This window comes from Bufo bufo, chromosome 4 (assembly GCF_905171765.1).
Source record: "Bufo bufo chromosome 4, aBufBuf1.1, whole genome shotgun sequence".
In the NCBI taxonomy this organism is placed as follows: Eukaryota; Metazoa; Chordata; class Amphibia; order Anura; family Bufonidae; genus Bufo; species Bufo bufo.
The window spans coordinates 513,783,015-513,855,103 of NC_053392.1; positions in this window are offsets into that span (position 1 = coordinate 513,783,015).

Below are 72,089 nucleotides of genomic sequence, written 5' to 3' on the forward strand. Positions count from 1 at the left end.
CTACATCTTTCCTCCCTTCTGTAATAAAATCCATCCTCAACTTTACATTTCATAGTCCTGGAACCTACTAGATAACGTTCCTAGAGTTCCTCTAGTAGTATCGATGCATGTAGCTGTTCCGTTCCTTCTACTGGTATCCTATTCTCTGTAAGTCAAGGGATCCATTCTATTATTTTTCATGTGGTGGTCTTAGTAAATCCCTTCCTCTTTGCTTCATACTCATCATCCTTATGGGTGGGAATTGTGAATCCACAAGGGCGAAGCATCTTTGTAGGGCCCTCTGCAGTTGCTGGTCGTACCTCATATATTGATAAAATCTACTGTCAATAACGTAAATAGTTCTCGGGTAATTATAGTCTGTGGTGGTATGATATTGATTTGTTCTTGTCCTTTATGGACTATACACTTGGCACAGCTTTGACAGACTTGTCCTATAATTTGAGTCAGTTTTTGACTATAGAAATTTTCTCTAACCCTCTGCTTTTGTCTTCTCTGAACAAAAATGTCCATATGTATTAATATACACACTTATTCCAGCCGGTAACAGTAATTGCTATACCTACTGTTGGTCCCTAGCTATCCATGTTTTTCTATGTAAGATGGTCAGCTCTTCTTCTTATGCCTGACCGTGTCGGTGTTATTTTGTAACCATGTGTGTAGTTTTTGCATATCAAGGTCCTCTTTCTGTTTCCATTCTCCTTTTGCACATAGTTCCAAATAGTCACGGGATATGATGGGATTGCAATCATACGATGGAACTGGGGTTACACGGAGGGGAGGGATTTTAATGCTCTCTTACTCCTAGTCTGGGTCTCATTTAGGAGTTTCATAGGGTTGTCGTGATAGAACATCAGTGTTATTGTTGTTCCTTCCTGGTTTATGATGTATGACATAATCAAAAATCAATAATCTTGCAGCCCAGCATTGTTCAAGAGCACATACTTTGCTTGTGTCTATATGGGCAAATGGATATTTTTCTATATAGATGTTGATTTAGGCTCCTGTTAGATACTCTGCATATCTTTGATTGACTGTCCTCCTGATAGCCAATAGCTCCAATTTGAAAGAACTATAATTTGTGGGATTATGTTAAGTTGGTCTCAGGTTTTCAATAACTTTTTCTTGTTCTTTTTGTACTTGAGATAAAACAGCCCCTAATCCCTGTAGACTGGCATTTTTGTATAACTGGAATGATAGATTAGGGACTCTAACCTACATAGGCCAGAAGTGGTGCGTTAACAAGACATCTTTTCAGCTCCTCAAAGGCATTCTGTTGTTCATCTACCTAATTATGTCACTCTATTCATGGGCTAATTTTTTCTTTCCATGTAGTAGTCCTTCACAACATCAATCCTTGCAATAATCTTGATATATGTGTAATAATAACCTACTAAGGCTTAAAATGACCTTACCTAAGTCACTGTGTTGGGTCAGGTGTAACTCCTTCAGCACTACCCATATGGCCTAAGTACTGGATTTTTTTCCTTGCCAATCAGCATTTGGCAGGTTTCAGCTTTAGTCCATAGCTCTTTAGTCTTTTAGGACTGTATCCAGATGTTTTACATGTTCTTCAAAGTTGCTAGAAAATATAATATCATCTAGATAAATCATGACAGATTGAAAGTTAAGATCTCCTAGGCAGCGCTCCATGAGTCTTTGGAATGTACTTGGTGCATTATTCAATACAAAAGGCCTTAGATTGAACTTGAAAAGACCCATTGGGGTAATGAAAGCTGTCTTTTCTCTATCTACTTCTTTGACTGGCCAATATTCACTTGCGAGATCTAGGGTGTTTCAATATTGAGCCTTCCGCATTGCTGCTAATGATCCTTTTATGTTTGGCAATAGTTATGCATCTGTGTGTATACATGCATTCCGTTCCCTATAATCCACATAAAATCGGAAAGTCCCATCTTTTCTTTGGACTAATATAATTGGTGCTACCCATGGACTGGTGGTTTCTCTGATGACAATGCCCCAGATCATTTTATTGATACGTTTTTTTACTTGGTGTAGAGCTGATGGTATGTTCTTATAACATTCTCGTACTGGAATGGAGTCCCTGGTATGTATACCATGTTCTGTAGTACTGGTATATCCATAGTCTTCATCGTGTAGGACAAATATTAACTAATAATACAGCTTTCAGTTTTATCTCTAATTCCGGGCCTCTCTTCCCCCCCATGTGCCAGTAACAAGTGCCTCTCCATGCCCCCCCATGTGCCAGTAACAAGTGCCTCTCCATGCCCCCAATGTGCCAGTAACAAGCGGGTTGCAGCATCAGAATAGTAGCTGAGGCAGGTAGCCAGACAAAATCAGTCTCTTTTGTCAAGGTTTGGATGAGGCAGCATGGATGATCTACTCTGATCCATCAGGCACTGGTGGGTGGAAATCCTTGCTGATCCACGCCTGATTCATCTTGACAAAGGTCAGTCTTTCCACATTTTGGGTGGACAGGCGAGTTCTCCTTGGGGTAACTATACTAAACTATACTAAACACCTGCTCTGATGCCACACTACTGGCCGAGCAGGACAGCTTTTCCATGGCAAACTCGGCAAGTTGCGGCCACAAATCCAGTTTGGCTGCCCAGTAGTCCAGCGGATCTTCAATGTGGGGTGGCAGGGTGCTGTCCAAGTATGCCACCACCTGCTGGTTCAGGTCCTGCTCCAGGTCTAGCTGCTGCTGCTGTTGAATAGTTTCTTCACTATGCGGGTTAAGAAAGCTGCTCATCAGCGACTCTAGACTCAAGCTGCTGCTAATGAGGCTAGTACTGCTCCTACCCCCCCACAGCAGCCATGGCAGTTGAACGAGAGCACAGAGGACCCCCCCTGGTCAGACCTGCGAGAGGATGGACGATCACGCAGATAGGCAGACATAGGATGTCTCTATAGTAGTTCAGTTTCTCCTCCCTCTCAGCGGGTCAGCAGGTGTAAAAAAGGCTCCCATTTTGGACCGGTAGCGAGAGTCCAACAAGGTGAAGAGCCAGAAGTCATCCCTCTGCAAAATGGTGACAATTCGGCTGTCACTACTCAAGCAAGTGAACATGCAGCGGGCCATTTGCTCAAGTGACTCGAAGGGATTCCCTGCTTCCATCTCCACTGCATACTGCCAAGGTGTGCCTGGGTCATCTGCCTCATCTTCCTCATCTCCCTCTTGCTCCTCCGGCTGGACCTCCTCTCCTGTCACCTGTGTAGAAAAACCACCCATTTCGCTACACAATCTTGCTTGTGCTCCAATGTCCTCCTCCTCCTCCAGTTCAGCCCCCACAGGGCTCATGTGGCTGTGAGATGTAGGCGCCATGTCTTCAGTCCCCTGACCAGCCAGATTTACCAGCATCTGTCCCAGGATGTGAAGCAGTGGAATGATGTTGTTCATCCTGTAGTCCTGGCGACTGACAAATAACGTGGCATCCTCAAAGGGCCTGAGCAAACGGCAGGTGTCACGCATGTGCTGCCACTGGATGACATCGAAGTTGCACAGGGGAGTACTTCTATCCACTTGGATCATCAAGAAATCGTTTATGGACTTTCTCTGTTCGTACAATCGGTCCAACATATGGAGGGTGGAACTCCAACGAGTGGAAACATTGCATATCAGCCTATGTTGAAGGATGCCGTTCTGTCGCCGCAGCTCAAGGAGGGTGTGCTTCACGGTGTACGAGTGGCTGAAGAGCATGCAAAGTCTCCTGGCCATTTTTAGAATGTCTTGCAGATGGGTAGAAGACTTCAGGAACCGCTTGACAACCAGATTGAACACGCGCGCCATGCAGGGCACATGGCTCAGCCCTCTTTGACGCAGCGCCGACACCATGTTCTTCCCATTGTCGGTCACCATGGTTCTGATTTGGAGTTGTCACGCAGAAAGCCAGGATTCGATTTCTTGATGAAGGACATGGAGCAGTTCCTCCCCTGTGTGACTCAGTTTGCCAAGGCAAACGAGGTGTAGAACAGCGTGACACCACCATGGACTGCACATGTGGTATGCTGGAGGAGCACTGTGAATTTTCCCTGCAGTGGAGGCTGAGAACACGGTGGTGGATGAAGATGCAAAAGCGGACATTGTCGCCTGACCAATGGGGTGAGAGCACGGAGGCGAAAGTGGCATCATCTTGTCAAGATGCTGGTGTGGCTGGGCAGCAACCACATTCACCCAGTGAGCCGTAAAAGACATGTATTGTCCCTGACCGTAGTTACAGCTTCACACGTCGGCGCTGCCGTGCACTTTGGCAGACACGACAGGCTCAAAGACTGGCTCACCTTCTGTTCTACATATTTGTGCAGGGCTGGTTCTGCCTTTTTGGCAAAGAAATGACGGCTTGAGACTCTCCACCTCAGCTTGGCAGAAGCCATCATTTCTCTGAAAGGTGCAGAGTCTACCACTTGGAAAGAGAGGGACTGCAGTGCCAGCAACTTGGCCAGGAGCACGTTCAGCTTCTGTGCCATAGGATGACCATCCACACACGTATTGCTGTCTCTTGTCAATCGCTTCGGTGATTGACTGCTGACGAAATGAGTGACGAGGAGTAGGAGGATGAAGAGCAGGAGCATCAGGACTAGTAGATAATGGGAAGGACAGACAGCTCCCTTCGGCTGAAGTGGTGGAGCCTTGACTACCTGAAATCGGGTGACTGCCACTGGGTGATGCAGCGGTTGCTGCGGCAGGCTGGACCACCACATTTGAGCCACGGTTCTCCCAGGCCACTTTATGGTGACGCTGGATATGTTGACGCAGGATCGTGGTGCCAATATTGGCCCCCTGGCCACGCTACACTTTCTGTCCACAGATTTGGCAAATGGCCATGTTCCCCTCCTCCAGTGGCTTATCAAAAAACTGCCACACCGCCGAGTAGGTGATCTTACCCCCAATACTCCGTACTGACTGACTGCTATGGCCAATGCCTCCGTGAACCCCTTCACCACTACTTTACGGGCAGGTAAACTCCTGTGAAGCAGGTGGTCTACCTTGAGCACGTTTGGCTCCCGACCTCCCACTGCTGCCACCCTGCTGACTCCCGGCCACGCTAGCAACTTGCTGTCTCCGCAGCTGCCTCACGCGCAAGCTGCCACCCTCTTCTCCCGATGACGATGAAGCCTCTTCATCAACTGGCTCCCAATTGCGATCAGCTACATCATCATCGAGTACTGTCTGAATGTCACTGATGTCCTCTTCAACGGTCTCTAATACACCCCAAAAAAAGCTGTAATTTTGTCACTTCACCGCACAACAGCTAACAAGCCTTTTTTTTCCCACTAATACACCACAAAACAGGCTTTAGAATATATAACTGCACCGCTAAACTGCAATTAAGCCCTTTTTTCCCACTAATACACCACAAAAAAGGCTTTAAAACATATAACTAGACCGCTGGAAAGCCAATAAGACTTTTTTTCCCACTAATACACCACAAAAAAGGCTGTAATTTTGTCACTTCACCGAACAACAGCTAACAAGCCTTTTTTTCCACTAATTCACCACAAAAAAGGCTTTAAAACATATAACTGCACCGCTAAATGGCTAATAAGCCCTTTTTTTCCACTAATACACCCCAAAAAATGCTTTTGAACATATAACTGCACCGCACAATGGCTAATAAGTCGTAGAAATATTTTCTAGTAACACACCCTGTTAATGGCTGTATCACACAGCACTTGCACCCCAATAACAAGCAAGCTGGAATTACAGAGGTATCATCTATTGCAAACCTGAAAGCAGCAGTATAATGGCAATTTGGATCCCCAGTCAGTGCAGCAAGGTGTAATAGGATTGCTCCTATTACCCAGGCTGTACACTCCCCTATTGGACCCTGTTCTCCTTTTAAAGTGTGGAATAATTCCTCCCAATCCTTTCCCTACACTTCTAATGATTTTTCCCTGAACTTCTATTCAGCCAAATTAAAGTTTTAAAGTCTTTTCTACCCCTGTCCCTAGCGCCTGCTAATGTTTCTCCCTGCACTAAGTACAATGGAAAATGGCTGAATCCAAGATGGCTGAGACTATTTATAGGGCTGTAACACCACAGGGCTGGCTGGCTGCTGATTGGCTGCATGCATTGCATTGTGGGTGATTAGTGATGGCCTTGCAGTTCGCCCGGCGGTCGGTTTGCGGAGAACTTTGCGCGTTCGCGATCCGCCGAACATGCGAACATATGGCGATGTCCACGCGTGCCATATTTTTTTGCATTGCGCCGAACTTTGACCCATCAGGTGGGACAGAACAGCCAATTTAGACGTTTCAGCACATGGACCCCCCCCCCCCCCCAACCCTATAACAGAACCCAATCTGGCAGCCATTTTACATTATGTGTTTTGCCAGTGTTGGAAGAGGTTGCATTTTGGAGCAGGGACAGGCTGTTATGAACTTAGGGATACCAAACGCTAGCTAATAGGGACACAAAAGTCCTTTTAATGACTGGTAACATTGTGCTAACGATAGGTGTGATACACAGAGGGGTGTGATATACTTCTAATATACTTTCTAACATAGAAAGTATATTATAATGCATTTGTATGCTTCAAGAAAATACTGATTGAGGGCTGAGATCTATCAGCTTCCACAAAATAGTTATTGAGGTTTTCCATATACCTGCGTCCACAAAATTACTGCTTGAGGTTGATATACCAGCTTCCACTAACAACTGATTGAGGCCTGCCATATATCAGCTTCCACAAAATAGTGATAGAGGTTTTCCATATACCTGCGTCCACAAAATTACTGCTTGAGGGTGATATACCAGCTTCAACTAACAACTGATTGAGGCCTGCCATATATCAGCTTCCACAAAATAGTGATAGAGGTTTTCCATATACCTGCATCCACAAAATTACTGCTTGAGGGTAATATACCAGCTTCAACTAACAACTGATTGAGGCCTGCCATATATCAGCTTCCACAAAATAGTGATAGAGGTTTTCCATATACCTGCATCCACAAAATTACTGCTTGAGGGTGATATACCAGCTTCAACTAACAACTGATTGAGGCCTTCCATATATCAGCTTCCACAAAATAGTGATAGAGGTTTTCCATATACCTGCGTCCACGAAATACAGATTGCGGGTTTTGATATACCTGCTTTAACTAACAACTGATTGAGGCCTGCCATATATCAGCTTCCACAAAATAGTGATAGAGGTTTTCTATATACCTGCATCCACAAAATACAGTGTCACGGATGATGTTGCAGATAGCTGGAAGTTATGAATAAATGTCCGACTGGCTTGATCCCAAACTAAGGAGCATATAGGTGACCCCTATAAAACCGTAAGAGCTCACCCTGACTGCTAAGCACATACAAGTGTCTCAAAGGTAGACGATTGTATGCCCCCGTTCCTAGACTGTGTGACACCTGAAAACCCTATAATAGTGAGGGGACACGACCACCGGCTCCCTGCACTTCATACGGAGGGAGTCAGGGTCACCTAGAATCAAGCCACCAAGGAAACACAATACATGAAAGGACTTATCTGAACAAGCCGCAGCAGAAGCCTCCAGCAGTGAACACTTCAATCCAGGAAGTAGTATAAACCGCAAAGTGAGGCAGTATGGGAGGGAATATAAAGGAAAGAGGATTAGTCTAAATAGGTGACACCTGGGAGAAGAAAATGAGATGAGAAAGTGAAACCAAAACAAAGAACATCATGCAAGAGGTAGAAAGGACGTCTGTCAGACCTTCTCACAGAAGTGGCGGTGACAGTACCCCTCCCTCTACGGGTGGACTCCGGACACTCAGAGCCCACCTTCTCAGGATGAGACCTATGGAAAGACTTGATGAGACGCACTGGGACCCACATCCTCTCCTCAGGACTATAACCCTCCCAATGAACAAGGTACTAGAGAGAACCGCGGACAATGCGAGAATCCACAATCCTAGAGACCTGGAATTCAAGATTACCATCAACAAAAATCGGAGGAGGAGGCAAAGAGGAGGGTACAGTGGGTTAGACATAAGATTTTAATAGGGACCTGTGAAAAACATTATGGATCTTCCAAGTCTGAGGAAGATCAAGACAGAAGGCAACGGGATTGATGACGGACAAGATCTTGTAAGGCCCAATAAACTTAGGACCCAACTTCCAGGAGGGAACCTTCAGTTTGATATTCTTTGTAGACAACCACACCAGATCACCCACATTCAGGTCCGGACCAGGCACACATCTCTTATCCGCCACACGCTTATATCTCTCACTCATCCTCTTCAGATTACCCTGAATCTTTTGCCAAATAAATGACAAAGACGAGGAAAATCTCTCCTCATCAGGTAAACCAGAAGACCCCTCTCCAGAGAATGTCCCAAACTGTGGATGAAACCCATATGCACCAAAAAATTGTGACTTATCAGAGGACTCCTGGCGACGGTTATTTAGCCCCTCATGTCAGCCATAAGCCCCCATTAGCCCCTCATGTCAGCCATAAGCCCCCCATTAGCCCTTCATGTCAACCATAAGTCCCCCATTAGCCACTCATGTCAGCCATAAGCCCTCCATTAGCCCCTCATGTCAGCCATAAGCCCCCCATTATCCCCTCATGTCAGCCATAAGCCCCACATTAGCCCCTCATGTCAGCCATAAGCCCCCCATTAGCCCCTCATGTCAGCCATAAGCCCCCATTAGCCCTTTATGTCAGCCATAAGCCCCCCATTAGCCCCTCATGTCAGCCATAAGCCCTCCATTAGCCCTTCATGTCAGCCATAAGCCCCCATTAGCCCCTCATGTCAGCCATAAGCCCCCCATTAGCCCCTCATGTCAGCCATAAGCCCCCATTAGCCCATCATGTCAGCCATAAGCCCCCCATTAGCCCCTCATGTCAGCCATAAGCCCCCATTAGCCCTTCATGTCAGCCATAAGCCCCCCATTAGCCCTTCATGTCAGCCATAAGCCCCCCCATTAGCCCCTCATGTCAGCTATAAGCCCCCCATTAGCCCCTCATGTCAGCCATAAGCCCCCCATTAGCCCCTCATGTCAGCCATAAGCCCCCCATTAGCCCCTCATGTCAGCCCCATGTCCCCCAGGTCAGCCATCAGCCCCCAGTGCAAATAAAATAAAATAAAAAAAACACTTACCTCTCCTGCTCCTGGTCACCATCGCGATCCTCTTCATTCTTCATTCTGCTGTCGGCTGGCTCTGTATAGCGGCGCACAGCGTGAGGTCACAGAGAGACCTCACGCTGTGCGCAGCCATGCACAGCCGATAGCCAAGCCGAGGACCAGGAAGTGGTGAGTACAGATCCTTCACCGCTCCCTGGTCCTTCTGTACTAATGAAGCGCTTCCATAATGGAAGCGCTTCATTAGTACAGAGTTAAAGACTGCCCTGATCGCCACGGCCCGGCTAACAATCTTCCACGGCCCGGCGGTTGGGGACCGCTGATTTAAAGCAAACTCAGCAAAGGACAAAATAGAATACCGATCCTCCTGATTCTCCACCACAAAACAGCGCAGATATGTCTCCAGATTCTGATTGACGCGTTCGGTCTGACCATTCGACTGCGGATGAAAAGCAGAAGAAAATGACAACTGAATCCCCAAGCGGGAACAGAAGGCCTTCCAGAATCCGGAAACAAATTGCGTGCCCCTATCAGAAACAATGTCTGAAGGAATGCCATGCAATTTAACAATTAGCATTGGGTAACCCAGGAAAGGGAATGAAATGCGCCATTTTGCTAAAACGGTCCACTACTACCAGAATCACAGTCTTTCCCGAGGAACGAGGCAGGTCCGTAATGAAATCCATGGACAGATGCGTCCAAGGACGGGAAGGAATGGGTAACGGGAGGAGAGAACCCGATGGCCGTGAATGAGGGACCTTGGCATGAGCGCAGGTCTCGCAGGCTGCCACAAAACCCTCAACCGTCTTACGAAGAGCCGGCCACCAGAATCTCCGAGCTATGAGATCTACTGTGGCTCTGCTCCCCGGGTGCCCAGCAAGTACAGTATCGTGGTGCTCCTTAAAAACCTTGTGTCGTAAAGCGAGAGGCACAAACAACCTCCCAGGAGGAAAAAGATCAGGAGCCTATGCCTGGGCTGCCTGAACCTCTGCCTCCAAATCAGAATAAAGAGCAGAGACGACCACCCCTTCAGCCAAAATGGGACTCGGGTCTTCAAAGTTCCCCCCTTCCAGAAAACAACGTGACAGGGCATCCGCCTTCACATTTTTAACCCCAGGGCGGAACGTGACAACAAAATTAAACCTAGAAAAGAACAAAGACCATCTGGCCTGTCTCGGGTTCAGACGCTTGGCTGATTCCAAGTAGGCCAGATTCTTATGGTCGGTAAACACGGTAATAGGGTGTCTGGCTCCCTCTAACCAATGGTGCCATTCCTCAAAAGCTAATTTGATGGCCAACAACTTCCTATCTCCCACATCGTAATTTCTCTCTGCAGAGGAAAGTTTCCTTGAGAAAAAGGCACACGGTCACCATTTGGCAGGAGAGGGACCCTGAGATAAGACCGCACCCACACCCACCTCAGAAGCGTCCACCTCAACAATAAAAGGTTGAGAGACATCAGGTTGTACCAAAATGGGAGCGGAAGCAAAACTCTCTTTGATACTAGAAAAGGCCTTAAGCGCATCTACCGACCAGGAGGAAAAATCTACCCCCTTTTTAGTCATATCAGTGAGTGGCTTAACAACAGAGGAATAATTCAAAATGAACTTTCTGTAATAATTGGCAAAACCCAAAAACCGCATCAGCGCCTTCTGATTCTCAGGAAGCTCCCAATCAAGCACAGTGCAGTCCTTCTCAGGGTCCATGCGAAAACCAGAAGCGGAGAGAAGAAAACCAAGAAATTTAATCTCCGGAACCGCAAACACACATTTTTCCAGTTTAGCGTACAATTTATTATCCCGCAGAATCAGCAAGACCTGACTTGGTGGTCCCTATGAGTTTTGAAATCAGGAGAAAAAATAAAAATGTCATCTAGATACACCAGTACAAATTTCCCCGTTAAATGATAAAAAATGCTGTTCACAAAATGTTGGAAGACGGCCGGAGCATTCATCAAACCAAAGGGCATAACCAAATTCTCGAAAATGACCCTCAGGGGTATTGAAGGCCGTCTTCCATTCGTCCCCTTCCCTGACCCTGACTAGGTTGTATGCCCCTCTTAAATCCAACTTAGAAAAAACTTTAGCCCCAACAATCTGGTTAAACAGGTCCGGGATCAGAGGAAGCGGATATGGGTCACAAATTGTGATACGGTTCAGCTCCCTGAAATCCAGACTTAATGAACCATCTTTTTTCTTAACAAAAAAAAAAAAAACAGCGGCAACAGGTGACTTCAAGGGTCGGATGTGTCCCTTTCTCAGGCTCTCAGAGATATAAGTATGCATAGCGACTCTTTCAGGTTGGGAGAGATTGTATAAACGTGATTTTGGCAGTCAAACGGATATTGTGAACTATGCCCTTTAACGATCTTTGAGAAAGTGGAGCGGAATCGATAGCAAAAACAGGTATATCCTTTTCCAAAGTGCATTCCTGTAAACCATGCGTTATAGCAAATTTATTATCAATGAGATTGACAGCTGCTCCACTATCTACAAAAATCTCACAAACAATGTTCTTGCTGTCTAGCGCCACCCTGGCAGGTAGGAGAAAACGGTAACTACAAGCAAACGGCAAACCTTCAATTTCCGCATCAACCTTGCCAATAGTAGCAAATGGAAAGTTTTTAGAGGGTTTTTTCTTTTTGTTTCTTTTTTATTACCCTCAGAAAACTCCATGAATCTCCTAGAGGGGCAAACATTAGCCAAATGATTTATACCCCTACAACAGAAACAACCCCTCCTGAGAGCTGAATCCTCTACTATCAGAGGCAAGCAAACCCAGCTGCATGGCCTCCTGCTCAGAGGGGATTGAGAGAGACTGAGACCCCTGCGTACTGAATGAGACAGCCCTACTGTCCTTGGGCTGAATATGACAGGAAGGAGTAGTCTCTCCTCTCTCTCTAAGATGCTTGTCAATACGAACAGCTAGAGACATGGCAGACTCCAACGAGGCAGGTCTCTCATGAAAAGCAAATGCATCTTTCAATCCCTCCAAAAGACCATGGCAAAATTGACTTCGGAGTGCAGCATCGTTCCAACCAGTATCAGCTGCTCATCTCCGAAATTCAGAACAATATATCTCTGCGGACTGTTTACCCTGGCATAAAAGACGTAGTTTAGATTCAGCCAGAGCAATACGATCCGGGTCATCATATATCTGCCCCAGGGCTACAAAAAATTCATCCACCGATCGGATGGGCCGTGCCCCCACCGGCAGCGAAAAGCCCAAGACTGAGCGTTATCCCTGAGCAGCGAGATGATCCCCACCCTCTGCTCCTCATCACAGAGGAATGGGGAAGTAGGCGAAAATGGAGTTTGCAAGCCTCTCTAAAGCGAACAAAATTCTCACTACTCCCGGAGAACGTATTCGGAAGCGAGATCTTAGGCTCGGAACAAACTCCATGAACGCAAGCAGAACCGGTCACCTGAAACTGAGACACAGTTTTAAGGAGATCTGCTACCTCTAGTGAAAGACTCTGCATGCGGTCAATCAAGGCTGAAACCGGATCCATGCTTAAGACGGTAATGGCGGTTTATAATGTCACGGATGATGTTGCAGATAGCTGGAAGTTATCAATAAACGTCCGACTGGCTTGATCCCAAACTAAGGAGCATATAGTTGACCCCTATAAAACCCTAAGAGCTCACTCTGACTGCTAAGCACATACAAGGGTCTCAAAGGTAGACGATTGCATGGCCCCGTACCTAGACTGTGTGACACCTGAAAACCTTATAATAGTGAGGGGACACGACCACTGGCTCCCTACACTTCATACGGAGGGAGTCAGGGTCACCTAGAATCAAGCCAGCAAGGAAACACAATACATGAAAGGACTTATCTGAACAAGCCGCAGAGGAAGCCTCCAGCAGTGAACACTTCAATCCAGGAAATAGTATAAACCACAAAGTGAGGCAGTATGGGAGGGAATATAAAGGAAAGAGGATTAGTCTAAATAGGTGACACCTGGGAGAAGAAAATAAGATGAGAAAGTGAAACCAAAACAAAGAACATCATGCAAGAGGTAGAGAAGGACGTCTGTCAGACCTTCTCACAGAAGTGGCGGTGACATACAGATTGCGGGTTTTGATATACCTGCTTCAACTAACAACTGATTGAGGCCTGCCATATATCGGCTTGCACAAAATAGTGATAGAGATTTTCCATATACCTGCGTCCACAAAATTACTGCTTGAGGGTGATATACCAGCTTCAACTAACAAGTGATTGAGGCCTGCCATATATCAGCTTCCAAAAAATAGTAATAGAGATTTTCCATATACCTGCGTCCATAAAATTACTGCTTGAGGGTGATATACCAGCTTCAACTAACAACTGATTGAGGCCTTCCATATATCAGCTTCCACAAAATAGTGATAGAGGTTTTCTATATACCTGCGTCAGCAAAATACAGATTGCAGGTTTTGATATACCTGCTTCAACTAATAACTGATTGAGGCCTGCCATATATCGGCTTCCACAAAATAGTGATAGAGATTTTTCCTATACCTGCGTCCACAAAATTACTGTTTGAGGGTGATATACCAGCTTCAACTAACAACTGATTGAGGCCTGCCATATATCAGCTTCCACAAATACTGCTCTTCTCTAGGGACTTTGGCACAGGGTCAATTTTAAAATGACAGGCAGAGGAAGATGCAGGCCGTTCCGCAGGGGTGGTAGGGGTCGGTCAGGTGCACCAGGCCGGAGCCTTAGTGGGAAGTTGGAGAAGGTGCGTGCAATTATGTCAAAGGACGCACCAGAGTTGGTTTAGTGGCTCACTCAGCCTTCTACATCCTCTGTATGTGCACCCTCCTCACTCTCTGCTGTGTGCACTCCCAAAGACACCACCACCATAGCCCCTCCACTCGAGTCAGAGGAATTATTTTCCCATCCATCCCCAGACCTTACCGATGCGCAGCCATTCTTGGCCTTGGATGAGGAAGAGAAGGTAGCAACGGCCGCCACCCAGCGATCTGACCACAGTACCTAGCTCGGCCCAGCCGCAGTGTTGCTGCCTGCTCCGAGATCTCTAATGTCAGTGGTGGTGAAGGTGATGATGATGATGTGTCGATGGTCACGTGGGTGCTCACAAGAGAGGAAGAGGAGGGGAGTTTAGAGGGAGAGACGGAGCAGCAGATAGGGAGGAGAAGCAGGCAGAACTCGCAGTGCACAGGAGGCAAAAAGCAGACTGCAAATGTATCTGGAGCGAGCCATCCACCATGCAAGGTCACATCTGGCGCTCCCAGGACGCCGGAACATGGCTCTGCAGTTTGGGCTTTTTTTAATGCGTCAGCTGCTGACAATAGTGTTGCCACCTGCAGCCTATGCTGTCAACACGTAAGTCACGGTAAGCCCAACACTCACCTGGGTATGACCCTGTTAAGAAGGCACCTGGCCTTCCATCACCGAGCTCAGTGGGAGCAATGCCGTCAGAACCCACAAAGCCACACTCCCGGCGCTCCATGTCCTGCCTCTTCTTCTTCTCCTCCCATTTGTCCTCCACTCCACCTTCCACCATGCCGTCGTCGCGTTCATCTGGCACAAGACAGGCCTCCATGGCCCAAAGGTTTGAGCGTAAAAAAATTATGAGGCCAGATAATCCTCTTGCCCAAAGGCTGACCCAGTGGCGTACTGCCAATATAGGCAGCCCACGCCATTGCTATGGGGCCCGCGGCACAGAGGGGCCCGGAGCGCATGGAAGGCTCCACCCCCTACGTCTTCTCTGCACAAGACACAGAGACAGTTTATTAATTCATATATGGGGCAGTGAGGCGGCCCGCCCACTTGTGTTCTCCCTCCTCTGGCTCCAACCCCCCCCCCCCCCCCCCGTGACCCCTCCCTGTCTGACCTCCGCTCCATGATCCGGGCTACGGGCTCCCTCCCTCCCAGGCACTGCGCAAAGATCCTGCTGCTGATTGGCCAGTGTATCGCTGGCAGGCAGCAGGAGCAGAGCAGGCACACACAGAGGTGCGCACCCGGCGACTGGCAGTTATCCTTTGCGTCTGCACTCACCTGCTGCCCGCCATCTGCCTCATCAGCCAGTGAGTGAATGAGTGAAGCCCCCCGGCCCAGACTGAAGGACCTCTCCAGACCGGAACCCGGCTGCGGCTAGAACACAGTAGTGACAGACAGACAGACTTAATAAAAAGTTCATATATAGTTGGAATGGATATGGGTATTTTTGATGGGGGGCGGGCAGCAGCAAGCAGTGTTTTTTTTTTTTTGTTTTTTTTTTGGGGGGGGGGGGGGGGGGCTGTAGGCTCATAGAGGACTTAGGAGGACAGTGTACTTTCCTCCTACTCCTCCACACTGTACTCCTGAGTCCTCTATGAGCCTACAGGGCCCTCCCCAGCACATCAGTCACCTTGCAGGGGGGGGGGGAGAAATATGATTGGTGGCTGTGTGCACACTCAGCATCAAGGAGTTAAAGGGGTTATCCAACCCCTATAATGCCCGGGCACCTAACTTACCTCATTCCCCGGCACCCGCATTGCTCCTGATGCCCACACAGCTGCCACTGCCTCCCTCCCATCACGCAGATGAAAACATTCAGCGACAGGTCACGATGGGAACCAGCCTCCCTAGCATCGCGGGTGACGCTAGGGAGGCTCATTTCCAATGCGGCCTGCTATTGGCTACACCTCCCGATTGGGCAGAAGTATTATCTGTATGCGGTGCTTGGGCATTTTGGGGGGCATAATAGGGGTTAGATAGCCCATTTAACCCTTAGTATACCGGAGTTTCTTTCATTCTTGCATTTTCTTTTTTCTTCCCTATCTTCCTTGAGCCATTACTTTTTTATTTTTCCATTTACTTAGATGTATGAGGGCTTATTTTTTGCGGGAGAAGTTGTACTTTAATATGGCATGCAATGTAGTGGGAAGCTGGCAAAAAAAATTCCAAATGGGGTGGAATTTGAAAAAGAAATTATTCCCTTTGTGGCAAAAGTGACCTGTGCCCTTCATTCTCTAGGTAGTTTTTATTAATACCATTTTGGAGTGTGTGTGACTTTATCACATTATATAACTTTTTGGGGGTAAGAGAAGTGATGAAAAAATGGCGCTGGTAGCAAAGGGTTAGGATGTGGGGGATGGGCTATGTCAGTGGACACAGACAGAAGGAGCGATATGTATGCGGGCTCCTGCCCTGCACTCGTTCAGCTGTGCCCGCATACATATCGCCCCCTGTGTCCACTGTCCTGTACCCACTCTGCTAAAGCCTGACATAGCTCATCTATGCCCGGCTTTACCAAAGCAGACAGGCAGGAGCAGTGATGTGTGCTGTACATGGCTCACTGCAGCCCCAGTGAGATCCTTACTCCCATACAGCACTGTCATATCAGCGGTGTATGAGAGTACAGATGTATACATTTCTTTATTGGCAAATGGGGGTGTGGCAGGGGAGAAGACAGGAGGTGGGATGGGCCAGGGGTGGGTAGTGGGCCCAATTCAGATTCTTGCTATGGGGCCTAGTGATTTCTATGTACGCCCCTGGGCTGACCGCTGGCTTGTCGGAACTGCTAGCCTGCCGACTACTGCCATATAAACTGGTGAGGCCTTTCGAAAATTTAAGGCCATTGGCACACCGCAGTGGAAGGTCCCCGGAAGGAAATATTTCTCCCAGAAGGGCATCCCTGAACTATATGGCCACGTTCAGCGGCAAGTTAATATATCTCTGGCACACATTGTCGGTGCCAAGATACATCTGACCACATACACGTGGTCTAGCAAACACGGACAGGGAAGGTACATAACTTTTACTGCCCACTGGGTGAACCTTCTGACGGCCATCAATTATGGAACCCGTGGCACCCATGTGGATTAGGTGTTACCGCCACCGATTACATGCAGGCCTGCCTCTTCTTCTCCTACCTCTACTCCATCCTCCATCTGCTCCTCAGCTGACTCTTCCTTTTCCACTGCTACCGCCTCTTCCTCTGCACCCCCCAAGCTCCCCAGAACCTATTCGACATTGCTGCACTGTTGTGCCTGGAAGCCAAGAGCCACACCGGTCCTGCACTGCTTTCAGCTCTGCGGTCACAGGCCGATCAGTGGCTAACCCCACTCAATTTGACAGTTGGTAAAGTGGTGTGCGACAATGGTGCCAATCTGCTGAGCTCGCTGAAACAGGGCAAAATGACACACGTGCCGTGCATGGCACATGTCCTGAACTTAGTCGTGCAGCGATTCGTTGCCAAATACCCCGGGGTCCAGGATGTCTTGCAGCAGGCCAGGAAAATCTCTGGCCATTTTAGAAGATCTTACACGGCCATGGCTCACCTTGCTGACGTTCAGCGGCAACACCACTTGCCCGTCAGACGTCTGATTTGTGACTGCTCGACGCGCTCAAACTCCAACTTCCAGGCCTTGCTGCATTCTGCTGTTGCGGGCACTGGCAGAGGAATTTCCACCCACAGAGAAACAGTTGTGGGTACCAATCCTACCGCACATGCAAGAAGAGGGCGGTTTGAAGATGTGTTGGTCACTTCGGATATGAGATCATTCTTGCAGCCAACCCATCAACAGCCGTCCTCTGGATCCAGCCTCAGGGAACGCCTAGACCGACAGCGAGGAACCCCTGGACTACTGGGTGTGCAGGCTTGACCTGTCGCCAGAGCTGGCACAATTTGCCATGGAACTCTTGGCTTGCCCCTCGTCAAATGTCCTGTCCGAAAGGACGTTCAGCGCAGCAGGGGGGATCGTAACCGATAAGCGCACTCGCTTAGCTCACGACAGGGTGGACTACCTAACATTTTTAAAAATGAATGAGGCATGGATCTCAGAGGAATTCAACACCTGTGATGACCACGTGTAATTCAATTTCCTCATGCCAGCCCACACATATCCGCCACCAGATTGGTCCTTGCCTTATGTATATACAGCAGCACAAAAGGCTTTTTATGTCAGGTGAATGCCTAATTTTTGGGGCCTGTACTGGCCGACAGTTACATATTTATCCTGTGACCGCCTAATGTACCTCCAGCGACAGAATCCAAAGTTCTTTGCTGTCAGGTGAATGCCTATTGCCGAATTTTTGGGGCCTGTACTGGCCGAAAGTTCCATTTTTTATCTCTAGCCATATAATCACACCCCTGTCTCACTCTTCTGCCTCTCAATATGGTGGTGTATGAACCGTATTCACCATAAGGACCTTTTAATGTCACAGGGTCATGTGACTGTTCCCCCCACCCCGTACTGTGCCCCTTATACCCTGCATTGTGCCCTCTTACCACACCCTGTGCAGTGACCCTAGTCATTCCCTGTACTGTGCCCTCTTATACCCTTTTATCCAGTCACCGTATGGCAGTGTTATCCTGTCACTGTACAGAGGTGTTATCCAGTCAATGTATGGCGGTGGTATCCAATAACTGGATGGCCATAACTGTATCCCTTTCCCTGCCCACGCCATCCTTTTTTAGATCTGGCATGAGCAGGAAAAATATGCAGATTGCGGTGCTAAGGACCTTTGCGCCACAATCTGTGTCAGAAATACGCCTTAGGCTACTTTCACACCTGCGTTAGGTGCGGATCCGTCTGGTATCTGCACAGACGGATCCGCACCTATAAATGCAAACTATGGTATCCGTTCAGTACGGATCAGTCTGCATACACTTAGTCAAAAAAAGTCTAGGTCTAAGTCTAAGTGTAAGTCAAACAGATCCGTCCTGACTTTACATTGAAAGTCAATGGGCGACGGATCCGTTTACAATTGCACCAATATTGTGCCAATGTAAACGGATCCGTCCTCATTGACTTCCATTGTAAGTCAGGATAGATCCGTATGGCTCTGCACCGCCAGGCAGACACCAAAGCGCTGCAAGCAGCGGAATGGAGGCGGAACGGAGCCAAACTGATGCATTCTGAATGGATCCGCATCCATTCAGAATGCATTGGGTCTAAACTGATCCGTTTGGGGCCGCTTGTGAGAGCCTTGAAACGGATCTCACAGGCGGACCCTGAAACGGCAGTGTGAAAGTAGCCTAACATAGACATATTTCTATATAATAAATGACAACCTAATTGTATTATTATTCGGGGGTAGGGCTAATATCATTATATTATATAGATTCTACTGTATTATACTGTGCCCTGTATTTCCCAGTAGAAAATTATCCTTGGGAAAGGCAGTCCTCATCCCTGACCACCAGGACCAGGTAGCGCTCTGTCGGTACCTGGAGGCCTCCCCTCACAACCATGCTGCTCCGCTGTGTACTGGTGCTTATTCTGACACTAGGGCTGGGTTCACATCACATTTTTGCCATCCATTTAATGCATACCAAAAATGTATGTGTTAACAGATGCCTGAGACTGATGTCCTACAGTGGCGTCCGTTCACCATACAGTTCCATGGTAGAAAAAAAATGTACGTTAACATATGCATTTTTTTAATGGACTCTGCAGGATACAAAAACGTGGAGTGCTGCACATTTGTATACATCAAACCGATAGGAAACAAAAAATTTCTAGGCTCCAGCAGGGCACATTTTTGAGAGTTTACCTTTAAGACGCATAAAAATGGCTCCTGATTAGGGTTGAGCGAACCCGAACTGTAAAGTTCGGGTTCGAACCGAACTTTAGGATTTTTGGACCCTGGACCCGAACCCGAACATTTCAGTAAAAGTTTGGGTTCAGGTTCGGTGTTCCAAGCTTTCTCTGCGCTTTTTGAAAGGCTGCAGAGCAGCCAATCAACAAGCGGTTAACTGTCTGACCTTAGAAGCCATCACAGCCATGCCTACTAATGGCATGGCTGTGATTGGCCAGAGCAGCATGTGACCAGGGCCGTCTTTAATATTGATTGGACCCTGGGCAAAAATTTACTTGGGCCCCCTGGATCCCGCCTTCCCACACCTTAGGCAATCACGCCCTTGACCACAACACACACAAAAAAAAATCCACACACCTGGTAGAGTACAGTGAAGGACTGTAAATACTTCCAGTTCTGAAGACTCCAGCGGCTCAGGATCAGTGCTCTGGGCTGCTGGGCTCAGGCTGGAAGTGGGCACCGCTCTGCAGGAAGGAGACCAGGGCTCGGCTCACCCTAGTGTTACAGTGCACCCCAGCACCCCACAGTATGCAGTATAGCACCCTATAGTATACAGCACCACACAGTATGTAGTTTAGCACCCCACACTATACAGTACCCCACAGTATATAGTAGAGCAGTATAGCATCCCACACTATACAGTACCCCACAGTATATAGTAGAGCAGTATAGCAGCCCACAGTATACAGCACCTCACAGTATACAACACCTCACTGTATACAGCACCCCAAACTATACACGATACAGCCCCCCACACTATACAGTACAGCAGTATAGCACTCCACACTATACCGCACCCACAGTATACAGACCCCCACAGTATACAGTACAGCAATATAGCCCCCCACTCTATAGCAGTATAGGCCCCCCCACTATACAGGCCCCCCACACTATACAGCCCCCCCCACACTATACAGGCCCCCCCACAGTATACAGGCCCCCACACAGTATACAGCCCCCCCACAGTATACAGGCCCCCCCACAGTATACAGTCCCACACAGTATACAGCCCACCACACAGTATACAGCCCCCCCCACAGTATACAGGCCCCCACAGTATACAGCCCACCACACAGTATACAGCCCCCCCCCACAGTATACAGGCCCCCACACAGTATACAGCCCACCACACAGTATACAGCCCCCACAGTATACAGCCCACCACACAGTATACTGCCCCCCCACAGTATACAGGCCCCCACACAGTATACAGTCACACACAGTATACAGACCCCCCACAGTATACAGCCCCCCCCACAGTATACAGGCCCACCACACAGTATACAGCCCACCACACAGTATACAGCCCACCACACAGTATACAGCCCCCCCAGTATACAGGCCCCCACACAGTATACATGCCCCCACACAGTATACAGCCCACCACACAGTATACAGGCCCCCACACAGTATACAGCCCCCCACAAAGTATACAGCCCACCACACAGTATACAGCCCCCCCCCACAGTATACAGGCCCCACACAGTATACAGTCACACACAGTATACAGACCCCCCACAGTATACAGCCCCCCCACAGTATACAGGCCCCCACACAGTATACAGCCCACCACACAGTATACAGCCCACCACACAGTATACAGCCCCCACAGTATACAGGCCCCCACACAGTATACAGCCCACCACACAGTATACAGCCCCCCCCCACAGTATACAGGCCCCCACACAGTATACAGGCCCCCACACAGTATACAGCCCACCACACAGTATACAGGCCCCCACACAGTATACAGCCCACCACACAGTATACAAGCCCCCACACAGTATACAGCCCCCCACACAGTATACAGCCCACCACACAGTATACAGACCCCCCCACAGTATACAGCCCCCCCCTGCAGTATACAGGCCCCCACACAGTATACAGCCCACCACTATACAGTAGTTTACAGTATATTAACATAACAGCCCCTGTCACCTTTTTCTGATGTAATGTTCACACAAAAAAGCTCCACAGAACACTCCTGGTAGGACCTGTGATGACCTCATAGCCATGTGACCAGTAATTGCTAGGTTACTGGTCACATGGTGATGATGTCATTAAGGTCCTGATCACAACTTTAACACAGTACGATCATGATGCCTGGACTCAGTGCAGGCAGGCAAGGCAGCACCCCTGTGTAGCTGACAGCTTGACACCCGGGGCAGTGGCTAGCAGGGCTCAAGAGGCAGCTGCCTTGGGCCCCCCAGGAGCAACTGGGCCCGGGGCAGCTGCCCCTTTTGCCCCTTGGTAAAGACGGCCCTGCATGTGACCCAGCCTCTATATAAGCTGGAGTCACGTAGCGCTGCACGTCACTCTGCTGTTAAAAGTGTAGGGAGAGGATGCTGCTGGACTTGTGATTTCAGGTAGAGAATAGGAGAGAATCTAACTCAGCGATCTACCTAGAAATAGTTGTGTGGGTGCAGGGCACAATCGTTTTACCCTGCCCTGAGCCCATTGACCAAAAAAAAAAAAACTTTTATAATTCTGTTAGTAAGGTGGGAGGCGGCGGCAGCCATTTTATGCAAGCTCAGCTCACCAGCACTGCATCTGAGCTTTTGGGACATTGCAAATAACAATTTTTTTTGACAATCTACAAGATCTGGATTAGTCAGTGTGCAATTTAAGCTAGAAATACACCCATCATTTTCTGGGGTTTGAAAAACACACCTTTTTTTTGTCAAAAAACAGTATTTTCCTGATCTGCAAGTGTTAAATTCAAGTTTAATATATATACAGCTTTCATATTCTGTTACCAAAAAAACAGAATGGCAATCTACAACATCTGGATTAGTTCATTCATTATTTCATTGTCTTCAATTAATTCCAAATCCCTACGCATGCGTTGTAAGAGACAGGGAAGCATTAAATTGCATGCTCTGTGAGAACTGGGACAGGCGGAAAACATGCCGTGGATAATTCGAAGTCCTTAGGCATGCGCCGTCGTATCTGGTAAATGGGATTTGACTCAGAGTCTCTGCGCATGCGCAGAAGTAATGAAGACCAATATATTGAAGACAAAGTCTATACGCATGCGTGGTGAGAACTGGGACATGCGAAAAATATCTTGCGGATATTTTCCAGGCATGCGATCTGATTTAAATTTATGCGCAAGCGCTGAAATAATGAAGACAAATATAATGAAGATAAGTCTCCTCCACGCATGCGCTATGTTAACTGGGACAAATGAAAAAGATCTTGTGGATAATTCTAAGTTCTCAGGCATGCACCGTTATAGCTAAAAGATAAGCTTTAACTCTGAGTACTCGCACATGCGCGGAGGTCATGAAGACTAATACGAGGAAAAAAAAATTCTATGTATTTGAGCATACGCAGTCTTATGATATAAAGGGACGGTGCAAATATATGAGGAAAAAAACGTATTGAAGGCATCGGATTGGTTTGCCAAACTGTCACACGAGTCTGAAGCAGGGATTGGCCACAGGATGACCAATGACCCACCCCCATCAGTTATAAACGCTTACTTGCAAAGCACTCGTGTGGACAGTAGCTTCATCCCCCTGAAGAAGCCACAGCTAGTGGTGAAACATGTTGGGGGAGCTATACTTTGTTTTTTTTAAATTAGGTGCATGTGGGATATAGTGTCTTAGTGGCGAGTATCTGCAGACTCACCATATTTAGACACTCTAGCGGCAGCAAGTCGCATCAAACGTTGTATAGACAGGGAATTATCCTAAAGCGACTTGATAGGTGATCCTCCAATATGCAATATATTTAGACACATGAACTAGTGTTGATAAAACGAAAATAGAACGGAAAAAGGACCCTATAATAGTGAGGGACACGACCACCGGCTCCCTGCACTTAATACGGACGGAGTCAGGGTCACCTAGAATTAAGCCAGAAACACAAATAAAGGAAAAACACTTATCTGAGGAATCAGCAGTAGCAGCCTCCAGCAGTGAACAACTCATCCAGGAAGAAGTATAAACCGCAAAGTGAGGCAGTATGGTAGGGAATATAAAGGGAGACAATTAGTGTAAATAGGTGACAGCTGGGAGAAGGAAAGGAGATGACAAAGTGAAACCAAAACAAAGAACGTCATGCAAGAGGTAGAGAAGAACGTCTAACAGATCTTCTCACAGGACTGGCAGTGACAGTACCCCTCTCTCTACGGGTGGACTCTGGACGCTCCATAGGTCTCAGGCCTTACACAGTGTAATACACTAACAGGCAATGCATTACAATACAGATGTGTTATAATGCATTGCAAAGGGGATGAGATCCCCCAAAATTTGAATTCCCAAAGTGGGAAAGTAATAAAGTAAAAAAAAAAAAATGTTTCAAGAAAAAAAAAACGCCCCCTCCCCCTGATTTTATAATAAAAAATTGAAAAAAAAAGAAAAAACACACATATTATGTATCGCCGCGTCCGTTACGGCTCTATAAAAGACGATTGGCAGAAAAAAAAAAATATGGTGTTCAGAAAATTGTAACAAAAACATAATTTTTTTTCAAAAATGCTTTATTATTTAAAACTGAAACAAACAAATAAAGAAAGTAGACATATTTGATATCGTCACATCGGTAACAACTTGCACTATAAAAATAGCACGTAATTTAACCTGTCAGATGAATATAAAAAAAATATATATGAAAACTGTGCCAGAACAGCCATTTTTTTTGTTACCTTGCCTCACAAAAAACGGAAATATATTGACTCAAATTTATGACTTTCATGAAGTACAATGTGTCACGAGAAAACAAACTCAGAATGGCTTGGATAAGTAAGGGAACTTTCACACTAGCGTTTTTCTTTTCCGGCACTGGGTTCCGTCATAGGGGCTCAATACCGGAAAAGAACTGACCAGTTTTATCCCCATGCATTCTAAATGGAGAGAAATCCGTTCAGGATGCATCAGGATGTCTTCAGTTCAGTCACTGAACTGCGTTTTGGAAGGAGGAAATACCGCAGCATGCTGCGGTATTATCTCCGTCCAAGATTCTGGATCAGTTGCGGCATTAGTTTACATTGAAATGCATTAGTGCCGGATCTGGCATTAAAAATACCGCAATGCTGGATCCGTCCTTCCAATCTGCGAATGCGCAGAACGGTAAAAATTTGAAAAAAGTATATATAAAGTATATAACAGATCCGTTTATATATAGTATATATACTATAAAAGTATATATATAGTATATATACTATAAAAGTATATATAAAGTATATAACAGATCCGTTTCCTCGGACGGATCTTCTTGCCGGATCACTCTGCCGCAATTGTGAAAGTAGCCTAAAAGTGTTCCAAATAATGTGACACATGTCAGATTTGCAAAAAAATGGCCTGGGCAGGAGGGTGAAAACTGGCCATGGGTAGAAGGGGTTAAAACTTGGAACGGAAGCTCGCTTCGCTCATCACTAATGACCACCTGTAGTTCACATCAGGAGAAAACAACCTCAATTGATAAACATTCTTAGATTTTTATCTGACATCATGTACACGACGTCCGTGTGCATTCCGTATTTTGCGGAACGGAACAGCTGGCCCCTAATAGAACAGTCCTATCCTTGTCTGTAATACGGACAATAATAGGACATGTTCTTTTTTTTTTTGCAGAATGGAAATACGGACATACGGAAACGGAATGCACATGGAATAACTTCAGTTTGAAATGAATGGTTCCGCATATGGTCCGCAAAAAAACGGAACGGACACGGAAAGAAAATACGTTCGTGTGCATGAGCCCATACAGCAGCTGAAGATCTCTTGAGAAGTCCGTTTTGTCATAAATAAATGTACCACACAATATAGAACGGATTGTCAGTTTCTCAGCATTGCCAGTTCCAGCATTCAGTGCAGTAATGTAAACTAGTTTGTACTGTCAGCTCTTGGGTCATTCTGTGTTCCATTCGAAAGTTTTCTGAGGTATCTCTGCTCATTACTCAATTACACAGCTATTTCGGTGAGGCCCACTTTTCCTGGGTTACAAGGATTCTTATCTTGTTTAAATGTACCACTTCAGTGATGCCTTGTGGGATTGATTCAAAATGAACTGGCTCCGTATCAAACCTTAATAATTATAGCCATATGCTGAAGGAGAGAGCCAAGGAAGCGAGAACTGGCAAAATCAATAACTCTCAGAATTCAGCTAAATGAAATCTACTTACAAGTACTATGACTAAGGGCTCATGCACACAACAGTATTTTGCGTTCAGTATACTGGCCGTTTTTTGAGTTCAGTATGCGGAACATATACTGAACCATTCATTTCAATGGTTCAGCAAAAAATACTGAAGTGCCTCAGTGTGCATTTCGTTTCAGTATTTCCGTATTTCCGTACCGTGAAAAGATAGAACATGTCCTATTCTTGTCCGCAAATCACGGGGCTTGGCTCCATTCAAGTCAATAGGTCCGCAAAAAAAACGGAACACATATGGAAATGCATCCGTATGTCTTCCGTATCCATTCCGTTTTTGCTGAACCATCTATTGAAAATGTTATGCCCAGCCCAATTTTTTCTATGTAATTACTGTATACTGTATATGGCATACGGAAAAACGGAACGGAAAAACGGAAAGGAAACGGCAACACAACGGAAACAAAAAACGGAACAACGGATCCGTAAAAAACGGACCGCAAAACACTGAAAAATCCATACTGTCGTGTGCATGAGCCCTAAGGGTACTTTCACACCAGCATTGTTAGAATCCGGCAGGCAGTTACGTTGCCGGAACTGCCTGCTGGATGCGGCAAACAGTATGCAAACTGATATTCTTTTTTTCCGGATCCGTTAGACACTTGGAACCGGATCTGACATTGATACATCTCCATGGAAATTAATTCGGAATTGTTCCAGGATTTTGGCCGGAAAAAATACAGCAGCAAGCTGCTGTATTTTGTCCGGTCAAATACCGTACAAGGGACGAAACAGAAGACATCCTGATGCATACTGAATGGATTGCTTTCCATTCAGAATGCATTAGGGCAAAACTGATGTGTTTTTTCCGGGTATTAAGACCCTTCACCAGATTTCAATACCGGAAAAGAATAAAGCTAGTGTGAAAGTACCCTTATCTAGCAAATGTTCGATGCAGACAATACCTAGATTGCCTACAGTAAAAGCTCTATTGATCAAAGATGTGGACTAAATTCTGTTTCTTGGGATCAGTCTCATGGATATAATATGTGTCCACTTTTCAGCTATTGAGGGTCTGATTGGCAAACCATACGTTGAAACCTATGACATCACTTTGAAGTCTTTAAACTCCTGCGCATTATGTCACCTGTGTGACACTCGCCTATCTTTGCCATCCTGAACATAGATGAGTTTCATACATCGCTCATCTGAAAGAGCCCTAAATCCGGGTGCACGTATGCGGTACATATTGCATGACAGGACTGCAGTGTGTTTCTGTGACATAGGCCGTCAATATATGATGCAGAAATACAGTAGTACATCCGTTGTGATGCCAGATGCAACGTTTTCCTGTCTGGCTCTGTGAAGTGTGTAGACAGTGGATCAGTGGACTGAAGTGCAGAACACATATATCAGTTGAGTCTGACTTCTGACCTAAAACACCTGACCGGACACAACTGATATATGTGGAGCAGGCCTTACCAGTTTGCACCAATATTTGGAACCAAAATTATGGTGCATTCCGTTAATACATCTGGTGGATTAAGCCAGAAATGTAAAAAATTTGTAGGAAAACAAAACAGTGTCTAAAGCAATACATTTGGCGCATGGCAAGGGCAAAAGTTAAAAGGCATAATTTGAGCCAGAATTCTGGTACATTTTGCTTAGTAATTTCCTCGAATGTGTGAAGTATTTGATTATTTTCATATCTGATGCTAAATGTTTGGGACAAATTCTATAAAAGTACACTGCTCTCGTCTTGTTTTCTGATCAAACACATCTGCTGAGGCACAAAAGTTACTTTAAAGTGTTATAGAACTATCGACCTTACCATGGGTATCAACAGTTGTGGCCTATAAATTAGACTGTTAAATGTATCCATGTTTTATTTACCTTAAAAAAGCCTTTGTTTTTTGTTTTATTGTTAGTTTTTTTGTAACTTTGCAAATAGTCTTAAAGGGGTTATCCAATGACTAATGTAAAAAATTTAAATCAGACATCATATAGTACATGAAAATATCTCTCTTAAAGGCTACAACCAGCCCTGCACCTCACATGGCTCCAGAGATCTCCCCATTCATTGCTCTGCTAGATTTATATCAAGCTGGCAGCTCAAGGGGAGTGTCTTTTCTGCTGCAGCTAAGGGGGCGTGTCTCTGCTCTCCCTATGAAAGCTCAGGAGCAGTTGAAGGATGAAACTGAGCATGTGCGACCATCTCAGTGAGCAGGTCAAAGAAATAAGGAAAAATTAAACAGCAGGTAGCGCTCATACAGATACATTTTATTGAATAACTCAGTGGCTATACTAAATATTTAATTGCATGCAATTAAAAAAGTATTCCGATCCAGGTACTGGTTTGAAAACTGTAGAATATTTTTTGTGGGACAAGCCCTTTAAGGCCACTCAGTCGTATTAGTCTTCTTTAAAAGGTTATTCGTGAGGTATAAATAATACTCACTCTTTTGCTCTGAATTTAGGCTACGGATACAGAGTGGAACGATTCTGCTCTCCATAGCTAATTCTGCCAGGTTCTCTCTGAGAGACTGCAAGATGCATTGGCTTTTCATGAAAATCCTGAGTCACTGGAAGCAGCTATGTCCCTTGCTGTACGTCTTGATAGACGCCTGAGGGAGAGATCTAGGGGTCCTCACCTTCAGGACGTACTGTCCAATAAGGGTACTGCTTCCTTTGACACTTATGGTGGAGAGACACGGGTGGTTGTGCCTTGTGATGAGCCTATGCAGTTAGGAGGAGCTACTCCTGGAACTACTGGCAAAAGCTTGGGTCATGTGAAAGGAGTCTGCTTTTGTTGTGGCAAGAAGGGACATTTAGTGAATATTTGTCCATACTTGCAGCATCAAGGTGTAAACAAAAAGAAAAAAAATGTTTAATCCCCAAATTACTATTGGTAGTGTGGGTGGGGCGCAAGAAAACCTACTTTTGTCTTTTACTGGTAGTACCCGTTTTTTCCTGTCTGCCGAAGTGGCGCTAGAGTCCAAAACTGTGAAAATCGAAGCATTTATCGACAGTGGGGCAGGAGTTAACTTGATTGATGGACAGTTTGTACGCATTCACAGGTTGACTACTAATGCATTAGAGAATAGTATTTCTGTCTTTGCAATTGACTTAGCACCTCTCGCCCAAAAATGCCTGTCGCAGGTAGTGAATGACATTCATTTAAGAGTGGGTGATTTGCATCAGGAATCTATCTCCTGTTATGTGTTGGAGGGTCTGCCTGCTCCGTTGGTGTTGGGCTTACCATGGTTAAGCAAATATAACCCTAACATCGATTGGCAAACGAGACAGATTCTCGATTGGAGTGATTTTTGCATGGACAACTGTCTGAATGCATCGTTCTCTATGGTTACCAATAAAACTGTACCCTCGTTCATTTCTGAATTTTCTGATGTGTTTTCTGAGAGTGGTAATCAGGAGTTGCCTCTGCACAGGAGTATGACTGTCCCGTCAATCTTATTCCCGGAGCTAAATTGCCCAAATCTCGGTTGTATAATCTTTCGGAACCCGAAAGAAAGGCTATGCGAGAGTATATCACCGAGAGTTTGGCAAAGGGACATATTAGACCATCCAAGTCCCCAGTGGCTGCTGGATTTTTCTTTGTAAAGACAAAGGATGGTACCCTGAGACCATGTCTGGACTTCCGTGAGCTCAATCGTATTACCGTCCGTGATCCTTACCCTCTTCCTTTGATTCCGGATTTGTTTAGTCAGATTGTCGGTGCCAAGGTGTTCTCTAAATTGGATCTGAGAGGGGCATATAATCTGGTAAGGATCAAGGAGGGGGATGAGTGGAAGACCGCATTTAATACCCCTGAGGATCATTTTGAAAACCTGGTCATGCCCCTTGGGTAACCAATGCTCCTGCGGTTTTTCAACACTTTGTCAATGACATCTTTCATCATCTGGTGGAAAGGTTTGTCGTTGTATACCTTAATGACATACAAATTTATTTGCCTAATATGGAGACTCATCAGGATCATGTGAGACAGGTGTTACAGATCCTAAAAGAGAATAAGTTGTATGCTAAGATGGAAAAGTGTGTATTTGCTGTACAGGAAGTGCAATTTCTGGGTTACCTGCTCTCATTCTCAGGTTTTCGTATGGATCCCGAGAAGGTCCGTGCCGTGTTGGACTGGGATCGACCCGAAAATCTGAAAGCGCTTATGCGGTTTTTGGGGTTTACCAACTACTACCGTAAATTTATTTTGAACTATTCATCGGTGGTTAAACCTTTAACAGACATGACTAGAAAGGGTGCTGATATTTCTATCTGGTCTGATGCGGCATTTCAGGCCTTTTCTGCTGTGAAAGAATGTTTTGCTTCGGCCCCTATTCTGGTGCAACCGGACGTGTCTCAGCCATTCATTGTTGAGGTTGACGCGTCTGAGGTAGGGGTAGGAGAAATATTGTCGCAGGGTCCTTCACCCAGTAAATGACGCCCATGTGCATTTTTCTCTAAAAAAACTCTCGACTGCTGAAAAGAATTATGATGTGGGGAATAGGGAATTGCTGGCCATTAAGTTGGCATTCGAGGAATGGCGGCATTGGTTGGAAGGAACAATTCATCCTATTATGGTAATTACGGATCACAAGAATCTGGCCTACTTGAAGTCGGCTAAGCGACTGAACCCAAGGCAGGCCAGATGGTCATTGTTTTTCACCAGATTTAACTTCATCGTCACTTACCGCCCTGGGGTTAAGAACGTCAAGGCGGATGCTTTGTCATGTAGCTTTCCTGGGGGGGGGGGGGGTGAGTCTAATGACCCTAGTCCCAGTTTATCTGAAGGGGTGGTTATAGCCGCTCTTTATCCTGATCTCGAGGCCAGGGTGTTGGAGGCACAGGAGGATGCTCCGGACTCTTTTGTCCTCAGGGGAAGTTGTTTGTTCCCTCCAAATTACGTCACAAGGTGTTTGAGGAACATCACTGTACGGTGCTTGCTGGGCACCCTAGGAGTAGATCGACTCTCAATCTCATCTCTCACAGATTCTGGCGGCCGGGGTTGCGTAAGTGTATTGAGGACTATGTGTCAGCATGTGGTACCTGTGCACGTGCTAAGGTGACACATACTCGGCCTTCCGGATCTCTGCTTCCATTGCCCATCCTGTCCAGACCTTGGACCCATTTGTCCATGGATTTTATCACGGATTTACAGAATTCTTCGGGAAAGACCGTGATTCTGGTGGTTGTCGATTGTTTTAGTAAAATGGCACACTTTGTTGCATTACCTAGTCTACCCAATGCTAAAACTCTTGCACAGGTGTTTGTCGACAACATCATGAAACTACATGGCATTCCCTCTGATGTGGTGTCCGATAGAGTCTCAGTTTGTTTCCAGATTCTGGAGAGCGTTCTGTACTCGTCTGGGTGTACAATTGTCCTTCTCTTCGACTTTTCATCCTCAGTCGAACGGACAGACGGAGCGCACTAATCAGAATCTGGAGACTTACTTGAAATGTTTTGTTTCAGAGAATCAGGAAGAGTGGTCTTCATTTTTGTCGTTAGCTGAGTTTGCTATAAATAACCGTAGACTGATAAGTCGCCGTTTTTTGGGGCATATGGGTTCTATCCACAGTTTGGTACATTTTCTGGTGCTCATAATTCTGGCATTCCTGAAGAGGAACGATTTTCTTCTTCTTTGTCTTCTATTTGGCGTAAAATCCAAAATAACCTGGAAAAGATGGGCAACAGGTATAATCGTGCGGCTGACAGGAAACGTATGAGTGGTCCGGACCTTAGAGTGGGTGATTCTGTGTGGCTGTCTACAAGAAACATTAAACTTAAGGTACCTTCTTGGAAGTTAGGACCAAGATTTATTGGTCTATATAAGATCACTGCCATTGTTAACCCTGTAGCCTTCCGTCTTGAACTTCCTCAGGCATTGAAAATCCTAAATCGTTGTTAAAGAAATGTGTTGAACCTGTTGAGTCGTCCTCCTTGCCTCCCGCTCCTGTCATGGTGGACTGCAATTTAGAATTTCAGGTCAGCAGAATTGTGGACTCCCGAGTTCTCTGGAGATCCCTCCAGTATCTCGCTCATTGGAGAGGGTACGGACCAGAGGAGAGGATGTGGGTTCCAGCGACCGATGTTAATGCTAGTCGTCTGGTGAGAGCATTCCACAGTGCTCATCCTGATAAGGTCTGTCCTGGGTGCCCGGAGGTCACCCGTAGAAGGGGGGGGGGGGGTACACACCGGTGACAGGTTTTAGAAGGTCTGAAAGATTATCTGCACATTAGTGATCTGACAGCCTTTTTTGTTTTGGTTTCACTTTGTCTGTGTGTTGCTTCTATGTCCACACCTCCTGTTCAGGTGTGGATCAGGTGACCTTTACCTCCCCCTATTTATTCTGACTTTACCCATCACTCCTTGCTCTGGATAGCTTCATTTTGTTTTTGGAAGAGCTGGAGTGTGGTTCTAGTTGAAGTTCTGTTCATCCATTATCCATCATCCATCAGCCTCAGAAGTTAAGTGTTCCGCTTGTTGTATTTTGTATTCCCCCCCACCTTTGTTGTTTACTAGGCCTCAGCGAGACACTGGTTCCTTCACCAGGGAAGGAGCGGGTTGTCTCTGCCCTGTCATTACCATTAGGGCATCCGAGGGCCACCAGGGTTTTCTAGGTTTCTGTGTATGGGCATCTCTACCATCGAGAGGTGCCCATACGGATAGGAGTTAGGGCCAGGAGCAGGGTTTTATAGGTGGTGACCCTTTTTCCTTACTAGTGGTGATGCCTAGTGTCTTTTCCCTTCCTTCTTGTTGTCTTTTAGTGTTCTCCCCTACTACATTCGTGACAGTAAGTGTATTACAGTCTGTAATACACTTACTGCCAATGCATCACAATACTGAAGTATTGTGATGCATTGTAAAGGGGATCAGACCCACAAAAAGATGAAGTCCCAGAGTGGGACCAAAAAAAAGGTGAAAAAAAGTTAAGAAAATAAAGTAAAAAAAAATAATTTGGTTTCAAGTAAAAAAAAAAGCGTCTTTTTCCCAAAATAAATAATTTTATTTTATTTTTAAATAGGGAAAAAAAGAAAAGTAGACATATTAGGTATCGCCGCGTCCATATCGACCGGCTATATAAAAATATCACATGACCTAATCCCTCAGATGTACACTGTCAAAAAAATAAAATAAAAACTGTGCTAAAAAAAAATATTTTTTGTCACCTTACATCACTAAAAGTGCAACACCAAGCGATCATAAAGGCATATACCACCCAAAATAGTACCAATCTAACCGTCACCTCATCCCGCAAAAAATGAACCCCTACCTAAGACAATCGCCCAAAAAATAAAAAAAACTATGGCTCTCAGACTATTGAGACACAAAAACATATTTTTTTTGTTTCAAAAATGCTTTTATTGTGTTAAATGTAAAAAAAATAAAAAAGTACACATATTAGGTATTGCCGCGTTCATAACAACCTGTTCTATACCACATGACCTAACCCTTCAGATGAACACCGTAAAGAAAAAAGTAAAAAAAAAAACATTTTTTGTCACCTTACATCACAAAAAGTGTAATAGCAAGCGATCAAACACCCCAAAATAGTGTCAATCAAACCGTCATCTCATCTCACAAAAATAATACCCTACCTAATGCAATTGCCCAAAAACTGAAAAAACTAGGGCTATCAGACTATGGAGACACTAATACATGATTTTTTTTGTTTAAAAAATGATATCATTGTGTAAAACTTACATAAATAAAAAAAGTATACATATTACGTATTGCCTCGTCCGTAACGACCTGCTCTATTAAAATATCACATGATCTAACCCCTCAGATGAACACTGTAAAAAAAAATTTACATCACAAAAAGTGTATTAGCAAGTGATCAAAAAGTCATACGCACCCTAAAATAGTGCCAATAAAACAGTCATCTTATCCCGCAAAAAATTAGAACCTACCTAATACAATCGCCCAAAAAATGAAAAAAAACTAGGGCTCTCAGAATATGGAGACACTGAAACATGATTTTCTTAAAATTCAAAAATGCTGTTATTGTGTAAAACATAATTAAATATATACATAATAGGTATCGCTGCATCCGTAACAACCTGCTCTATAAAAATACCACATGATCTAACCCGTCAGATGAACATTGTATATAACAAAAAATAAAAATGGTGCCAAAACAGCTAAAGTGTAATATAAAGCAAACAAAAATCATATGTACCCTGAAATAGTACCAACAAAACTGCCACTTTATCCCGTAGTTTCTAAAATTGGGTAATTTTTTGGGAGTTTCTACTCTAGGGGTGCATCAGGGGGTCTTCAAATGTAACATGGCAGCTTAAAATTATCCCAGTGAATTCTGCCTTCTAAAAACCATATGGCGTTCCTTTCCTTCTGCGCCCTCCCGTGTGCCCGTACAGCAGTTTACAACCACATATGGGGTGTTTTACAGAATCAGGGCAATAAACATTGAGTTTTGTTTGGCTGTTTACCCCCTGCTTTGTCAGTGGAAAAGAATTGATTAAAATCTGCCAAAAATTTGAAATTCAGAAATTTCATCTCCAAATTCCATTCATTCTTGTGGAACACCTAAAGGGTTAACAAAGTTTGTAAAATCAGTTTTGAATACCTTGAGCGGTGTAGTTTCTAAAATGGGGTCACTTTTTTGGAGTTTCTACTCTAGGGGTGCTTCAGGGTGTCTTCAAATGTGACATGGCAGCTTAAAATTATCCCAGTGAGGGGGGGCGGAGCCTAAATGAGCGCTAAGACGGACGCCTGAGCTGCAGCTCCCGTCGGACAGACCAGCTTCTAGCTTGCTATTTAGCTTCAAGACCCACCAACGTGGTGAAAATCGTCAGAGACCAACCCAAGGATTGTCCAGAACCCAGTGGGGTAAAGAAAACCCAGGTGGAGATGGCACAGTTCCTAAAAAAGAAACCGCTAACCTCTGCAGCGCCTGAAACCAAGATGGCGCCGAGTCCTAAGCGAGCAGCGGAGATGACAACAGAGGCGTACGAATCAGATAGCGCTGCCGATTCGGAAGAGGAAGGAACACCATCGGACACAGCCACTTTCTCTAAGAGGTACCTTAAAAAGACTCTTGAGGGGGATCTCGCTCCAGTTATGAAGGAGCTGGCAGACATAAAAGCGGAAATGCAACATGTTGGCCATAGAGTTGAACTGTTAGAAGAGAATCAGCTTCTACATGTGGCTCACAGCTCAGCCTTGGCGGAAAACTTTGCGGCACATAACACTGCTTTAGACACCGCTTTCGGTCTGATAGAGGACAAAGAGAATAGGAGTCGCCGTAAAAATGTGAGAGTAAAAGGCTTACCGGAGACGGTCCCTCATGATGACCTACCAGCGGCCATGTCCAATCTGTTTAGCACTATACTGGGTGCGGAGAGAGCTCAAACTATCACAATCGAGAGGGTTCATAGATCCCTGAGGCCACCTCCCAAGGAGGGAGAACCGCCAAGAGATGTGGTTTGCGGTCTGTTGAGTTACCTGGACACCGCAGCTATCCTGAAAGGTGCCAGAGATCTCCCTAACTTGTCCCATGATGGCCACCCAGTATGCTTCTTTCAGGACATCGCGCCATCCACGCTACAGAAAAGGCAGATTCTCAAACCCTTATGTGATCACCTCAGGTCGCTGAAAATCGCTTATCGCTGGCTGTTCCCCTTTGGCCTAAAAAACGACCGTAGCGGACAAGCAGTGTGTCATCAAATCCCCAGCGGATCCCGACAAAATCTGGCAGCTGCTTAACATGGAGCCGCTGGACATTCCATCATGGCTACCTCAAGCCCTTCAACTAACCCAGCTACCCCCTCTGCCTAAAACGGCCGCCTGGTCTGAAGTAAGAAGAATCAAGCATCCAGGCCAGAGGAAACTACTGGGCTGACCTGCAGAACTGTCCTGGTGGTCGTATTTACACCCTTCTTACTAGACCCATGGCTCGCAAGTGATATACTGGGTATCCTGGACTCCTCTTTTCTTTCCAGCCGCACTACCCTCCAGTTCATATCTGTTGTTCCTTATGTTTGGGTAACTGCGCCTGCCATCACCAGCCTCCGATTAATTGGCAGTTTCTATAACGGCCTCAAAATTACCAAGTTATAGTTTTCTGTAGCACTGGGTCTGGGCAGTATAAACGGGTCTTTTGTCTACAACCTGTTACATATGGAGCTGGTCTGTGGAACCAGGTTAGGAATGACTTGCCTAAGTCCTCCTGCTCCCACACTCTCCCCCCCCCCCCTGATGCCATCGGTAGGGGGGCTCTATCTATGTTCATGTTCACATTTGTTTTTCGCATGTATATTGCGTTTTTTCATTGTTTTGTATTGTACATTTACTCACCTCATATAAGTATAGCCAGACGTCAGAGGTCGCTAGATACAATGAGATTAGAAAATCAGTTTTTATATGGCTGACATCACGTTCACCTCATTCAATGTAAAGGGAATGAATACCCCCCAGAAAATGTCGCAAATCCTTACTATGCTTAAGAAATCAGGAGCGGGGATATGCTTCCTACAGGAGACACACTTGCGGGGTGATAGAATTCCTAAATTCCCACAGAGGCAATATTCACAATTGTTTTACAGCACCTATATTTCCTCCTCCAGGGGAGTGAATATAGGTGTGGGCAAAAACATCCCATTCACTTCTACAACTGTCATACCTGATGCGGAAGGGCGATACCTATTTGTTAAAGGTACACTTGGTAACCTTAAACTCACCCTAGCCGGCCTTTACGCCCCTAATAAAGGCCAGGCTAAGTGGATTAAGAACACCCTTATTAAGCTTAGGCAACTAGCGGAAGGTGTCATCATGGTGGGGGGCGACCTTAACATTGCCTTAAACCCTCTATTGGATTCCTCCACGGGTAGCTCTGTACACTCTCAGAAATCCCTTAGTAGGATACACAAATCCCTTAATAAAATGCATCTGACGGACTCTTGGAGACTCCTCAACCCATCCTCCAGGGATTATTCATTCCAGTCTCTAGCTCACTCCTCGTTCCAGAGATTAGATTACATTCTAGTTCAGACTAGTCTAGCAGGTGCACTTAAGAAGGTAGATATAGGTGCAATAACTGTGTCGGACCATGCACCGATTTCTGCTACAGTCTCCTTCAAAGAACTACCTGAACGTGAGTGGGTCTGGAGACTGAATGAAACGTTGCTTGATAGACCATCAGATGTCTCAACTATTTCTTAAAAACTAAACAATGACTTTAAAGAGAATCCTCCAGGGGATACATCGGTGTCAAACACCTGGGAGGCCCACAAGGCCTTCATAAGGGGGGAACTCATAAGCCTAGGGGTAAGACTCAAAAGGGAACGCCAAAAGATTCTAGACTCTCTCATAGCGCAAATCTCCACTATTGAAAAGATCCAGAAACGGTCCCATTTCACCCAAGCTCAGGCAGATCTGGTGTCCCTGCGTGAACAACTGAAGGACCTCTTGAATGTCCAATATGCTAAACAATACCAATATGCCAAATATAAGTTCTACGCCTACGGGGATAGAGGCAACAAAATGATGTCTCATCTGATTAAAAAACACAGGGAATCGGGGTATATACATTCCATTACAACTAGCTCGGGCCGCAAGACAGTAGAAACGAAAGAAATTGCCAAAGAGTTTGCGACCTTTTATAGCCAACTTTATAACTTATCCGATAACACAGTAGTTGAGGGAGACCCACCTAAATTGGCTGCTATAAACAAGTTTTTGCCCAAACTCACGTTACCCAGTCTCTCAGATGAAGCAAGAACACAACTAGTGTCTCCGATATTGGAGGAGGAAATTTCAGAAACCCTGAAATCTATGCCTCTGGGGAAGGCCCCAGGTCCTGATGGCCTCCCCATAGGCTACTACAAAAAATTCTCCCCAATTATGATTCCCAGATTGACAGCCTGGTGCAATGCACTCCTCTTAGGAGATATGCTCCCCAAGCAAGCTCTCAATGCCACAATTACCATTTTGCCAAAAGATGGGAAAGACCCTAGTTTATGTGCTTCATACCGTCCTATATCCTTGATAAACAAGGATGTTAAGATCTGGGCAAAGGTGTTAGCTAGTAGACTTAGTCCTCTAGTTCCTGGCCTGGTTCACCCTGAACAGACCGGGTTTGTTAAAGGTAGGGAGGGTAATCATAACTCCGTACGGCTCATACATGCCATAAAGCACGCAGTGTCAAAAAAAATACCTTTGGTCTTACTCAGCACTGATGCTGAGAAGGCCTTTGATAGAGTGTGCTGGGCTTACCTCCAATCTGTCTTACTTCATTTTGGAATACAGAACAAATTTGCACAAGCAATCATGTCCCTTTACAAGCAACCTAGTGCCAGGATCAGGGTTAATGGCACCTTGTCTCCTCCCTTTGAGATTTCGAATGGGACCAGACAGGGGTGCCCTCTGTCTCCACCTTATTCATATTAGTCATGGAAACGTTACTCCAAGCCATAAGAGAACACGAGCATATACAAGGATTACAGGTTGGAGGAGTATGCCATCAAAATGCTGCATTCGCTGATGACTTGCTAATCCTCATCACTAATCCTGACACAGCATTCCCACATATATTGGAATTATTCAAGGAGTTTGGGACTGCCTCCAACTTCAAAGTGAACTACACTAAATCGGAAGCATTCAATATATCAGCACCTTCAGAGTTAATCAGCAAACTGAAAAAGACACTTCCTTTTCAATGGCAGCCGTCCAAATTGAAATACTTAGGCATATACTTGACCAGGGACATTTCAGATCTGTATGGGGTGAATTACACCCCTTTGATGGGGGACATCAAAAAGATGCTGTCATCTCTCTCAATACCCTATGTCTCCTGAATGGGTAGAAAGAACCTGTTGAGCACCTATGTTATGCCCAAACTTCTGTATCTCATGCAAATGGTCCCCATTTTCCTGACTCAAAACTTCTTCCGCATGGTGAGATCCATCTTTTCCTCTTTCCTATGGGGAACTAAGAAACCTCGAATATCTTACACTCATCTGACCCTCCCTCGCTCTCTTGGAGGCTTTGGGATGCCAGATGCTCTTATGTACTACAAAGCGATTCAACTGAGGAGATGGATCTCGCTATGTGTGGATGGCCATCCCCCATTAGGCTCTGACATCGAAAAGGCCTCACCAAACGACCAGCAGTGGGCTAAACTGTGGGGAATTGTGATGCCACACTCACCATTTACCGGTCTCACGAAAGGCGTATTTTCAGTCATGGGCTCCTTACAAAGATAGACCCAGATTTTGTCGGATCCCCCTGTCTACTTACCAGCTCACCTGATTCCATATTACCTCACATGCAACTCTACCGGTGTTGTCTACCTGGTCCAGTGCCCCTGCAATAGACAATACATTGGCAGAACCAAACGGTTATTAAAGACGAGACTGGCTGAACACATAGCCAATATTAAGAAAGGCTATGACAAACATTCCTTGTCCAAGCATTACAAGGAGGTCCACAATAGTGACCCAGCCAGTCTCGTCTTTACGGCACTGGAAAAGGTAGATCAACACTGGAGAGGAGGCAATTATATCAAACACATGTCCAGAAGGGAGTCCCGACGAATATACGAATTTGGGAGTCTATTACCGTCGGGACTAAATTCAGAGTTGGAACTCTTTGGTTTTCTGTGAGGCTGCCCTTTATTTGATGTAGGGCTATAGGCCAAGCTATGTCTTGACACTGTGGCCGTCCTCAAATTGGAGGTCCCTCACCAACCCTATCATTGGAGTCAATAGTGCCGCCTGCCCCGGTATCACTGCAGGTCTCTATGTGTTTGGGCATATTTTATGTGCTTGGGCATGTATTGCGATATCGACGATAGGAATAATGGATTTATATCCGCTATCGGTACTCCAGATTTAGATTGTGATAAATATCCATTATATTGTGATAAATATCCACTATATCTATACACCTTTTCGAATTATCCACATCTATTTCTATTTTATCTTCATTTATATATTTTATATATCTATATTTATTAAAATATTCTATTTAGCATAAATTATTATTATGGTTTTAAACAATAGGATGCATCCATCAATGGGGTATATGTTGAATGGAATTTTGTTGCGTTTTTTCTCTTTTGATATTTGCAAGAAAGGGAAATTTATCAAATATATCAATGATTGAAAGGTGATCAGAGACTTACCGATACCTAAAATCGGATATTATCAAGATAAACATACAATAAACAACAGACTGTGAAAACTAGAATTCTCAGACATTAAATTGTGCAGAAAGGGAAGTATCAGATCCAGGAATCCGATCCAGTCCTTGAAGATAACCTAGAGAAGTATATAAGGCGTGTCTAGACAGGTATGGCGCAACCACTGAGGAAGGGAGAGTGACAACTCCCGAAAAGCGTCTGGGTTTCACGCCATATACCTGTCGATATTTTTTCAACTGCATGGCCATGCAAACAGGACTTTGACATCTGCAAATACTAAACATTTGAAAATTGCAGCTTGGAATCATCGGACGCAATATACGTCACTACCGGAATTCACAGGAAGTGACGTAAGTGTTACTCCGCAAGTATCCGACGCGGATACCAACGCAGAGCATCGTGAGACGCCGGCCCTTCATACTAACCGGCATGTTCCACGTGCTTTACCCGCACTGCAAGAGCAAAGTGCATTATTCACATGAAGAGGTAAGCCCGGTTATTGAATATAGCAACGGGAGACGCCGCACCCGACGAGCCCCACTTATCCAGTCTACACAAAAACCACAGGACTGAAGTTATACACGAAGGGGAGGTAAGCGGCTGAAAAGCCGACAAGTGCATCTCTATCTTATCAATAACATCACTGTATGTTACGGGACTACTACCTGACACATTAACACTGGTAGACTGCCAGAACTTGTGGAGTTTATCAGTATCATCCCTATCCGTTAGGGCCTCATTGGACCGCTATGGACATATAGGCCACCAATATAGGCCTCTATATCACCTTGACATAGGATTGTTGGACATTGTACATCATTGATTATAACCATTTACCCCATTGTGGCTGTATCAATGCATTTGTATTTTATTGTATTATTTTATTGAATTGTATTGTATTATCTATTTTATATTGCTAGCCGATTATATTAATTTCTCAATAAATGTGTGCCAACTGGTAGAGTGCTCGTCCACACACCTATTTTCCAATTTTACTTTATCTTGAGAGGTAGGGTGTCCTCTCCCTGGACTTGCAGCACCATATCATAGGCTATATAGGAGAGCAGCCACCACCAACTTCAATTTTCTGATTCCATATTACGTTTTACCATCTAGGGCCAGTGCCCCCAGTTTCTGGTCCAATTTTGAGGGGAAGTCCCTTAAGGGTGTCCTTTTAGGGGTAGATCTATAGGGCAATGTCTTGAGCTATTGCTCTGGGGTGTTATCTACAGGAAAGTTACTGGATGTCCAAGAATTATCGTACTCCTTGAAGAGGATTATTCCTCAGAGCAATGTGTCTAAAGACCCCACATGGTTGGAGAGAGCTTTGAACCCACAAGCCAAACGTCCCAGGTGGATCTCATTCCAATACCACTCCTTGCTTTCGAAAACCTTATCAAGCCGACCTGCATTTATTGGGAGTTGGGAACGGGAGCTGGAAAGGTCCTTTATGGATGCAGAACTGGTCACAATAAAGCTTAAATCACATGGGTTTTCCAAATGTGTACGCATACAGGAACACTCCTTCAAAGTTTTGACCAGGTGGTATAATTACCCGACCAAATTATTCATAGCTGGCCTATCTCAAAGTGACAAATGCTGGAGGTGTGGACAGAGTTCGGGCTCCATCCTCCATATCTTCTGGGAATGCCCTCTCATCCAGAGATTCTGGAAAATGGTGGAAGGCGAGGTTAATCGTTTGTGTGCGACACAAATCAAGTTGTCCCCAGAATCAGTCCTGCTGTGGTTACCTAATGAGACGTGGAACCCAGTCAAGTCAAATTTGCCTACTCTTCTTGTGCAAGCCGCTCGCTTGCTTATTCCCCTCAACTGGCACAGCGTAGACACTCTCTCTAAGGAGCAATGGTTTGATAAGGTTAATCAAATATACAGGTTAGAGGAGTTGGTTGGTTGGGCGGCTAGGAAACACGATCGCATTTCCCTGGAAAAAATTTCTGGATGCCCAGAGAGCCAAGAGCTGAGATTATAGTCTACAATTAGTCCACTCTCTTCCTGTCCATGCCGCCTCACCCTTGTGGGGCGTGGTGAATGGTGACGGGGTGGGTCTCCTGGCCAGGTGTCCTCCTTTTAGTCTCTTTCACTCCCTACGTCATTGAATGGCTCTTTATGATTTTGGGTGCTAGTAGTAGATTTTTCCTTAGCTTTGTATTAAAGGTCCCATATTTGTGCTCATATCACTACTTTCTTGATGCAGCCTGTCTTCTGCAACAGTAATTACGGATTGATTTGTCTCTACCTCATTGTAACTCTGACTTTTCAAGATTATGATTGTCTGACAATGTACTATATGTTTAAATTGTCTAAACATTTAATAAAAAGATTTCTTTAAAAAAAATTTTATCCCAGTGAAATCTGCTTTCCAAAAACCATATGGCGTTCCTTTCCTTCTGCGCAATGCCATCTGCCCGTACAGCAGTTTACAACCACATATGGGGTGTTTCTGTAAACGACAGAATCAGGGCAATAAATATTGAGTTTTGTTTGGCTGTTAACCCTTGCATTGTTAGTGGAAAAAAATGTATTAAAAGGGAAAATCTGCCAAAAAAGTGAAATTCTGAAATTTCATCTCCATTTTCCATTAATTCTTGTGGAACACCTAAAGGGCGCGCTACTAGGCACTTACAGTTGCTGATAGCCAGACTCATATCCCCCACCTTAGGGCACCAATTTTTTCAGGGCCAAAGGTTAACCATAGCCTGTTCACCCACTGGTGCGCTTAGATGTAAGCCCTCAGGTTGGCCCTCAGGTTAGGCCAGTCCAGGACACCATTACAGACTGAACCTTAGGGAATTATATATGGGAAAATCTCTTTTTTGATTTAATGCCACCGTAGGCCCTATTGCCCACTTGTTTATCTAGTGGTATATTTGCCTTAGGACCATTATATATCTAGTGTCTATGTTTCAACTTTACAATACCCAAATTTTGCTCTACACTTTTTTGCATTACTCCCCTGATGAGTTTATGTTGAACGAAACGTGGCACGTTGGGAGCTCATTTGTGTAAGGGCTTATTAGGGATTCCGCCCGGGTACAGGGACAGGTATCCAGACGGGGTCGCCCCCTTTCAGGCTTGCTAGACCCCATCCCTGGACAGGGACACTCAGGGTGAGCAGCTCCTGACCTCTATCTACACTACAACCAATACAGTTCGGCATCTCTTTATTGGATGGTACTTCTGCCCAGCATATCCAGTGGATCTAGACAGCCGGTGACCTAATCGGGGTGCCTTGAAAATCTCCTGGAGCACCCATCCCATCTGCATCTACTGATTGGTGAGACCATTCCTTTTCTTGTTGTGTTGCAAATTAGGTATTTAGCTCCCTCTGTTCCCTTCTGGGAATAGTCTAGATTTGAACACCTAAAGGGTTAACAAAGTTTGCAAAATCAGTTTTGAATACCTTGAGAGGTGTAGTTTCTAAAATGGGGTCATTTTTGGGTGGTTTCTATCATGTAAGCTCACAAAGTGACTTCAGACCTGAACTGGTCCTCAAAAAGTGGGTTTTGGAAATTTTCAGAAAAATTTCAAGATTTGCTTCTAAACTTCTAAGCCTTCTAACGTCCCCAAAAAATAAAATGGCATTCACAAAATGATCCAAACATGAAGTAGACATATGGGGAATGTAAAGTAGTAACTATTTGTGGAGTTATTACTATCTATTATAAAAGTAGAGAAATAGAAATTTGGAAATTTGCTAATTTTTCTAAATTTTTGGTAAATTTGGTATTTTTTTATAAATAAAAATTACATTTTTGGACTCAATTTTAACACTTTCATGAAGTACAATATGTGACGAGAAAACAATCACAGAATGGCCTGGAGAATTAAAAGCGCTTTAAAGTTATTACCACATAAAGTGACACATCAGTCAGATTTTCTAAAAATGGCCTGGGCAGAAAGGTGAAAACTGGCTTGGTCCTAAAAGGGTTAATCACGCGTGCTTGTGGGTTGTAACCATACGCTTTAAATACAATCTGTCTTTCCTTCAAAATGAATTGGTTTTTCCAAGTTTTATTGTACGTTACAATCTCTCTTTCTATCATCATCATTTCACATTTACATATATTTATTAATAGCTTCAGTTTTCACAGACGTACATAAAATATTCATGTTGCATTTAAAACCAGTTACTGAGATACTGATCATAGAAATACCTTAAAATTGCAGATTTCATTTAACCCTTTATTTTCATTATCCATCTAGTCTCGTATTGTAGCAATCTCTGTTTATTTTCTGCCAGAGTAGTACCTTCATTAATGCAATCCAACACTGGCCATTTTAAATCATGCCATTTATGTTTCAATTTCATAACAGTGTTGCAACAATGTAGTTTCACTATACTTGTTTTCCTTTGTTTCACCTGCATTCACCTCCTGCATTTCCATATATCGTCTAATATTAGATTTATGTTAATTTAATCGTACCTTTATTTCTCTTTTTGTCTGTCCGATGTACCATAAACTAGATGGACAGCGAATGCCATAAACGCCATTTTTTGTTATACATGTAGAAAAACGGCGCATTGGTATTTTATATCCCTGCCTTAGGTGATATATCGAATCTCCTTTTAAAATGGAATTGCAGTTAGTACAGGATAAACATGGGAACGTTCCTTTCTTCCTTGCAGCTAAAAAAGTCTGTTTAGTTGTCTTTTTTGTTCTGATGTCACCTCTGATAAGTGTATATAGTGGATATATTTGTGGAGCCTGAGTGAGATTCTGAATCGGGTCGTGGTATACTCCAGGTGGAGCAATATTCGATGACTGAACAAACAACCCCTTTAAGGAGCAGTTCCCTGTAATTTTCTTTCTTAGAAACACAACATTTGTAAAAATTTCAATTTAAGACTATTTGCACAGTTTCTTTATTTTTCGTATAAGATGAACTAGCTTTTGAATACTGGCTTTTTGTATACTTGGCTTTTGAAGGGAATCTGTCACCTTGATCTTGGACTATTAACTGCTGTAATACATGAGTAGTACTATGGAGTCCAGATCACTATTTTCCCACTGACCCCCATTGTCAGCATTTAAGGTTGCGCTGAAAATCCTTGTCAGGAGCAGTCCGGACTATGTATTTGCTCACAGAAGGAGAATGGAGAGCAGTAGGAAAATAAAAATGGAGATATGGGCTCCTTATCTGCAGTACTACTCCTGTATTACTGCAGATAAAAAATCATGGTGATTGATTCCCTTTAAGTATAGGGCAAAAATGTTATACCTCTTTCACACGACCATAAGGGCTCCGTGCCTGTGCTGCGGGCCGCATACGGCGGTTCCGCAATACACGGATCACCAGCCGTGTGCATTCCGCATCAAGCAAATCCGGAGATGCAGTGTGGAACGTAATGGAAACACAGAACGAAAGCACTACGGAGTGCTTCTGTGGGGTTCCGTTCCGTTTTTCCCATTCCGCAAAAATATAGAACTTGTTCTATCTTTTTGCGGAACGGAGGGATCGCGGAACACATTCAAGTGAGTGGGGTCATGATCCACATGCGGCTGGCCGACGGTCGGTGCCCGTGCATTGCGGACCACAATTTGCGGTTCGCAGCATGGCCATAGGGGACACACGTTCGTGTGAAGGAGGTCTAAATCAAATATCTATGATCCTATGTTTGTCTTCTACTCACCAGTTTCTAGTGGCGTTCCTTCAATAAATGAAGCCCACGTGTCTGTTACTGGACTGGGAGGGAGGACCCAGCATTGATCTCCTTCTTCTCTGCTTCTTCCGTTCGGATGTGAAGAAACAGCATGTTCATCCTGCCGTCACTAGGGGGAGCTCTGTGCAAAGATATTATAATAGCTTCCATTGCACTGTATAAATTCCTATGCACTGAGCTCCCCCTTGTGGTAGCTGCAGGCAGACAGCTTTGTAATATTTGAAGTGAATCTGGAGAATTCATCAATGTATCTGTGTCAGTTGTCTGCTGTAAATACATTGAGAAATTTGTTGTTCAGGATGAGCACCATATATTTATAGCACCTGACCCACTTTTTTCTGACACAGAAGGTGGATAAAGTGGGTGATTGTGACTTTTTTTTATAATAATTTTTTTAAATTAACATTTCTTGTGCCTAATAAAAAAAAATTGTAAATCTGAGGCATTGTGCTTTGCATTCCCCATTGCCTGGGAGTGATTGAGGCATGCGCTCTGGGAAATGAGTGAGGTAAGGGGGGACCCATACTAAGTTTTGTGATGGAGCCCTATGAGATCTCTGTACGCCCCTGCCAGTTTCTATTACCTATCTATAAAATATAGGTTATTTATTTAAAATAATAGTACTAAATAGTCTGCACCTAGAATACACAGAGGTTTTCTACACATAATGGATGCTGGTTACTAATAAAATACAATATACAAAGCTCAGCACTGGAAAAGAAGCTCCTGCCGATGTATTCATGAATATAAATGCAGCGTCTATTGTTATACTGGTTTGTATTTCATGATAATTTCCTGTTTAAAAGACCACATACATATTTGCTACAAAGCAACTGAATAACACAATACAATTATTATATCTTGCTATGATTATATTCTAGTCTTAATAGTTGCACGACTGCAAAATGTGTTTTACCACTGAAGCCCAGTAAGAGAGGCTCAATACCACTATACGGCAGCTCATTTCCATCAAATAGCACGTTTGCCTGATAGCTTGTTGGGAATGAAAGGGTTACTGTTTTAAAGAGGGAAGTAATCTAAAGCAGAAACCAATGCAGCATGAAAAGCGTGCGCTGTAGACTTTGCAGGGAAGGTCCTGAGACACCTGACAGCAGAGAATAACTTTGGTTTTCTACTGTTTAAAAGTGAGCTTTGGGATAGGAGCGATGGGAATAAAATGTCCCCGCAGGTTGACGTCCAGTCACAGACTAAACTCCTGACCACGGTGTATCGCTAATAACACATCTCTGTGTATATTTCCAGCACATCTGGTAACCTACAGCTGAATTCAGCCTTTCACAGATCCACAGACTTCATCATGTTGTACTGCGCACCTACAAATGTTGCCTATAAGAAGGTCCGACATGACCCAGTATTTGGCCAGTAGTTTTCATGTTCCTTTAATAATTGAACAGTAGTTCCTAAAGACACGATCCATTATCTTCTCCTTTATTAGCACCAATTGCAAAGTTAGCACTACTCTACCTAATATCAAGGTAATTTACTCTGTAGAATCTAAACCTTGTCACTATACAAAATGAACCTACTTTTGAATAGCCATTTAGGGAATTCAGAATTAGGGCTCGTTCACACAACCGTTGGTGTCCCGTTCCCGTATGGCGGAACACATTTGCGGATCCGCAATACACTGGCACCATTCCGTTGTCATTCTGCATCACGGATGCAGACCTATTCATTTCAATGGGTCCGCAAATCCGATGATGCGGAACGGAAGCACGGAACGGAACACTACGGAAGCTTTCTGGGGTTCCGTTACGTGCCTCCGCACTGCAAAAAGATAGAATATGCTCTATCTTTTTGCGGAACGGATGGATCGCAGACCCATTCAAGTCAATGGGTCTGCGATCCCCATGCGCCTGCCACACGGAAGGTGTCCGTGCATTGCGGACCGCAATTTTTCGGTTCACAGCATGGGACACCAATGGTCGTGTGAACGAACCCTTAATAGTAGAGAGGCACAAGTTCAAGACCCTCTTCTATTAGTAAATGTGGAGAGAAGATACAAAGGCTAGATCTGGCTCAGAAGGACTCCACACATCTATGCGTTATGTCAACAGCTTATTTTCTATTGGAACTGTAATGTAAGGGTGTGGGGGAAGACACCCTTCATGGTGGAGAGGATGGCAAAGTCATATTGCTTGCATTGTTTTTATAATGTTCAATGTTAGGGTGCAGCCACACGGTCAGGTTTTTTTATGCACTTTTTGAAGCCAAAACTAGGAGTGGATTTAAATAAACAGGTATGGGTGGGTTCACACTAGCGTTAGGGATTCCGTTATGGCTTTCCGTTATAACAGGGTTATAACGGAACATAACGGAATCCATAAGATGGAAGGGCAGATCCGTTTTGCTGCCCATAGACTTGCATTATGACGGAATGCAAAACGGAAGCCTTTAAAAGGCATTCCGTTTGCTCTCCGTCCTAATGGAAGTCTATGGGAATCAAAACGGATCCGTCTGGTTCCCGTTATGCAAGACGGAAAACTAAGTCCTGTGGACTTTGTTTTCCGCCTTGCATAACGGGACCCAGACGGATCCGGTATGTTTTCCCATAGACTTCTATTAGGATGGAGCAAAACGGAATGCCTCTTGAAGGCTTCCGTTTTGCATTCCATCCTATGGATTCCGTTATGTTCCGTTATAACCCTGTTATAACGGAAAGCCATAAAGGAATCCCTAATGCTAGTGTGAACCCACCCTAAGAAGTATCTGTCCTTTGTACTTTATGTCCTTTTATGATCCACACCTGAGTTTGCCTTCAAAAACTGCTTCACAAAACCAAAACGGTGGGTTTGGAGAGAACAAACCCAGTTTGGGAGAAGTTTGGGCAGCCAGTGGTATGTTGGAGGAGAGGAGAGTTCACTGCCTTGCTCATCAGACTAAGCATGAACACCGGCCCATAAGACATAATATTGTAACAATGTGCAGCCAGAATCTTAATACCTTATTTCCCAAAATATGCTATAAACCCTTCTCTCCTTGAGGGGAAAAAAAAAGCATTTGAACATGAACAATAGATCAATAACAATAACATGTGGTACTTGTGAATTTAATTGACCAGTGATGCAAAGAACATGCTAAACTTGAAACTCATTGAGGGACATTTATCAAAACTGGTGCATCCATACGTCAGTCTTGATTTCTCTGCACTGGCGTGAGATGCGCCTAATGTATTAAGAAGCAGATGCATCTCTGCCCTACAATATGCCATTAACTGAGGTCTACATTAGCTACAGGCTGACTTAGACTTCAGCTATAACTTCCACCACTTTCTGGCGAAAGTTATAGTAAATGAGGCGGACGGTGCAAAGTCACGCTCCTTCTGTCAAGGCACGCCCCGTTTTTTGGCACTTGTGAAAAGTGCTGAAAAGCTTAAGAAGTCGCAAATTATGGTGCACACATGGCGTGCTCAATAATCTGCGACTTTTTTACGCAACCATAGTGGCGAACAGAGCTTAATAAATGTCCTTCATTTTAATATATACCTAGGGGGGTCATTTATCATTTAAGGTTGTTTTTATGTCAGTTTTAAGTCTGGTCTTAGCTTTTTGTGCCTGCGCCAACTTTATGAACTGGTGCACCTTAATAACATATGTGGCGTGAGTGCAATGTGGTTTACACCTTTATGTGTAAAAGTAGACATGGGGTTTGTCGGGCGTGAGAAGTGTCATTTTTGCGACATTTGAAAAAGTCACACATAGTTAAGTGTCACTGGGAGCTGGCGGCGCACTCTCCCTTCGCAGCACCGCCGGCATTCAGCGTGCATAGCTGAGCGAAGATGCGGGCGGCGTCCTTGTCTTCATGGGGACCAGGGGGCGGGGAGGATCCAGCCGCGCATGCCTGCTCTGCGTGGCCGGCGTCGTCCGTCCCCTAGACAACAAGCAGCAGGAAAGCTGAGCGCTGATCATGATGATCGGCGCTCGGCTATGTTGGGCTGTGTTATGTGAGTCACGTGACGCTGGCCACATCATGTGACTCACCAGTCTGGGCTATTTAAACAGGCAGCCTGCTGGCCACAGGTTGCCTGTGATTGGTCTTTCTACCTTCACCAGCGTTCCTATTGTTACCTAGCTATTGTGTTTGGACCTCGGCTTTGTTTTCTGACCTCGATCTTGTTACCTCCTTGGAATTGACGTGACCTCTCGGCTTCTGGCTTCGGTTTGTGTCGACCTTGCTATTGTGTTTTCCCTTGCTTACCTGCGTTACCTCCCGGCTTTGACCTTTGCTTCCCTGACTCTAAGTGCTACTTTAGCACTCTTTAGGCCCCTGCACATATCTAAGCTAGGGACCGCCGCCAAGTTGTACGCCATCAGTTAGGACGGGCTGTGCAAGTAGGCAGAGACAAAGGTGCGGGTGGAAATCAGGGATGCACTGTACCCACCCCTACGTGATAGAATCACAGGCCTTACCTAATACCATGGACCCTATGCGAGTCCTTACGGATCAGGTACATGGTCTCGCTCAAATGGTGCAGGATTTGGCAGAGAGGCTACAGCAGCAAGAATTGTATCAAACCCCACCTATAGCGGCCTCTTCCGCTCAAAATCTTGAACCTTATGTAAAACTGCCTGACTGTTTTTCAGGGGATAAGAAGAATTTGCTGCCATTAAAAGAAAGCTGCAAGCTTTATTTTCGATTAGGTCCACATTCTTTGGGCTCTGAACAACAAAGGGTAGGCATTGTTATCTCTTTGTTGCAGGGAGACCCGCAAGAATGGGCTTACTCTTTCCCCATGGATTCACCTTGTCTAGCTAATGTTAAATCGTTTTTTCAGGCCGTGTATTGTACGATGAACCTGACAGACCCCTGGAGGAATGTTGCACCAAATTCCGGAAATGGTGCGTTTCCTCTGGTTGGAAAGATCCAGCGCTTAGATGTCAGTTTCGGTTGGGGCTCTCAGACTTCAAAGATATTTTGGTCAGTTACCCCTTCCCTGACACTTTAGAAAAGACTATGACTCTAGCTGTTAGACTGGACTGACAAATTAGGGAAAGACAAGGAGAAAAACTGACGTCTCCACTTCTGGTGCTTACATCCGATTCCTCACCCTTAAGAGTCCAATTAGAGAATCCTCCAGAAGAGCCCATGCAGCTCAGAATGACCAGGAGGGATCTGAGACATCAAAAGGATTTCTGCGTCTACTGCGGATAATTGGATCATGGGAACGGCAATTTCCTAAAGTTCCTCCTTGCGGGAGATCTCCACATCCTGACGCCCAGAAGGATAAGGTACTTCCCAAGATGGTTAAAGAGAAAGTGTTGTTGCCAGTGGTTGTTTCTTTTGGCTACAGTAAGGGCTCTGCGAGGGAATTTGTTGATTCTGGGTCTGCTGCTAATTTTATTCACCATAACTTTGCTCTTTCCCTTGGTGTGCCCATGTTGTCCCTTGCTAACCCTATTCATATCATTGCTATTGATTCCACGCCGTTGGTGGACAGGACAGTAGAATATTATATTCTGGAAGTAACCTTGACTATTGGGGTCTGTCATATGGAGTGTACTTCTTTTTTTATTCTAAATAATGTACCTGTGGAGGTAGTTCTGGGTATACCTTGGCTCCAGGTTCATAATCCAGTCATCAACTGGTCCACAGGTGAATTAGAGAAATGGGGTGTGAAATGTGATTCATGTTGTCTACCTGTTATTCAGGCTTGGATCTCTGAGGAGTCAAACTCTCTTCCCACATACATTAGTGACTTTGCTGATGTTTTCTCTATGTCCGAGGCTGATATCCTTCCTCCTCATAGACGTTATGACTGTGCCATAGACCTTGTTCCGGGATCTAAGTACCCTAGAAGTCGTATTTATAATTTTTCTGGTCCGGAACGGAAGTCTATGAGGGACTACTTGAAGGAGAGTCTACAAAAAGGACATATTAGACCCTCAGTATCTCCTATAGGGGCGGGGGTTTTCTTTGTTGCTAAGAAGGACGGGGGATTGAGACTGTGTATTGATTATAGACAGTTGAATAAGATAACTGTTAAGAATCAGTACCCGCTGTTGTTGATTCCAGACCTGTTTAATCTAATTCTTGGAGCTTACTGGTTCACTAAACTTGATCTCAGGGGGGCCTATAATCTTATCCAAATTAAGGAGGGGGATGAGTGGAAGACGGCCTTTAATACCCCAGAGGGTCATTATTAATATTTAGTAATGCCGTTTGGGTTAAGGGTACTTTCCCAATTGCGGCAGGATGGATCCGACAGGCTGTTCACCCTGTCGGATCCGTCCTTCCGCTATTTCGCCGTGCTGCCTGACCGCCGCTCCGTCCCCATTGACTATAATGGGGACAGGGCGGAGCTCCGGCGCAGTACGCAGTTCGTGGTGAGAGGCCGCCGGACTAAAAAGTCAGACATGCAGGACTTTTAGTCCGGCGGCCTTTCACCGTGCACTGCCGTGCTGCGCCGGAGCTCCGCCCCGTCCCCATTATAGTCAATGGGGACGGAGCGGCAGTCCGGCGAAATAGCGGAAGGACGGATCCGACAGGGTGAACAGCCTGTCGGATCCGTCCTGCCGCAAGTGTGAAAGTAGCCTAAGTAATTCTCCGGCGGTTTTCCAAAATTGTCAATGACATCTTTAGACAATTTATTTGAAAATTCGTAATTGTTTATTTAGGTGACATCCTGATTTATTTGGCTAACTGGGATTCTCACATTATTCACACTAGACAGGTACTGGAGGTTCTTCGGGAGAACTGACTGTTCGTGAAGGGTGAGAAGTGTATTTTTAGAGTACAGGAATCTTTGTTTTTAGGATATATTCTCTCACCTGAACCGTATCACGATTTGTGACCCATATCCGCTTCCTCTGATCCCGGATCTGTTTAACCAGATTGTTGGGGCTAAAGTTTTTTCTAAGTTGGATTTAAGAGAGGCATACAACCTAGTCAGGGTCAGGAAAGGGGACAAATGGAAGAGGGCCTTCAATACCCCTGAGGGTCATTTCGAGAATTTGGTTATGCCCTTTGGTTTAATGAATGCTCTGGCCGTCTTCCAACATTTTGTGAACAGCATTTTTTATCATTTAATGGGGAAATTTGTACTGGTGTATCTAGATGACATTTAGATTTTTTCTCCTGATTTCAAGACTCATCGGGACCACCTATGTCAGGTCTTGCTGAATCTGCGGGAGAATAAATTGTACGCTAAACTGGAGAAATGTGTGTTTGCGGTTCCGGAGATTCAATTTCTTGGTTTTCTTCTCTCCGCTTCTGGTTTTTGGATGGACCCTGAGAAGCTCCGCGCTGTGCTTGATTGGGAGCTTCCTGAGAATCAGAAGGCGCTGATGCGTTTTTTGGGTTTTGTCAATTATTACAGAAAGTTCATTTTGAATTATTCCTCTGTTGTTAAGCCACTCACTGATATGACTAAAAAGGGGGTGGATTTTTCTTTGTGGTCGGTCGATGCGCTTAAAGCCTTTTCTAGTATTAAAGAGTGTTTTGCTTCCGCTCCCATTTTGGTACAACCTCATGTCTCTCTACCTTTTATTGTTGAGGTGGATGCTTCTGAGGTGGGTGTGGGTGCGGTCTTATCTCAGGACGCCTCTCCTGCCAAATGTCGACCGTGTGCCTTTTTCTCAAGGAAACTCTCCTCTGCAGAGAGAAATTAAAATGTGGGAGATAGGGAGTTGTTGGCCATCAAATTAGCTTTTGAGGAATGGCGCCATTGGTTAGAGGGAGCCAGACACCCTATTACCGTGTTTATCGACTATAAGAATCTGGCCTACTTGGAATCGGCCAAGCATCTGAACCCGAGACAGGCCAGATGGTCTTTGTTCTTTTCTAGATTTAATTTTGTTGTTACGTTCTGCCCTGGGGTTAAAAATGTGAAGGCGGATGCCCTGTCACGTTGTTTTCCGGGAGGGGGGAACTTTGAAGACCCGGGTCCCATTTTGACTGAAGGGGTGGTCGTCTCTGCTCTTTATCCTGATTTGGAGGCAGAGGTTCAGGCAGCCCAGGCAGAGGCTCCTGATCTTTGTCCTCCTGGGAGGTTGTTTGTGCCTCTCGCTTTACGACACAAGGTTTTTAAGGAGCACCACGATACTGTCCTTGCTGGGCACCTGGGGAGTAGAGCCACAGTGGATCTCATTGCTCTGAGATTCTGGTGGCCAGCTCTTCGTAAGACGGTTGAGGGTCTTGTGGCAGCCTGCGAGACCTGCGCTCGTGCAAAGGTCCCTCATTCACGGCCATCGGGTTCTCTCCTCCCGTTACCCATTCCTTCCCGTCCTTGGACGCATCTGTCTATGGACTTCATTACGGACCTGCCTCTTTCCTCGGGGAAGACTGTGATTCTGGTAGTAGTGGACCGTTTTAGCAAAATGGCGCATTTCATTCCCTTTCCTGGGTTACCCAATGCTAAGACGCTGGCGCAAGCATTTGTTGATCACATGTTAAATTGCATGGCATTCCTTCAGACATCGTTTCTGATAGGGGCACGCAATTTGTTTCCAGATTCTGGAAGGCCTTCTGTTCTCGCTTGGGGGTTCGGTTGTCGTTCTCTTCTGCTTTTCACCCGCAGTCGAATGGTCAGACCGAACGCATCAATCAGAATCTGGAGACATATCTGCGCTGTTTTGTGGCGGAGAATCAGGAGGATTGGTATTCTTTTTTTGTCCCTTGCTGAGTTTGCTTTAAATAACCGTCGCCAGGAGTCCTCTGATAAGTCACCATTTTTTGGTGCATATGGGTTTCATCCGCAGTTTGGGACATTCTCTGGAGAGGGGTCTTCTGGTTTACCTGATGAGGAGAGATTTTCCTCGTCTTTGTCATTTATTTGGCAAAAGATTCAGGGTAATCTGAAGAGGATGAGTGAGAAATATAAGCGTGTGGCGGATAAGAGACGTGTGCCTGGTCCGGACCTGAATGTGGGTGATCTGGTGTGGTTGTCTACAAAGAATATCAAACTGAAGGTTCCCTCCTGGAAGTTGGGTCCTTAGTTTATTGGGCCTTACAAGATCTTGTCCGTCATCAATCCCGTTGCCTTCAGTCTTGATCTTCCTCAGACTTGGAAGATCCATAATGTTTTTCACAGGTCCCTATTAAAACCTTATGTCCAACCCACTGTACCCTTCTCTTTGCCTCCTCCTCCGATTTTTGTTGATGGTAATCTTGAATTTCAGGTCTCTAGGATTGTGGATTCTCGCATTATCCGCGGTTCTCTTCAGTACCTCGTTCATTGGGAGGGTTATGGTCCTGAGGAGAGGATGTGGGTCCCAGTGGCAGACATTAAGGCCACTTGTCTCATCAGGGCTTTCCATAGGTCTCATCCTGAGAAGGTGGGCTCTGAGTGTCCGGAGTCCACCCATAGAGGAAGGGGTACTGTCACCGCCAGTTCTGTGAGAAGGTCTGACAGATGTTCTTCTCTACCTCTTGTATGACTTTCTTTGTTTTGGTTTCACTTTGTCTCCTTTCCTTCTGCCAGGTGTCACTTTTTTAGACTAATCGTCTTCCTTTATATTCCCTCCCATACTGCCTCACTTTGCGGTTTATACTACTTCCTGGATGAAGTGTTCACTGCTGGAGGCTGCTGCTGCTGTTTGCTCAGATAAGTATTTTCCTTTATTGTGTTTCCTTGCTGGCTTGCTTCTAGGTGACCCTGACTCCATCCGTATTAAGTGCAGGGAGCCGGTGGTCGTGTCCCCTCACTATTATAGGGTTTTCAGGTGTCACACAGTCTTAGGTACGTGGGCATGCAATCGTCTACCATTGAGACCCTTGCATGTGCATAGCAGTCAGGGAGAGCTCTTAGGGTTTTAAAGGGCTCACCTATATGCTCCTTAGTTTGGGATCAAGCCAGTCGGTCGTTTATTTATAAGTTCCAGCTATCTGCAAATTCATCCGTGACACTTGGTCCCATATCTCCATGGACTTTATCACTGACTTGCCGGTGTCTGAGGGTAAGTCGGTGATATGGGTAGTTGTGGACAGATTTACTAAAATGGTGCCCTTCATCACTCTGTCAAAACTGCCTAATGCCAAGACTTTAGCTTCTCTGTTTGTTGATCATGTCATTCGATTACATGGAATTCCAGAGAATGTGGTTTCGGATAGAGGTGTTCAATTTGTTTCTAGGTTTTGGAGGGCCTTTTGTCGCAAATACTCTTCGTCTTTTTCTTCGGCCTTTTATCTTGAAACCAATGGTCAAACTGAACGTTTGAACCAGTCTCTGGAGCAGTATTTGAGGTGTTATGTCTTCGACAACCAACAGCTGTGGGTGAAGAATCTGCCCCTGGCTGAATTTGCCATTAACAAACAGGTGAACTCATCTATTGGTATGTCTCCTTTTTTTTTGTAATCTTGGTTTCCATCCGCGTTTTAGTTCATTTTCGCCGTCTTCCTCACAAATTCCAAAGGCTGATCTGGTATCTAAAGAACTGTGCACAGTTTGGGCCCAGGTTCAGTCGAACCTGAAAAAAGCCCAAGAGGTTCATAAAACCAATGCGAATAAAAAGCGCTCTCGAGGAGTAGACTTTGAGTTAGGTGATAAAGTATGGTTATCCACCAAGAATTTGTCCTTGAAGGTACCTTCCAATAAGTTTGCACCACAGTTTATTGGGCCTTATGAGATTGTTGACATTATTAATCCTGTGTCTTTTAAGTTACTGTCACGGCTGTGTCATGGTCTGGTGTAGTGGACCATGACACTTTTGCCGTGCATGCTTGTTGCTGGTGGCAACATGTTGTTTTGCATGTTTTGACACTTCCCCTTTAAGTTGTGTGTCCCTTCCCATCCTGGTGTGTTCGGGGTTAAGATGTGCGCTTGGTGGAGCTGGGTGTGGCCTCTTGCTCTTCTTATACTGTGTTGTGAGCCTGTAGGTCAGATGGTTGTTTGCCTGTATATATGTTGGAGCTCTGCTCCTTAGTGGATGTGTCATCTTTCCAGTGTGAGGGCATCCTAGTTGGACATCGTTTGTCTCCCTTGTCTCCTTTCCCTTCCTCACCTGTTATGTTTGGTGTGGTTCATGTTGGGGTTTAGTTGTCTATGTCATGTCTGGTGTTCCATGTCAGGTCGGTTTGGTGTTGTGATCTGCATGGATGTTTGATATTTTCCCCAGTCTGTTGTTGTACCATAAGCCTGTATGCAGCGCTGCCTGGAGCTTCCATGCATCTGGTGTTCGCACGGAGGTCCGGGTAGATGTTTGGTGCCGTCTTTCCATCTCTGCTGCGTCAGGTAAGTGTTGTTTGTTGCTAGTGTTCTGTTGTTGCACTGTGTACCTACCTGCCGTCCAGTTGCTGCTTATGGTCTTTTCCCTTCTGTTACTAGGCCTGTGGGAGACTCCAATTTATCCGTGTCGTGGATGAATCGGCCGTATCTTATTCCTGACTTCCATATTGCAGGGACTGATAGGGTCAGTAGGGCCCAGGTTCGAGAGTATGAGCCCCCTTACCATCGAGGGCGGCTCATAAAGTCAGGAGGTCAGGGATAGGATTAGGGCGGCTGTAGGAGGTGACCTGCTCCCTATCCCTGTTTTGTGGCCAAGTATCAGTTCCCATTATACGGTGACAGTTACGTTTGCCTGACTATTTTCGTATTCACAATGTTTTTCACAAGTCTTTAGTCAAGAAGTATGTGTCCCCTGTATCCCCTACACAGAAATCTCTGCCCCCGTGGAGGTTGCCGGTCAACCTGAATTTGAGATCTCTAGGATTATTGATGTGAGAAGGGTCTAGAATGCTTTTCAGTATTTGGTCCATTGGAGAGGTTTTGGTCCTGAGGAGAGGTCTTGGGTGAAGGCTAAGAATATGCAGGCTGAGAGGTTGGTGAGAAAATTAAATCTGGCTCACCTGGAGAAACCCACTCCAGAGATCATGGGTCCAGTGGCCCCTCGTGGAAGGGGGGGGTACTCTCACTGGGCATTCCACGCGAATAGCAGAGAGAGGACGCGGGTGGCGTCCTCATCTCCATGGGGTCCAGAGGGGCGGGGAGGATCCAGCCGCGCATGCCTCCTCTGTGTGGCTGGCATCCTCTGTCCCCTAGACGACAAGCAGCAGGAGAGCTGAGCGCCGATAATGATAATTGGCACTCGACCATATTGGACTGTGTTATGCGAGTCATGTGACTCACCAGTCTTGGCTATTTAAACAGGCAGCCTGCTGGCCACAGGTTGCCTATGATTAGGCTTTCTACCTTCAACAGCATTCCTATTGTTACCTAACTATTGTGTTTGGACCTCGGCTGTGTTTTCTGACCTCCACCTTGGAATTGACGTGACCTCTCGGCTTCTGACTTCGGTTTGCGTCGACCTTGCTGTTGTGTTTTCCTTTGCGTACCTGTGTTACCTCCTGGCTTTGACCTTTTCTTCCCTGATTCTGTTACGTGTTACTTTAGCACTCTTTAGGTCCCTGCACGTATCTAAACTAGGGACTGCCGCCAAGTTGTACGCCGTCAGTTAGGACGGGCCGTGCAAGTAGGCAAGGGCAGAGGTGTGGGTGGAAATCAGGGCTGCACTCTTCCCATCCCTACGTGACAGTAAGTGAGCCATAATCCCTGTCTAATCTGGAGTTTCTGTCTAGAAAATTGAACTCTTGCAGAATTCACAAAGAGACCAAAATGTCCCAAAAATGGCAAAAATTCTCAAAAAAAACAGGCATACCATAGTTCATAAATGAGCCCCTATGTCTTTAAAGAGAATCTCTCCTGACATGTCTGTTTTAGTAACTACTTGTATTTCCCATTTAAGGCCTCATGCACACGACCGTCGTTTTGGTCTGCATCCGAGCCGCAGTATGCGGACCCATTCACTTCAATGGGGCTGCAAAAGATGCGGACAGCACTCCGTGCGCTTTCCGTGGTCTGCAAAAAAAATATAACCTGTCCTATTCTTGTCCGTTTTGCTGACAAGAATAGGCAGTTATGTTAATGGCTGTCTGCGCCATTCCACAAATTGCAGAACGCACACGGATGCCATCCATGTTTTGAGGATCCGCAATTTGTAGACCGCAAAACACACAACGGTCGTGTGCATGAGGCCTAATAACAATTCTGGAGCATCAAGTTTTATGGTTCTATGTTGTGCCATTCTTCTCTTATTCCTTATGACCACGGCATCTGAGTGGTGAAAATGTGGGAGCTTAGATCGGGGAAGCTTTTACCTTGTAATGATTGGCCATTGCCTGATGGAGGCTCCGATGCCTATCGCAAGAATATTCCAATATAGGTCTGGAGGTGGCAGCACTGCATTGGAATATACTAAATTGTCTATTAAGAAAATATATAAAAATTCAAATCACCCTCCCTTCCCAAATTTAAAATTAAAATAAACAATCAAAAAAAATAAAGATCATAGGCATTGTCACATCTGAAAACGCCTGTACTATTAAAATATAAAAATATTAATCCCATATGGCGAAAAACATTTTTTTTCCTTTATCCAACCAAAAAGATGAATAAAAAGTGATCAAGAATGTATACACATGCCAAAATAGTATGAATAAAAACTACAGATTGCCCTGCAATGAGCCCTCACACATCTCCATAGACATAACTATAAAAAACTTATGGGTGTCAGAATAAGGCTACTTTCACACTGGCGTTTTGAATTCCGTTCAACGGTTCAAAACTGATCAGTTCAGCCCCAATGCATTCTGAATGGATAGGTATCCGTTCAGAATGCATCAGTTTGGCTCCGTTCCGCCTCCATTCCGCTCTGGATGCGGACACCAAAACGCTGCTTGCAGCGTTTTGGTGTCCGCCTGGCGATGCGGAGCCAAACGGATCCGTCCTGACCTGCAATGTAAGTCAATTGGAACGGATCCGTTTTCACTGACACAATATGGTGCAATTGAAAACTGATCCGTCCCCCATTGACTTTCAATGTAAGTCAGGACAGATCCGTTTTGACCTTTTTTTTTAAAGAATAATACAAACGGATCCGTTCTGAACGGATACAAGCATTTGCATTATAGGTGCGGATCTGTCTGTGCAGATACCAGACGGATCCGCACCTAACGCAGGTGTGAAAGTAGCCTAAGGCGATGAAAAGGAAAATAATTTTTTTTCCAGTATTGTTTAAAACACAAAAATATATGTGGAAGGCTGAAAAGTCAGCCTGAATTTGTGGGAGGGGCATATTACCTTTTTAAGCTCCAGCCCCCAGCTCCTCAGGGCGCTTCTGTTCACAGCTGCTGCCGCCTTGTACGTCGCAGGTTTCTCCCCAGGGAAGGTATTGGTGGAGCGCACGCCGGAATTCACTCTAGTCCCGGCGGTCTCCAAGATCAGGCGGCTTAAGGACAGGTAAGCGCGGTCCCCGCAAGCTATTACCCCTCCACAGGAGCCCTTCGACCTGGGCCCCCATGTTCCAGGCTTCCGGTCACGGGTTCGGCTTGCGTTCCAGCGTGGAACGCACACCGATATCGGCTCTCAGACCCGGTCCCCGCTACCCACACACGGCTCGTCCCTCACCATATGTCCTATGCTGATGTCATGTCACTGAGCTCTGGCAACACCTTCTCATTCTGTAGGGGGCGCTGTGAACATCATGTATTGGTGCCCTAGCAGTTCCCTCCACAAGGCTCCCCGGGCAGCGGTCACATGCTTCCGGCGACGGGGTCGGCGTGCGTTCCAGCGTGGAGCGCACGTCGAGACGCGCTCCCGGATCCGGCTATCCCACCACTCTCAGGCGGCTTCAGGACCGGTAAGCTCCGTCCAGCAGGTCATCCCCTACACAAGGGTCCCACCGATCCGTTCCCTGATCTCTCCGGGCTTCCGGCCGCGGAGTCGGCGTGCGTTCCAGCATGGAACGCACGTGGATATCCGCTCCCGGTTTCGGATCTTCCACCGCTCACATGCGGCTCAGGACGGGTAAGCTCCGTCCCTCAGTTCACCCCCTCCACAAGGGCCCCACCGATCCATCATCTGATGTTTCTCTGCTAAAAGGAAACATGAGCTCTGCTACATCTGTAATACAGTTATCTCCTCTTGGGGCATCTTGATCTGGTTGCCCTGTAGATTCAGCATTATTTGGGGCGTCAGGAACCCTGATGCCTGAAAGGATAATGGATCATGCTGCGCTCCTGCCACTCACTCTCCTGGTTGTGGGGGCGGCGTGCGTCCCAGCATGAAACGCATGTCGATAACACTCTGCTATGGATAGCATAGGTTGGGGAGTCCAAGCAATCCTGTTCATGCGCTCGGTGGGACGCATGCCTGGTTCATAGGACAATGGGTAGATCTAGTCCGGGCGGCACACGCAATACCACATTTTAGGTCTGGGGGTCACATGCAGATGCATTTATGACAGGGAGTCTTCGTAATGCAACAAGGGGAGATCTGGGGGTCTCGCCAGATGTAGATTAGGGCTTAACCTCATTAACGTTATATGGTTAGTCACACTGCTCAGGGAAATTGTCTCACATGGTAGGTTAGATACTACAGATTAGCCGACGGGACCAAAATCGTTAGGTTTGGTTGACGCACATAATACCACTCAGGGCTTAGATATAGCTTCTCAGCACAGGTTTACTCTGTTTAGCTTGCATACACGGACGCAGCAGATCGTTAGAAAGTCCAATTGCCATGAGCTCGACCCACCGGGTTGGAAACTCGCAGCTTTGGACCAAACTCCATACGCGGTCACTGCTCACTGATCATTTGCCTGCCGTTACCTGTACCGATTTGTAGGGGCGGCAGGACCGTGCGGTATGTGTATGTGCTTTTATTCATGTGCCGCTGTTTTCCGCTGGATCGCCCAGGCTCATACCTGGCCCTGTCTCCTGGTTCGCCCAGGCTCATTTCTGGCCCTGTCCCCTGGTTCGCCCAGGCTCATACCTGGCCCTGTCTCCTGGTTCGCCCAGGCTCATACCTGCCTCTGTCTCCTGGTTCGCCCAGGCTCATACCTGCCTCTGTCTCCTGGTTCGCCCAGGCTCATACCTGCCTCTGTCTCCTGGTTCGCCCAGGCTCATACCTGCCTCTGTCTCCTGGTTCGCCCAGGCTCATACCTGCCTCTGTCTCCTGGTTCGCCCAGGCTCATACCTGCCTCTGTCTCCTGGTTCGCCCAGGCTCATACCTGCCTCTGTCTCCTGGTTCGCCCAGGCTCATACCTGCCTCTGTCTCCTGGTTCGCCCAGGCTCATACCTGCCTCTGTCTCCTGGTTCGCCCAGGCTCATACCTGCCTCTGTCTCCTGGTTCGCCCAGGCTCATACCTGCCTCTGTCTCCTGGTTCGCCCAGGCTCATACCTACTTCTGCCTCCTGGATCACCCAGGCACGCACCTACCTCTGCCTCCTGGATCGCCCAGGCACGCACCTACCTCTGCCTCCTGGATCGCCCAGGCACGCACCTACCTCTGCCTCCTGGATCGCCCAGGCACGCACCTACCTCTGCCTCCTGGATCGCCCAGGCACGCACCTACCTCTGCCTCCTGGATCGCCCAGGCACGCACCTACCTCTGCCTCCTGGATCGCCCAGGCACGCACCTACCTCTGCCTCCTGGATCGCCCAGGCACGCACCTACCTCTGCCTCCTGGATCGCCCAGGCACGCACCTACCTATGCCTCCTGGATCGCCCAGGCACGCACCTACCTCTGCCTCCTGGATCGCCCAGGCACGCACCTACCTCTGCCTCCTGGATCGCCCAGGCACGCACCTTCTTCTGTCTCCTGGTTCACCAGGCTCATACCTACTTCTGTCTCCTGGATCACCCAGGCTCACACCTACTTCTGTCTCCTGGATCACCCAGGCTCACACCTACTTCTGTCTCCTGGATCACCCAGGCTCACACCTACTTCTGTCTCCTGGATCACCCAGGCTCACACCTACTTCTGTCTCCTTGATCACCCAGGCTCACACCTACTTCTGTCTCCTGGATCACCCAGGCTCACACCTACTTCTGTCTCCTGGATCGCCCAGGCTCATACCCACCTCTATCTCCTGGTTCACCCAGTCCCGTCACCCTCCTCAGTTATGTTCTCTTTTTCCTTCCGAACCTTATGATTTGCCCTCTCAGGAACGTGTCCTGATCGTTCACTTATGCGACATTTGGATCAAGGTCAGGTGACCCAACACATCGATACAGGTAGTAACCTCTAAGCCAGGTACGTTGCCCGGACCGACTCAAGCCTTCTCGTAGGCACCAGTCGTACTACGTTCCGATCTCATATTCCTCCTTGCTCACGCCAGGAACCTGGTTCAGCACTCCCTCTCCCCCAATACCATCAGGAACTACCAAGCCGGTGTCAGGGTTTACGAAGGTTTCGCCAGGTCCCATCCGCAGGTGGCTTGGACGATGTCTCCTACACCCTGGCGGTTATAACCCACTGTCACCGCAATCTCAGGCTGTCATTCAACTCCATCAAGCTGTACCTAGCGGGGAGACAGCACTGCGCAATGCTTCATAACCCGAATGGAGGTTCCATTTTTTCAGTGCAGGCGGTAAAAGCTGCCCTTAGGGGGATCCAGAAGTGCGGGGACGTCCCTCCCGCCCGTAGGCAGCCTGTCTCCGGCGAGATGTTCAGGCGACTCTCGTCCGCGCTGGATGGATTTCCTTTTTGGCCACTCTCCTAGTTTGATTATTAAGGCAGCCATGTATCTCGGGTTTTACGGGTTCCTCAGGCCAGGTGAGTTCACCAGCACCTCCCCTAAACGTCAGGGGTCGCAGGGGCGACAGTTGTCCTGGGCCCATGTCCATTTCGTCCTCTGGCTCCCTTCCACGAAGGCCAATCAGCATGGACCTCCCTCGGAGGCCAGGTTTTAAAACCTCCAACGATTGGTGGCCAGTCATGGTCCCCCGTCAATTGCTGGCCCTGTTGCAAGATGCCTTCCCAGAGGCCCCGCTGCTTCCTTGGCGTGGGGGGGCCCCTGTCGTCAATCCAGTTTGTGTCCCACGTCAGAACGCTGGCCTCAGGTCTCGGTTATAACCCGCTGGCCATCACAGGACACTCGCTCCGAACCAGAGCCGCGTCCTCAGCATCAAAAACGGGGTCCGGCGCACGTGATTAAATGCATGGGTAGGTGGCGCTCTTCTTGCTTCACGAGATACACCCCGAACCCGCATGTTGAGATTTCCCAGGCATTTTGTAATCTTGCTCTCTGGGTGGTATTAAAGGCTTTTGGTCACTACTCTGCTCTCCTCGTTTATTTTTGCCCACTACTAGGCTTACCCTCGCTCCTGGCTTCCGGCACAACACAGCCAGCTAGGTCAGGGGAAGCGCTTCACCCTCTCATCACAGTTAAGCCTCTCCCATAAGTGGAAGGCTGAAAAGTCAGCCTGAATTTGTGGGAGGGGCATATTACCTTTTTAAGCTCCAGCCCCCAGCTCCTCAGGGCGCTTCTGTTCACACCCATCCACCCCCCCTGTTCTCAAACACTCCCTTTTAGGGTATGCCCACTACTAGGCTTACCCTCGCTCCTGGCTTCCGGCACAACACAGCCAGCTAGGTCAGGGGAAGCGCTTCACCCTCTCATCACAGTTAAGCCTCTCCCATAAATATAAATGTGGTATAGTTGTTATGGACTGATTGTACTGACCCAGTGAATGAAAATAACAGTCAGTTTTACCACACAGGGAATGGCATAAAAAAAAATACATAAAATAAATGGCAAAATTGTGTTTATTTTTCCAAGTCCACCATATTCAAAAAAATATCCAGCTTCCCACTACATTGTATTCAATATAAAATGATGCCATTAGACAGTAAAGCTTGTCCAGCAAAAAAAACAAAAAACTTATATGGCTATCTAAAAAAGACAAATTATGGCTCTGGAAAGGCAGGGAGTGAAAAACAAAACTGCTAAAACTGATACATTATGTGTTATGTGTACTGCAGGGTCTGAAAGGCGATGCACAATCTCTTTTAGGCCTCATGCACACGACCGTATTTTTTCACGGTCCGCAAAACGAGGTTCCCTTGGTTCGTTACCCGTGACCGTTTTTTCTTCCGTGGGTCTTCCTTGATTTTTAGAGAATCCACGGACATGAAAAAAAAGTCATTTTGATGTCCGCCTGGCCGTGCGGAGCCAAACGGATCCGTCCTGAATTACAATGCAAGTCAATGGGGATGGATCCGTTTGACGTTGACACAATATGGTGCAATTTCAAACGGATCCGTCCCCCATTGACTTTCAATGTAAAGTCAGTAGTTAATATACCATAGGATCAGAGTTTTCTCCAATCCGATGGTATATTTTAACTTGAAGCGTCCCCATCACCATGGGAACGCCTCTATGTTAGAATATACCATCGGATTTGAGTTACATCGTGAAACTCAGATCCGACAGTATATTCTAACACAGAGGCGTTCCCATAGTGATGGGGACGCTTCTAGTTAGAATATACTACGAACTGTGTACATGACTGCCCCCTGCTGCCTGGCAGAACCCGATCTTTTACAGGGGGCTGTGATCAGCACAATTAACCCTTCAGGTGCCGCCCCTGAAGGGGTTAATTGTGCGTATCATAGCCCCCTGTAAGAGATCAGGGGCTGGCAGGCAGCAGGGGGCAGACCCCCCTCCCTCCCCAGTTTGAATATCATTGGTGGCCAGTGTGCGGCCCCCCCGGCCCTCCTCCCTCTATTGTAATATCATTGGTGGCCAGTGTGCGGCCTCTGTCGCCCCCCCCTCCCTCCCTTTATTGTAATATCATTGGTGGCCAGTGGGCGGCCTCCGTCGCCCCCCCCCCCCCCCTCCCTCTATTGTAATATCATTGGTGGCACAATGTGCAGCCGGGAGCTCCTCCTTCTGGTAAGTGACAGGTCTGTGCGGCGCATTGCTTAATGATCTGTCACTTACCAGTAGGAGGAGCTCCCGGCCGGTCACAGACAGCGCAGCAGGTAAGTATGATGCTTCTAATATTGTAATATTGCTAAGTAACCATGGCAACCAGGCCTGCAGTAGCGTCCTGGTTGCCATGGTTACCGATCAGAGCCCCAGCGATTAAACTGGGACTCCGATCGGAACTCTCCGCTGCCACCAATGATCGGGCAGGGGGGGGAGAGGGGAGGCCGCACACTGGCCACCAATGATATTACAATAGAGGGCGGGGGAGGCCGCACACTGACCACCAATGATATTACAATAGAGGGAGGGGGGGGCTGGGAGAGGCCGCACACTGGCCACCAATGATATTACAATAGAGGGAGGGGGGGGCGGGGGAGGCCGGGGGAGGCCGCACACTGGCCACCAATGATATTACAATAGAGGGAGGGGGGGGCCGGGGGAGGCCGCACACTGGCCACCAATGATATTCAAACTGGGGAGGGAGGGGGTCTGCCCCCTGCTGCCTTGCAGCCCCTGATCTCTTATAGGGGGCTATGATATGCACAATTAACCCCTCAGGTGCAGCACCTAAGGGGTTAATTGTGCGGATCACAGCCCCCTGTAAAAGATCGGGTGCTGCCAGGCAGCAGGGGGCAGTCATGTACACAGTTCATAGTATATTCTAACTAGAAGCGTCCCCATCACTATGGGAACGCCTCTGTGTTAGAATATACTGTCAGATATGAGTTTTCACAAAGTGAAAACTCATCTCTGAAAAAGCTTTTATGCAGACGGATCTTCGGATCCGTCTGTATTAAAGTAACCTACGGCCACGGATCACGGACGCGGATGCCAATCTTGTGTGCATCCGTGTTCTTTCACGGACCCATTGACTTGAATGGGTCCGTGAACCGTTGTCCGTCCAAAAAATAGGACAGGTCCTATTTTTTGGACGGACAGGAAACACGGATCACGGATGCGGCTGCAAAACGGTGAATTTTCCGATTTTTCCACGGACCCATTGAAAGTAAAAAAAAAAAATTGGAAAACGTCACAACGGTCGTGTGCATGAGGCCTAAGGCCGGGGTCACACAAGACTAAATAACTGTGGATTTGCCATTGCGGATTGTCTTGAGGCATCTTAGCAACCATGCGTGAAAATCGCACCGCATCCGCACTTGCTTGCGGATGCTTGTGATTTTCACGCAGCCCCATTCACTTCTATGGGGCCTGCGTTGCGTTGAAAACGCACAATATAGAGCATGTTGCGATTTTCACACAACGCACAAGTGATGCGTGAAAAATCACCGCTCATGTGCACAGCCCCATAGAAATGAATGCGTCCGGATTCAGTGCGGGTGCAATGCGTTCACCTCACGCATTGCACCCGCGCGGAAAACTCGCCCGTATGAAAGGGGCCTAATACGTTCGGTTTTGTTGAGGTTTTTCACGTGTTTTTGCTGCGGAAACGAACTTGTTTTTCTGTCACAAGTGACCCCGGCCTTTGGTGGTCTTTGATTCTCTGACTCTGAGTAGTGCACAATCGTCTCAGTGGCTAATGCTGCATCTCGGGGGGCTTCAATAGCAGGGCGCTACTAGTTTGAGCCTCCCTATCATTTTGGCTGATGCTAGGAAGATGAAGCGATGGCCGTGCGAGGATCAGAAGCGATACGGGTATCAGGGAGCGGGGTAAGAATAACCTATAAGAGGGGCCCGGGCATTGGAGGGGTCATTATAGGGGTTGAATAACCCCTTTAAGTTCGGAAGTTATCTCCTATCCACAGCACAGGGGATAACTAACTGATCTGTGGGGGTCCAACTGCTGGAACCCCTCCTATCCAAAGAAATTGGTTCCATTCCCCCAATCTGCTTCAGTGACAGGTCGAGCTTGCGTCCTGCTGCTTCATCCATTCTTTATGGGACTGCCAGAGATTGCTGTGTATGACTCTTGGCTTTCCTGTGGCCCTATAGAGAATGAATGGAGCAGCAGGGTGCATGTCAAACCTTTTAAAATCACTGTGTTGCTGCACAATTATTACATTATTTTCTGCCCAGTGGTGTCATTGTAGTGTCCCACTAGGTAGGCGTGGGCACTACACAAGGGTCAATTGGTTCAGGTGTTACTTCTACTCACAAGGGACAGTGATCTTATATTTGATTATGCATTTAATGTATTTTTCTAAGTGTTTTTACATGCAATGCTTCCCCTGTATTATGCATAGCAGGCCTATTAGGGTGTAGTTAGGCATCCCAGACACTAGAGGGAGATAGGGAGCCCCTAGTATAAATGTCCAGGCCCAGACAGGGAGGAGTTAGTTCATAGTCAGGAGTCTGTGGAGACAGAAGTGAGAAGGCACCAGCCAGAGATATGCTGAGGGCCTCCTCCTGACATGCAGCTTGATAGCCCTGGCTGCTAGCTATGACCAGGAGGCTAGTGAAGAACTCCAGCCTGCCTGAAGATCAAGTGAGCCTTAGTTAGCTCAGAAGATTACCCCAGTAGTAGGACAGGACCTCCTGGGAGAAACCTGCAGCTTCCCTACCAAGCACGGATAATACAAGTCAGATAAGTACCCTGATGGGCAGAGGTTCTATAAAGTACAGCAAGTGCCAATACGGGAGGAAGATTATATATATACCAAGGATTTAGGCCAGCAATTAGGCATCCGGGCCTTGGGATCCAGCCAGCTAGAATAGCTGAAGGGGATAGAGCAGCATTGCACTGCAAAGCATTAACTGTTTGCCCTCCAAGTATCTTGCATGATTAATACCTGCCATTATATTGAAAGTCAACCTGCTTGTGAAGTATTGTTCAAGGGACTACATTATCATTATCAACTGTAACTGCCTGTACAAAGTTGGACTGTTTTTCCACCAAGTAAAGCAACGTTTAGTTCACCAACTGTGTACTCATTTACTACTCCTACAAATCGGTGTGCCACCGTTACAGGCACTGGCGTCACGAATCTTAAAAGGGACCTTGCTTCAGGCACTCTAAACACCTGCAACATCCAGGGCACCTCACACAACATCAGGCCAGGTCTCTACATACCGAGTGTGCCCCAGAGGAACTTGTGTCTACCTCTCCTTCACTGCCGCATGCCTGCCCAGGGTTCTCCTCCAAATAGTGAGTAACCCTCGATTGCCCATAACCGTGACCTCACTTCGCAATACCCTGCACGTCTGGCGTGCTGCATCATGGTTCCACCACCTCTGCATGTGAACAATGTTCAAAACAATCAGAACCGCACCTTCCTCTGGCCTATCAATCATGCATGAGTCAGACCACTCACTTTTAAGTAATCCAAACAAGAAACTCCTTTATTCATATTTTTTCCATAAAATCGATACATGTGTTGAGAACTTTTTCAAGCCGAAGTATAATCTATCAGATTCTGCCACACAATGTTTCAGGGGCACTGCCCCCTTCCTCCTGCATAACAGACAGGATCCTCCTTATCCCTAAAGGGGTTGTCTCACTTCAGCAATTGGTATTTATCATGTAGAGAAAGTTAATACAAGGCACTTACTAATGTACTGTGATTGTTCATATTGTCTTTTACTGTCTTCATTCAGTTTTCCATTGCATTATACACTTCCCATTTCCATGGTTACGACCACCCTACAATCCATCAGCAGTGGCCGGCCTTGCACACTATAGGAAAAAGCACCATCCTGTGCACAATCCTGCTGTCCTAGTCACCAGAGGGGCCGGCTCTTTCTCCTATATACATCATTGCACATGAGAATATTACCTTTGTGTTATCCTTTATACATTAATCATTATATACATATAAATCCAGTGATCATAGAAACTCTATAATTGCAGGCTTCATTCAGTTGTCTCCAATTTAACAATCCAATATACTTTACATTCCAGTAGCTTTTTGCGATTAACCCCTTCATTCTCATTTCCCTCAATCTACTCAATTACATTTAAATTCAACTCCCTTAGGCCTCTTTCACACGAGCGTGTCCGGATAAGGTCCGGATGCATTGCGGCAAACCCGCGCGAGTAGGTACCCAATTGCAGTCAGTTTTGAATGCGATTGCGTTCCGTTGTTTAGTTTTTATCGCGCGGGTGCAATGTGTTTTGCACGCGCGTGATAAAAAACTGAATGTGGTACCCAGACCGGTTCAAGGTTGTGTACATTGTATTATTTCCCCTTATAACATGGTTATAAGGGAAAATAATAGCATTCTGAATACAGAATATATAGCACAATAGGGCTGGAGGGGTTAAAAAAAAAATAATAATAATAATTTAACTCACCTTAATCCACTTGTTCGCGCAGCCGGCATCTCTTCTGTCTTCTTCTTTGAGGAATAGGACCTTTGATGACGTCACTGCGCTGATCACATGGTCCATCACATGATCTTTTTACCATGGTGATGGATCATGTGACGGACCATGTAATGAGCGCAGTGACGTCATCAAAGGTCCTTTTCCTCAAAGAAGAAGACAGAAGAGATGCCGGCCGCGCGAACAAGTGGATTAAGGTGAGTTAAATTATTATTATTATTTTTTTTAACCCCTCCAGCCCTATTGTACTATGCATTCTGTATTCAGAATGCTATTATTTTCCGTTAAAAGGGGAAATAATACAATCTACACAACCTTGAACCCAAACCTGAACTTCTGTGAAGAAGTTCCAGTCTGGATACCACATTCAGTATTTTATCACGCACGTGCAAAACGAATTGCACCCGCGCGATAAAAACTGAACAACGGAACGCAATTGCAGTCAAAACTGACTGCAATTGGGTACCTACTCGTGCGGGTTTGCCGCAACGCATCCGGACCTTATCCGGACACGCTCGTGTGAAAGAGGCCTTAGGCTATTTCAGTGTTTTGCGGTCCGTTTTTCACGGATCCGTTGTTCCGTTTTTTGTTTCCGTTTTTCCGTTCCGTCTTTCCGTATGGCATATACAGTATACAGTAATTACATAGAACAAATTGGACTGGGCATAACATTTTCAATAGATGGTTACGCAAAAAACGGAACGGATACAGAAGACATACGGATGCATTTTCGTATGCATTCCGTTTTTTTTGCGGACCCATTGATGTGATTTGCGGCCAAATATAGGACATGTTCTATCTACGGAAACACGGAAACGGAATGCATACGGAGTACATTCTGTTTTTTTTTGCGGACCCATTGAAATGAATGGTTCCGTATACGGAACGCAAAAAACGGCCCACAAAACGGAAAAAAAAACGGTAGTGTGAAAGAAGCCTTAGGCTACATGCACACGACCGTTGTGTGTTTTGCGGTTCGCAAATCGCGGATCCGCAAAACACGGATAGCGTCCTTGCGAGTTCCGCAATTTGCTGAACGGCACGGACAGCCTTTAATATAACTGCCTATTCTTGTCCACAAAGCGCGGACAAGAATAGGACAGGTTATTTATTTTTTTGCGGACCATGGAACGGAGCAACGGATGCGGACAGCACATGGAGTGCTATCCGCATCTTTCGCGGCCCCATTGAAGTGAATGGGTTCGCATCCAAGCCGCCAAAACTGCGGCTCGGATGCGGACCCAAACAACGGCCGTGTGCATGAGGCCTAACTCTGTATTTGTTCTAAAAAAATGCCTAGCCACTCCTGTCTCAGCAAATGTATGTTCCATCACTTCCAAAGAATCCTCTTCTTTTTTTCTGGTCGCCAAAATTACTTATTACTGATCGAGGTTCATTACCCCTTAGTGACAATGCACATTTTTTAAAAATCGCATTCCAAGAGCTATAACTTTTGTTTTTTCATCAATGTACAGTACTTGCATGAGGTCTTATTTTTTGCAGGACAAGTTATAGTTTTTAATGCATTATTTAAAGTACATGTAATGATTGATTAAAGCAAGCTGTTTAGCTAAACCCCCCTTTGTTTATGTCAGTAAGAAGAATAGGACAGGTGTATTAGTGGTCACTAAGGGGTTAATCCATTTATTTTTTTTATTTATTTTTTATTGGTCTAGTGGTTTGACCCACATAGGCATGTTTGACCTGATGCGCCATCAGATAGGGGAAATGAGACACCAGTTCTGGAGATCGGTGGGGGTCCCAGTGGTTGGACCCCACCAAAAGGGGATAACTTCAAAACTTGACACAACTCCCTTAGGCCTCTTGCACACGACCGTATGTATTTTGCGGTCCGCAAAAAACGGATCCGCAAAAAATACAGATGACATCTGTGTGCATTCCGTATTTTGCTGAATGGAATCGCTGGCCTCTAATAGAACAGTACTATCCTTGTCCGTTATGCGGACAATAAAAGGACAAGTTCTATCTTTCAGCGGAACGGAAATACGAACATACGGAAACAGAATGCACACGGAGTAACTTCAGTTTCTTTGGCGGACCCATTGAAATGAATAGTTCCGCATACGGTCTGCAAAAAAAACACGGAACGGACACAGAAAGAAAATACGTTCGTGTGCAAGGGGCCTTAATAAAAGTGAGGCAAAGAAGGTATGCCAGGTTTTTGATACGTTTTGATTTGCAAATATATAAATTTGTCCTGGAGTGCCCTATTAATTGCTATGTAACGTACATTGCTCACAATATCAGCCCAAAAAAAAAGCATATTTGGTAAATCATTGCTGCCAACCCCATACTTACTGTATGATGTAAATTGTTAAAAGCAGCTATTTTTATTTCATTGAGTACTGATATACACTCTTTCACTATGGATTTTTTGCATTATTATTTTTCTAACAGTAATATTTCTAACAGTAATATACTTTAATTATAGCTATAGGCTATTAGGGTGATTACCACCTTCATTCTCTGCACTTCACTATGACAGCTGTTGGATGGAGAATCATTCAATTATCTGCCCTCT